Below are 63744 nucleotides of genomic sequence, written 5' to 3' on the forward strand. Positions count from 1 at the left end.
CCAGTCTCTCTCTCCATCCATCCATCCCCGCTCTCTCTCTCTCTGCCATATCTCTCTCTCACCCCTCTCTCTCTCTTCCTCCCTCTCTCTTCCTTCCTTCCTTCCTCCCTCTCTCTCTCTGCATCTCTCTCCTACCCATCTCTCTCTCTCCCCCTCTCTCTCTCTCCCCTCCCTCCCTCTCTTTCTCTTCCTCACTCACTCTCTCTCTCTTTCCCAGTCTCTCTCTCACTCTGCATCTCTCTCTCTCCTCCCTCTCTCTCTCTCTCTCACACACACACACACACACACACACACACACACACACACACACACACACACACACACACACACACACACACACACACACACACACACACACACACACACACACACACACACACACACACACACACACACACACACACAAGCACGCACACACACACACACACACACACACACACACACACACACACACACACACACACACACACACACACACACACACACACACACACACACACACACACACACACACACACACACACACACACACACACACACACACACACACAAATACTCACTTCTCTCTCAGCACATTTCAAAAGAATGAATTACTATCTGCTGTCACTAGGCCCAGGCCAAGAATGTATTTTTGTGGGTCAAGTGTTTCAGAATGTCATCTTTGACAGGAACCATCTCATACAATAAATACAGGGACAGACCTGGACTGTTTTTCCATTTTATATGCATACTGAGGGGATCTGCTGCCATTGTTTGAATACAACCAGCCTTCAGGAAAAGAGTGGGAGAAAAAGAAGGAGAAGAGAGAGAGGGGGAAAGAGCGAGAGGTGTAGAGAAATCAATATTGAATTAAAACAACCAAACCACATGTAAAGCTATGTGTGGAGGGAGGGAGGGAGGGAGGGAGGGAGGGAGGGAGGGAGGGAGGGAGGGAGGGAGGGAGGGAGGGAGGGAGGGAGGGAGGGAGGGAGGGAGGGAGGGAGGGAGGGAGGGAGGGAGGGAGGGAGGGAGGGAGGGAGGGATTGGTGTTTCTGCAATGGTTCACTGTAAGTACGACTAAAAAACATACACAAAAACAACCCGTTTTTAAACACCAACCAGAGCGTGTAACACTGCAAAGTCCAATCAATACCCTTCCTAAATGAACCAATGAGTTAATGAAGCTAATGAAAAGCCTATCTAACACGGCCCTGCCATTCAATACATAGAGCAGAGGGGACCACAGCTACCACAGGGTCTGCCTTCTACTGTGTTTATTTTATCAAGGGACAAGGCTGGGGGTATGCATTGTGTTTGTGTGTTTGTTGGGACTGCGGTGTGATGGAGAGACCAAGAGACATGGGGGTTTCAATGGCATCGGCATTCTAACAGAGACAATCTATTTAAGGGGTGCTCAGGGGAGCTTCTAAACAAATGTTGAGTAATTCCAGCCAGCAGTAATTACCCTTGTCTCTGACAAGGAGAGTGTGGTAGCGTCTCCTTCACCCTCGGCCCTGACCAGAAGGCAGCGAGACACAGGCAGCGTTCAGGCTTTCCATATCTGGATGCCGCGCTTGTGTACGTGTGGCTGCGGTCCAGCAGTCAATACTACAGTGTGCACCCTCCTCCCTCTCTATTTCCCGTTCTCTCTCTCCCTATCTCTCTATCTCTCGCTCGTTCGCGCTCCCTCTCTATTGCACCCTTGCATCTGAAAGAAGGGGGGCTCTGAACATTCCTGGCCCTGCTACAGATTTGATTTGCTACGTTGGCCAAGGAGAAAATGTGTGATATAAATTTATGAGTATGGGGCAATGTGACTTGTTAAATGTTATGCCTGAGCTTTATTGGAATAAACAGAAACAGCTTGGGTTTTGAACAGCATTGATTTAAGAGTGAATTCGATCACGGTCCCATCGGTCGTGAAATTCAGTCGGCGTGTGGACAGGCGTTGTTTCCAAGAGATGTACTGTCATGTTTAGGGTGGAACCCAAGAGAAAGTCAGAAGCACCCAGCAAACACTCAACAACACTCAACAACACAAGCGTCATGTCTTTGAGTGTAGCCATTTCAATATTAGAAACAACAGATACTGTATCATAAGCCAGTGAGGGGAACATTTATATGGGAAAAAGATGGACTATGGTATAGGCCTGCTGTACTGAGTTACGGTAATACTGTGTATCCCCATCGATTCACATTAGCATTCATTCTGCAATGCTCTTCTATCAGATAATGAAGTCAAAAACAAACTAACAAGTCATATCACACTGCTTTGTACCTTGCGAATTTGTATCATTCATTAGAGCAATTCATTTGTAAAGTGTATCAAACAAACAAATACATTTTCACCTCAACCTCGGAAAGCCGAGGAGTCCAGAGACGACTTTACTTTATCCCGGCTGATCGATTAGGATCTCGAAGCTGGTCTCCATGCAAATGCACCTCAATCAATCCCTCCGCTCGGTCAATCGATACAACAGCTTTGTTTGACATTGGCGGTGTGATTTTATAATTACACGACCAGAGAATAATTCTAGGAGAAATGGGAAACGGATCACAGGGGTTATCTGGATGGAAGGATGGAAGAAAGACAGTAGGGTTAAAAAACAAAAGAAACAGAGTGAAGGCTGGTCTGGTGTGAGTGGAGATGGCTCCAGAGAAGGGGGGAGCGGGATGTGACAGCCCAGCGTGGGCTGGGGACAGACGGGTACAGCTCTGGACGTCAACCCCCACCCCTCCATTCCCCCCTCTCCCCCGCCTCCTCTTCTCCCCCACTGATGGACAGATGCAGAACTGACAATGACCTCCCTCGCCTACCTCTCACTCTGTATGTTGACACTGGCCACTGGAGTCAGTGAGTGAGTGAGAGAGTGAGAGTGAGTGAGTGAGTGAGTGAGTGAGTGAGTGAGTGAGTGAGTGAGTGAGTGAGTGAGAGAGTGAGAGAGTGAGAGAGTGAGAGAGAGTGAGAGAGTGAGAGTGAGAGAGTGAGAGAGAGAGAGAGTGAGAGAGAGTGAGAGAGAGTGAGAGAGAGTGAGAGAGAGAGAGAGAGAGAGAGAGAGAGAGAGAGAGAGAGAGAGAGAGAGAGAGAGAGAGAGAGAGAGAGAGAGAGAGAGAGAGAGAGAGAAAATACAGCATGTATTTTTCAACCTGCTGTGAAGTCCAACTGGCCACAGTGCTAGACCAGTACCTGTTCACTTCCAATGAGAACATCCCTCAATCTTGACTCCACCCAAGACTTTTGGCATCCACTTCTCCCAAACAAGTCACTTTGAAATTCATTCTGATTAGAGTGGTGGTGAAAGTCACTGACAAAGACAGTGATGGGAGTGAGAGGGAGGTTGAGAGAGAGAGAAGAGTCACCCTACCTGAGGATTCCAAATCAAATGCCACAGCTTAAATGCCACAGCAGAGGCTCTTCTACTCTGTTCCCATTCTATCATTCTCTCTCTCTCTCTCTCTCTCTCTCTCTCTCTCTCTCTCTCTCTCTCTCTCTCTCTCTCTCTCTCTCTCTCTCCTCTCTCTCTCTCTCTATGCTCTCTCTATGCTCTTTGATTGGTGGAGATATGACATAGGAGTGGGGGAAAGATGAGAGAGTAGTGGGGGAGAGATGAGAGAGCTGCTTAACCCCGGATCACTGGTGGCTTGGTGTTACTGCGCAACACTGTAATTAATCGTCAGTGAGGGATGTAGGGAAGGGGAGGGAAAGGAAAGGGGGGGTGGATTTCGTGCCTCACGGTCCCCTGGAAAACTGTTTCCCAGGTGGCCACACCTGCGGTCGGAAAGCAATGTGCTACATCGAGTGGCCCCGTTTCCACGGTTGCAGCAGTCGCGGCCTGCTGGGAGCTCGGCTTGACTCGGGGCCCGGAGAAGACATGGACACATGCACATGGACTCAACACAGACACACACACACACAGAGACACACACACTTGACACATAGAGCCTTGTCCCTGTACACCTTTCATCTGGGTTGAGATTTGGAGAGGCTTCGCTCCGCGAAGGCTTCTTAATTCTCCCTTAATTCACGAGCGTTCCAGATTCCCTGAGCTGGGAATAACCTGAGAATGATAATGAAGAGGCCTCAGAGAGGGGGAGAGGTGAAAGATAGAAGACAGAGACAGAGAGAGGCGTAGGGTCCCCATGCCTTTGACTGTGCTCGGAATGGATTGAGGGCTTTTCTGGGAGTCTTTCAAGGGAAGACGTATCTTATTAGTGCTGATTGCTAGTCATGCCGTATCCTCCGCCAAGGGTTTACCTGGGTTCACCCTTTCACTGACATGTTGAGAATGAAGGGTTTAGCCATGGTTTGATTAAGTGATAGAAATGCTTACATAGTGATAGAATTTGTACCTATATATGTACAGTACGTTTGTGTGGTGCATAAGTGTTAGTTCTAGTAGGTAAGATAGAACATTATGTCCTACAGTGAATGTATAGGGAATCAATTCTACATCAATAGTCCCAGTCGCTTTTAGATAGAATAGGGGAAAACGTCTGTGGGGAAAATAACCTGTGGTTACCTAGGTTACCCCATTGGCTCACAACAAAAACGTTACATTTTTCAAACATAATTTGCTTGTTTTAGTCAATTACGAAACTACATTTAAGAAAGGTACAACATGTCTAAAAATAACTTTTCAACATTGCCTGCTCCCGGGCATTCTCCCTACTTAGAAAAATGTAATATTGTAGGGCTTCCCTCATTCTCCTTTTCATGACGGTGCTAGCAGTGTTAGCTAGCTATCGACCAGAACATTAAGCTATCCAAAACCAACACAAACAAACGGACTACACAGCTTCAAGTAGTGAGTGGAGTTACAGTACAAACAAACTATAGTAAACAAGTTAAATATCTTACTTGTGATTAAATGTTTTACACACACATTGCTATGTGTAGCCTACCGTAGGCCTGAAGCCAAAAGGGCTCTTCTCTCAAAGTCTATTTCCGTATGTGGGGGCATTGCGAACCGTAGGTCGGGATTTTTGACCTAGTTACATGTACAGTACATTGAACAACACAGCAGCTTTTTGGCATGTTTTGTTATTTTCTGTATAACAAAAAAAAATTGACTGCGATGTTGCCTCTACACTGTCAAAGAATGCTTGTTTTCCCCAATTTGTGGGCGTGGACGAGGGGAAATCCTTATTATTACGTGAATATCGACTCGGACTATATTAATAACGCTCAAAAGAATAGAAGAACAACATATCCTGTGAAATATCATAACATACAATCTTGTCAGGTGTTTCCATGTAATAATCCTTTAATCATACAGTATGTGAGGCAGCCTACCAGAATCCACCGGATGGCACGACGACTCATTGTTGGGAAAAAGCCAAAATGCAACTGAAATCTGTTTTTGTGGTTGTTTTCGATACTATAAACTAAAAATATTCCATGATTACTCAAGGAAAAATTGTTAATGTCCGTGTTTTTCTTTTATTTAGCTCTCATGCCCAATTTGAAAACGTTAGCTCAAACCTCCCTGACCTGAGAGAGTCGCAGCTGACTTGGCCCATTTAACATAAAATGCTACAAATAAATGAAATCATGCTGGTTTAGACACAGAATAACTAGATAGCTAGTTAATAATGCAGTAGTAGAAAGTTATCATTTGCAATCAACAATGTAGTTATGAATACAAGTGGGTCAGATTTAGATTTTGTCTACAAGTAGCCGTACGCTAGAGCTAACGAGTTATGTTCATAAAAGAGGTCCACTTGCTGTTTGATCAGTGGGTAGGCCTATTATCTGGCCAAAATGACATGAAAAGTGATCAAAATATATGAACAGTATTGCAGTCATTTCATTAGTTCAGAATTACTTTGATTTTAGAACGCAAAGCAATTGATATCCTATCCTACCTTGTTGGAAGCGAAAGACATCTTGCTGTCATTGGTTAGCTATGTAATTTTGAGCCGCATCCCATTTCTTGTAAGTCCGCCTAGCCCTGGCCACTCGCCTTCACTCCCCTCAAAGATGTACAAGCATTGGCTAAGTGTAGATGACTTGTCTACCAATACAGTTACACCAGTCCACTACTTTTAATCTTCGAGGGGCAGTGAATGAGTGCACAGGCGAGAAAGGGTGCATGCACACTTATGCTGTCTTCCCGTTTTCTAGTTAGTCATCAATCATTGTTGTTGCATGACAGCTGACTTCTCAGATAAATAGCCATGTTGCTTGTTGTATGATTTAGCTAGTTAGTCGTCATTACTTTGAGCAAAGCTATGCTCTGAATTACCGGTAATCGAGGATTGTTTTCGAGGAGCAAGCAAGGTATTTTAAGGCCAAGCACTAATAGCAAGGGTTGGAACCTAAATCATTTTCCAATCCTTTTGTTCTGTTTAAAGAATATATATATATATATATATATATATATATATATATATATATATATATATATATATATATATATATATATTCCACTGTTCCGACCAGCAAAATAAAGTTCTCAACTGGTTAGAACCCAACAAAAAGTATAGGTTTATATCGTTCCTTACTGTCCCTTTTCAACCTGTGAATTCAACATTTTTTTATATTTATTCATTAAATTACTACACCAATCAGCGTGGATAGAGCAGGCAAGCTAGTTGTTTACATGCGTGATGAACATACAAGTGTATCCTATGGCGCAAGATGCGGAGGAAGCTTGAAGCGCTAGGGATCTTGTTATGACATGCATTATATGAATTAGGTCCACAGAATTATACCTAAGAGAATTATACCTAGGAGGAGAAGCTTCTATAGAGGAACTTTTAATGTCCTTTGAGCTAGCTAGCCAACAATCTTGAGCTAGCTAGCTAACAAGCTTTTGTGTGCAGAGCTGCACCAGAATTAAAAACACGTCTCACGTTTTTGTAGTTAATAAATCAATTGAAAAAGTGGATCAATTTCTTATCTAGCTAATTAAAAATCTCTCTCCCTATCTTTTGAATCACGATTGTAATGTCAGTACAGTAACTTGAGTAAAAGTAAAGATACCTTAATAGAAAATGACTCATGTAAATGTCAACCAGTAAAATTCTACTTGAGAAAAAGTATAAAAGTATTTGGCTTAAAACTTCTTACGACTAGGGGTTCCGCTGAAAAGGCAGAGAGCGAAATTCAAAAATATTTTTTTGAAATATGTAACTTTCATACATTCACAACTGCAATACACCAAATTAAAGCTTAACTTCTTGTTAATCTAACCATCGTGTTCAATTCCAAAAAGGCTTTACAGGAAAAGCACACCATATGAATATGTTAGGTCAGAGCCTAGTCACAAAAACACATACAGACATTTTCCAGCCATAGAGAGGAGTCACAAAAAGCAGAAATAGAGATATAATTAATCACTAACCTTTGATGATCTTCATCAGATGGCACTCATAGGACTTCATGTTACACAATAGATGTATGTTTTGTTCAATAAAGTTCATATTTATATCCCAAAATTTTAGTTTACATTGGCGCTTTATGGTCAGTAATGTTGTGCCTCGAAAACACCCGGCGAATTGTCAGAGAGCCACATCAATTTACAGAAATACTCATAATAAACTTTGATAAAAGATACAAGTATTATGCACAGAATTTTAGATATACTCCTCCTTAATGCAACCGCTGTGTCAGATTTTTTAAAAAGCTTTACAGATAAAGCAAACCATGCAATAATCTGAGTACGGCGCTCAGACACAAAAACAAGACATGCAGATACCCGCCATGTTGTGGAGTCAGTAAAAGTCAGAAACAGCATTATAAATATTCACTTACCTTTGATGATCTTCATAAGAATGCACTTCCAGGAGTCCCAGTTCCACAATAAATGTTTGTTTTGTTCGATAAAGTCCATCATTTATGTCCAAATACCTCCTTTTGTTAGCGCGTTTAGTAAACAAATCCAAACTCACGAGGCGTGGGCAAGTTAAGGCGAAAGTTCAGACGAAAAGTTCAAAAAGTTAAATTACAGTTCATAGAAACATGTTGAACGATGTATAGAATCAATCTTTAGAATGTTTTTAACGTAAATCTTCAATAACGTTCCAACTGGAAAATTCCTTTGTCTTTAGAAATTCAATGGAACGCAGGTCACTCTCATGTGTGCACGCGTGATCAGCTCATGCCACTCTGCTAGACCTCTGGTTGAATCAGCTCTCATTCGCCCCCACTTCACAGTAGAAGCCTCAAACAACGTTCTAAAGACTGTTGACATCTAGTGGAAGCCTTAGGATGTGTATATGACCCAATAGACACTGTATATTCGATAGACAATGAGTTGAAAAACTACAAACCTCAGATTTCCCACTTCCTGGTTGGATTTTTCTCAGGTTTTCACCTGCCATATTAGTTCTGTTATACTCACAGACATCATTCAAACTGTTTTAGAAACTTCAGAGTGTTTTCTATCCAATACTACTACTAATATTTATATATTAGCTTCTGAGCCTGAGTAGCAGGAAGTTTACTCTGGGCACGCATTTCATGCGAACGTGAAAATGCTGCCCCCTATCCCAAACAGGTTAAAATATGCTTAAGTATCAAAAGTAAAAGTATAAATAATTTCAAATTCCTTATATTAAGCAAATCAGATGGCACAATTTTCACCACAGGCACACTCCAACATTCAGACATAATTTATAAATTAAGCATGTGTGTAGTGAGTCCGCCAGATCAGAGGCTGTAGGGATGACCAGGGATGTTCGGTTGATAAGTGTGTGAATTTGGCTGTTTTCCTTTCCTGCTAACCATTCAAAATGTCATGAGTACTTTTGGGTGTCAAGGAAAATGTGTGGAGTAAAAAGTACTATATTTTCTAAAGGAATGTAGTGAAGTTAAAGTAAAAAGTAAAGTACTGATTCCAAAGTAGTACTTTAAAGTATTTATACTTACACACTTTACACCACTGGGGATGGGCAGGTCGCCAAAACACAGACAGGCGATATGCAAAGATTTTCAGCTTGCAGGCAGACACTGGAATATGTTTCTGAGTGGCAGACTGAGGGCTTTGCATATGCGCTTAGTTGCGTCTTGTTGTGCCTGGAATGTAAAATAATGTTATTAACCTCTCTTGGGTCGGGGGCAGTATTTTGACATCCGGATGAAAAGCGTGCCTAAAGTAAACTGCCTGTTACTCAGGCCCAGAAGCTAGGATATGCATGTAATTTGTTTCGAAAATTGGTATAGAAAACACATTGGATAGAAAACACTCTACAGTTTCTAAAACTGTTAAAATTATGTCTGTGAGTATAACAGAACTGATATGGCAGGCGAAACCCCGAGGACAAACCACCCCCCCCAAAAAGAAATTCAGCCTACCACTACTTTCAATGGCTATCACTTTTATTTTAAGGCCAGGTCCTCCCAGATTGCAGTTCCTAGGGCTTCCACTAGATCTCAACAGTCTTTAGAAAGAGTTTCAGGCTGTTTTTTGGAAAAATTTGCCAGAAATGTTAGTTTTTCTAGGTGGCTCCTATTTTGGCTGTAGTGTTTCCAAGAGCATGGAAGAGAGCACGTTCTTTGGTATTTTTCTCCGGGAAAAGACAATAACGATTCTCCGTCTTAAATTGTATCATGTATTTACGTATTAGGGTACATAAGGTTTGATTCTAAACGTTGTTTGACTGGATTGGAAAAGGTTATTAGTAACGTTTGGGATTCATTTTGTATGCATTTTGATGGAGGGAAACTGGGTGGATTATTGACTGAAGCACACCAGCTAAACTGAGTTTTATGGATATAAAGAAGGACATTATCAAACAAAATGACCATTTGTGATGTAACTAGGACCTTTTGGAGTGCCAACAGAAGAAGATCATCAAAGGTCATCAAAGGTCATCAAATTTTTTAATATCGCTATTTCTGACTTTCGTGTCACACCTGCCTGGTTGAAATATGTTTTTCATGTGTTTGTATGTGGAGCGCTGTCCTCAGATAATCGCATGGTGTGCTTTCGCCGTAGAGCCTTTTTGAAATCTGACACAGCGGCTGGATTAACAAGAAGTTAAGCCTTATTTTGATTTATTACACTTGGGATTTTAAGAAAGTCAAATATTTATAATACTGTAGTTCAATTTTTCGCGCTCTGCAATTTCAACGGATGTTGGCCAGGTAGGACGCTACCGTCCCACCTGCCCATTAGAAGTTAACCGGTTCCCATGCTTTTAATATAATGGTTCTGTTCCGGAACAGTATGGACCACCAATGTTCTGTTTCTGTTCCTTAAAAAATAACATAATTTTCTGTTTTTCTGAAACTGTTCCCTGAACCGGTTCCAACCCCTTCTCTTAATAATGTCACAATCAACTTTTACCAGTTAACATACTAGGATTTCACTACTTCCATCTTCTTTGTATTGTTCAAGGTAGGCTATAGCCAGTGTTGTTGGAGTGGCAATCGAAGACAAGTTTGAAGACAAGCTGATATAGCTAACGTTAGCCTATATGTTCACAGACTATTTCACCAGCCATGGTATTCTTCATCCCTGTATCCCACAGAACAAGTTAGGTAGCTTTGTGTTAATTAATTGAGGGGAAGACAGAGATAAGAGAATAGTTTGAGACAGAGATAAGAGAGTAGGGAGACAGAGATAAGAGAGTAGTTTGAAAAGGAAGAGAGACCCTACTTTGTGTGTGTGTACAGTATGTGTGTGTATTTAATGTGGACCAAAATAAACAAGACTGATAAGGTACTGAAACATGTTTTTTTCCCCTCTGGGCAAGATGGTGAAGGGAGGCTCTGGTGGCCAGAGCTGGATCCAACGTGGTCGTCACCATGGAGCACTCAGCTAAGTTAAGAATGATGACCTAGTAGTTTGTGTTTGTGTGTCTTAGGGTTCTCTTTGTGTATGTTTGTCAGAGAGAGAGAGATAATAACCATGACTCTCAATATGAATGATTATTATCAATATGATTTCAATCCTTCTTGCCCACTGCCACCTGGCCTTCAACAATACCAGGTCTCAGTCAACACACGACACTACACAGTCACTTTATTGGCTTTTGCTCACTAGTACTGTACTATTTTACTTACTTCTCTACAGTTATATGTATTTATATTGTGGATGATTGTCTTGTAGTGTTGTGAGTATTGTATTTTTTAAAACTTTGCCAGTGTGACAAACTAATTTAATCTCATCTCTCAGCAAATGAGATTGTCCCTCCTGGCCATGGAGACGTTGGCAACTCGTTCTAGTACCCGTTCCTGCCAGCCCAATTTTTTTTTTTTTTTAAACCTTTATTTAACCAGGCAAGTCAGTTAAGAACACATTCTTATTTTCAATGACGGCCTGGGAACAGTGGGTTAACTGTTGTTGCCATCTTTCATACCATCCAGTGTTGTAAATAGTCAAATCAAACAGGTTTTTATTTTTAAGGATTTGTTGTTGACGATTCATAATCAGACTAAAATGTACATTATTTTGGCTCCATTTCAAATATGTATCTATTATTGTACAGTATAATAATGTGTTCTAGTAATAATTATTTCATGCAAACAATACCAGCAGTTGCTACTTTCAAAATAATAAATATAGTGACAAATTCTTTTGAAACAAGTTGAGTGTTGGTGTTTTTTTCTCATGCCTCAGTGGATTTAGAACAAATCTTTGAATGCTGTTGTCACGCCCTGACCGTAGATAGCTTTGTATGTTTCTATTTTCAGTTTGGTCAGGGTGTGATGTGGGTGGGTATTCTATGTTGTAGGTCTAGGTTTTCTTTTTCTATGTGTTTGGCCTGGTATGGTTCTCAATCAGAGGCAGCTGTCTATCGTTGTCTCTGATTGAGAGCCATACTTAGGTAGCCTGTTTTCCCATTTTGAGTTGTGGGTGATTATTTTCCATTTCAGTGTTTTCAACATACGGGACTGTTTCGGTTTTCCTTTATTCTGTTGTTCGTTTGTATTCAGTGTTCAGTTGTGGTATTCTGTAGCTCAGTTGGTAGAGCATGGCGCTTGTAACGCCAGGGTAGTGGGTTCGATCCCCGGGACCACCCATACGTAGAATGTATGCACACATGACTGTAAGTTGCTTTGGATAAAAGCGTCTGCTAAATGGCATATATTATTATATATATTAGGAAAGGCACCATGAACATGTACCACGCTGCACTTTGGTCCTCCTCTCCTTCTCCCGACGACACTCGTCACAGCTGTTTTGTCAGTTTTAACTTTTTGGCAGCAGTCAACTTTAAAATCTCATAACTCCGGTTCTGATACAGATATCTCAGTTAACAAGTCCAAATCTGACGATGACGGTTTTAACCTCGGGCCGCTACACATATTTTTGCCAATTAAATGTTCAACCAAATAATGTAAAGTACTATGCTACTGTAGCCTACACTGTATCCTCATAGAGCATGCAGCTCAGCCTAGAAGAGTCTACTGTACACCAGCCTCTCTTTGTCTGCATCTCTTGATCTGCCACTGGAGTCTCTTGACAGGCACCTAAAATATAAAACAGCATTTCATCCCGTGGAGAACAACTCACCAGAAGCCCTCAAAATAAAAGAGTGGAAGTGGCGCTGGACACTCCGTGACTTATTTATGTATGTAGAGACGAAGAGCCGGCGATATCGCTACAGGCAGCTAGCGAACATAATGGGGCCCCTCTCAATCTTCCCAGGAGCGGCGTTGGATTGGCTGCGTCGGTTTTCACAAACACTATCCGATCAAGCACCCGGAGACATCGGCAACTAGACAGATGATTAGTCACTGTAAACGGTAGGGGGGAAAAAAAACACAGCGAGAGAGCGGATATTGATGATTCAATACAGTTGGGTGACAGACGATTCTGTTACTGCGTAGACATAGTGTCAGTGGCCTTGTATCAATCATAATAGGCTTCTTACTGGGCATCAAGAAACATGTTTAATATCATTAAATCTAGATATGTATCCCCCCTCCTATTTCTCCCTCCTTCCTATTTCTCCCTCCTTCCCTCCATTTCACATCTGTCAGTTATCCATGTGTGTAAGAGAGAGAGAGAGAGGAGATGGGGGGTGGTGAGACGGGAAGAAGGTAGGAGGATGAGAGAGAGGAAAGGGAAAAATTCCAGGGGCAATCATTCTTGGCAGTGCTCTGGCAGCTTGTGCATTTTTGTAATTTCAGACTGTTTCACAGCGGCACCTGCAGCAAGGTGCAATAACGCATTTACAGACTGTCGCTGATGTCATCACATTTTGACAAAATTCTCAATCTGAAATGACCTTGGTCTGTTGACGCTCACCGGCCTCTGTCTGCCTCTCCTATGCTGTTCGCCACTGTCCTCGGAGGGCGCTGAGAAAGACTGCTGTGTGTGGTTGTCTTTGAACACAGACCACTATTGTATTTCTACTTTTGTCCTATTGAAACAGCACTACTCAGTCTGTTTCCATCTTCTATACTGGGTTTGTACATTTTGGGCTGGGTCTTGGTAAATGTAAATGGAAGGCTATCAAACTACAGAGACAGACAGGCAGTCAGGCAGGCAGACGTCGATTTGGAACTCTCCATCACACAGAGGATAAAACAGGGATTCACATCTCATTCCTCTTCTGCCTATCCCTCCATCCCTCCCTCACTCCCTACTGACCCCCCATTCCCAGCAACACGCAATTCCAGGTTCTGATCTGGAATCCTACTGGTTATAATGAAGTCATTCTGTCCACACCTGATTGGGAGACATTGCCATTCCCTCTCCCCCTTCCTCGTCCATTGCGGTCCTCCATCCACCCATCCCCACTACCCACTGGACTAACACGGGTGACCTCATGTGGAAAATGTAAGATAAGTGGGTCGTGGTGGTGTGGACTCTAAGTTTTCTTAACTAACATTAAAAAAACAGACCAGCTACTAATTGGATGTAACCATTGGTCGTCATACATGGTGTGATTTTGTAGCCGAGAGAGTAGTCACACTGTCTAACCTCTATGAACCAGTGGAGGCTCCTCGGAGGAGGAAGGGGAGGACCATCCTTCTCAGTGAAATTTAATTCAAATAAAAAATTGTGAAACATTATATACATATGAATACATGAAATACATACAGTGCCTTGCAAAAGTATTCATCCCCCCCCTTCGCGTTTTTTTCTATTTTGTTGCATTGCAACCGGTAATTTAAATAGATCTTTATTTGGATTTCATGTAATGGACATACACAAAATAGTGAAGTGAAAAAAAACGTATAAAAAATGGAAAAGTGGTGGGTGCATATGTGTTCACCCCTTTGCTATGAAGCCCCTAAATAAGATCTGGTGCTACCACTTACTTTCAGAAGTCACATAATTAGTTAAATAATTCCACTTGTGTGCAATCTAAGTGTCACATGATCTGTCACATGATCTCAGTATATATATATATATATATATATATATATATATATATATATATATATATATATATATATATATACCTGTTCTGAAAGGCCCCAGAGTATGCAACACCACTAAGCAAGGGGTACCACCAAACAAGTGGCACCCTGAAGACCCAGGGAGCCTCTCCAAACAGGTCAGGGTCAAAGTTGTGGAGAAGTACAGATCAGCGTTGGGTTATAAAAAAATATCAGAAACTTTGAACATCCCAAGCAGCACCATTAAATCCATTATTAAAAAATGTAAAGAATATGGCAACCCAACAAACCTGCCAAGACTCCAAAACTCACGGATCAGGCAAGGAGGGCATTATACAGAGAGGCAACAAAGAGAACAAAGATAACCTTGAAGGAGCTGCAAAGCTCCTACAGAGATTGGAGTATCTGTCCATAGGGCCACTTTAAGCCATACACTCCAAAGAGCTGGACTTGATGGAAGAGTGACCAGAAAAAAGCCATTGCTTAAAGAAAAAAATAAGCAAACATGTTTGGTGTTCTCCAAAAGGCATGTGGGAGACTCCCCTGAAATACGGAAGAAGGTACTCTGGTTAGATGAGACTAAAATGTAGCTTTTTGGCCATCGAGGAAAATGCTATGTCTGGTGCAAACCCAACACCTCCCATCACCCCGAGAACACCATCCCCACAGTGAAGCAAGGTGTTGGCAGCATCATGCTGCGGGAATGTTTTTTCTTCTTCAGCAGGGACTGGGAAACTGGTCATAATTGAAGGAATGATGGATGGTGCTAAATATAGGGATGTTCTTGAGGGAAACCTGTGTCAGTCTTCCAGAGATTTGAGACTGGGACGGAGGTTCACCTTCCAGCAGGACAATAACCCTAAACATACTGCTAAAACAACATTTGAGTGGTTTAAGGGGAAACATTTAAATGTCTTGGAATGGTCTAGTCAAAGCCCAGACCTCAATCCAATTGAGAATCTGTGGTATGACTTAAAGATTACACCTGCAGAACCCATTCAACGTGAAGGAGCTGGAGCATTATAGAGACATACCCCAAGAGACTTGCAGCTGTAATTGCTGCAAAAGGTGGCTCTACAAGGTATTGACTTTGGGGTGGGAGGGGGGAATAGTTATGCACACTCAAGTTTTCAGTATTTTCGTCTAATTTATTGTTTGTTTCACAATATATATTTGTTTGCATTTTCAAAGTGATAGGCATGTTGTGTAAATCAAATGAAACAAACCCCCTCAAAATCTATTTTAATTCCAGGTTGTAAGGACACAAAATAAGGAAAATGCCAAAGGGGGTGAATACTTTCACAAGCCACTGTCCTAAATATATTCATATGTCACCAAATAATAGATTAAAATACACTGTTTTGCAATGGTCTACAGTAACATCAACAACACTGTCTAGGGTAGCTCCATGGTGTAGCTGGAGGACAGCTAGGGTCTGTCCTCCTCTGGCTACATTGACTTCAATACAAAACCTAGGGGGCTCGTAGGCCTCACACCCTTCCATAGACGTACATGTACATGGCAATTATGAACACTTCCGGAGGACGACCTCCAACCAATCAAAGCTTTTGCAGTATAAACTGAAATGTTGTCCATCCAATCAGAGAAGGAACCTGGTGTATTGTATTGGGATTGTGCCACAGAACATTATTGGGATTCTATGTATTGAGATGCTTGGTGACATTGTTGGATAGAGATTAAGAGTGAAGAGTGATAGTTTAGCATTTGGGGGATATTATTCAATTAAAATGTGTTTTTTTTCCAAATTACAGGAGATGGAGGAGGTATATTACAAATAGTTTTCTTGGTTTTAGAACTTTATTTCTGTCTCCTGATAGTGCAATTTATTTTAATCTGCTTTACTAACTTAAGTAGCTGAGCTAGCTTCCAGCACGTGTGTGCAGTTTTTAAAACCATGTGACTGGTCACATCATAGCCCATATAAAACCTTTTAACATCTAATTAATCACTGTCATACACTGTCATAGAGTTGTCCTGGTTATATAAGGAAAAACTCCAGGCCCCAGTGGGTAAAAATTGCCCCACCGCTCTGGGACCTATGGTGTCACCAGTCTGCTTGCAGTTGTCAGTTATCATTTGGTATGTGGATGATCAGGGCCTTGTTCAGGAACATTTCTTGGGCTACTTTGATGTGTCAAGTGGGCGAAATGTGTCGCCCGTTTATGACTTTATGGATTTTGAGACTTCATAGAGCAACTCACTGTCCAAACCTACGATGGCACAGCTGTAATGGAATGTATCTGCTATTTCTATTTCCAGCTAATCCCCCCCCCCCCCGTTCCCTGGTTAAGAGGTGGTGTCCACTCCACTCCGCTAACATTGTCAACTTTCTCCTGACATTAACTGAAGCCCCTTCTCATGTGCCCGCTCTTCCACTGGCACATTGAATACTTCCCCTCCAAGCACTGCGAGTACCCATTTCAATTTTCTCACACTACTTACTGTATGTAGACTAAACACAATCACATTATTACACATCAATGATTTTACTCCTTGCATGGACTAACTCATTCTTAGCTCTTTTGTCTAACTGTGTTGTGTGTTGTGTTATTGTTTTTTTGTATTCCCAGTCAAATCCTGTCCTGCATTGGTCAAGCCTCTGAACACCTCATCTCATGCCTCATACCCTCATTCAATCACTGCTGTGATCCTTTTCTAACACTGTGTGAGTAGCCCTCTCATTCCCATTCCCCATAATATTTTACTAGAAATGTCTTTATTAAAGGCTTTATGTTAAAATAATTAGTCTTTGGCAAATTTTTTAACACTTTTTGTCGTGTCTGTGCATTCCGTGCCTATACCATGGGTCTCCCATCCTCCTCAATTATTCAAGTCACCAGCCTCCACTGCTATGAACAGAGGTCGTCATAGAAAGCGACACAAAACCGCCTCTGTTGACAGCCTAATCTCACGTAACATTGTAAATGTAAATCCGGGATTTACATACAAAATAATACGAAATGCTCTGAGACCAGGTTGATGTTGAAGGATAAGAAATGTCCTTTGCTTCGGCTTCAATTCCATGTGATAGGTTTTTTTGTCTTTCTCCCAACAATGATTTACTCCACTGTCTACAGAAAGGAACAAACGATGGAAAGACTATTGTTAAATGATCTGAACAAAAAGCAGTCAAGCAGTCAATCTGACACACACACACACACACACACACACACACACACACACACACACACACACACACACACACACACACACACACACACACACACACACACACACACACACACACACACACACACACACACACACACACACACACACACACACACACACACACACACACACACACACACACAAACACTAGAATATATCTTTGAGGAGAAAACCACACAAAAAATCCCTTCAGAACTTCAGTCTGTCTTTTGTCAGGCTATCTAGCACTGCTATCACACTTTGTGAACGCACACTGATGCCCCTCAGTAGGCCTCTGCTGCCTACCTGTCTGCCTGTCCATCTGTCAGCCTCTGCCTGTGTGTCTGAGTGCGCTAAAGCACAGTGGAATCTGACAACACAAAGCAGTAGGAGCTCTAAAAAAAACTATGAACGCTCTACTCTATAACCATTGTTTTAATAAAGCCCTACTCTATAACCATTTTTTAAATAAAGCTCTACTCTATAACCATTGTTTTAATAAAGCTCTACTCTATAGCCAATTGTTTTTAATAAAGCTCTACTCTATAGCCAATTGTTTTTAATAAAGCTCTAATCTATAACCAGTGTTTTAATAAAGCTCTACTCTCCTGTGACGACCGACTCAACTGAAGGGAGATGAAATGAAGACTTCAGCATCTGACTCCCCGTTATTGAGGGGGACTGGACGAAACGGATCTCCGCTTGTTTGAGTCATTAGCGGACGTTTGGGGCTCAGTAATAGACGGAGCGCCGCACTGATAAGGGACGTCAAACCCGCCATATTTTCTATTAGCTCTATCAACTCTAATCTAAAATGTATGGGCAGGGATACGGATAGGCTACATCTCCGATGACTTGTGATGATAGTCAATGAAGATACTGTACATCTATGAATAGCAATGCTAGAGTGAAGAGACAGAACATTTGATCTTGTCTCTATCGGATATGATAAGGCATCACGAATGAAACTGAATAACTGAATGGTGTATTGGATTAAATTATAAGGGTATCTTCAGTATAATAAATGGCGGTTATCTCTTGGACTGAACAGTCCATGTATTTATTGACAACCTGAAGTAAGTGTCAATTAGGCTTACTCCATAAGTTCCAGACGTACAATTTGCATGACAAAATGCAACGTGTTATCAATATCTCAATGTCAATCTCATGCATTTAAAATGTCTCTTTTTATCATAATCATGTATTATCATAAAAATAATACTTTATTAATCATTTATCATTTGCATAGGGAAAGGACTAATAAACCAGACTTACATATTAAGCATCAGCAAAAAATATCCAGTCCTTACAACCTTAAAGGGATTGTTCACTCAAATAACAAAAAAAGCTAATTGTCATTTTGTAATTTGGGTGAACTATCCCTTTAAAAACATTGTAAGATATATATATTTTTTGCGGTGTCTCTCTGAAACCTCCAAGCACGTTGTTTTGAAAGGGCACAAATGAATGTCATGTCTTCTGAGAGGCAGGCAGGGAGGCATGAAGGCTGACTAGCTGCCTGAGGATTGACAGTGTTCGGAAGAGACCAGCACTACGAAAACAGACATTGTTGAGAAAACAATGTCTGTGCACTGTTCAAGATTATACTTAAGAATTTGTCTCAAGTTTTGTTCTAAAAACCTACATCCCAAAGGATTTGCTTAAAGATATGACCTGTTTGAATACAGACACACAGATGATAGATTAAGTAGTAGAATGTATTTTCTTTGCAAAATTCTTATTCTAAAATACTGAAATTGATTCAACTAGGAACTTTGAACCATTAAGTAAGGACCACTTTTAACCACACTTTGCTAAATTAAACACTTTGCTAATAAAACAAATGATAATTTTTAAAACAATAGTACCTTGTGTTCTTTGCTATAAGTCCCTCTCAACATTAATATATTGTTTTTGTGCGTCTGAGGGAAAACAAGTAAGAGGTCACGAATTAGAACAATGCATGTTGATACCAATTATGGTAAAAAGCAATGAACAAGATGTGCTAATGATGAAAAAAGAAGGTGTTTGTGTGCGCTATCAAGAGCCAGTGTGGAATATTTAATATCAGATTTATTTCCATGATGTGTGTTGTGATGAGACTTCAAATGATTCCCTTCCACACAGTGTCTGCATCAACACAACAAAGCATTGTGGGTATTTATCTCTCTCTTAGCGCGGTGAAACAATCAAGGCTTGGATTATAGTGACTCTTCAAGACGGCACCGATAATGAGATCGTCCCCCACTTCACCGTCAAGGAGTGGCGGGAATAAAACAGACAAAATGCTTAATAAATGGATACGGTGGTTTATTTTATCCCCCCCCCCCCCCCCTCAAAAAAGGAAAAAGCCACAATTTTCAATTTATGAAGCTGGAAATTGTGTGCTGGGTCCCTCCAGACTCGCATTAACTATGACTGGAGGGGCCAATCATACTTAGATCCGTGCTGTGGTCTACATTTCCTATGCAGGACATGCCCACTACTCTCCTCCTCTCCTCTCCTCTTCTCTCCATCCCCCTCTCACACCCTCCACCACCCATGCTGAGGGTTGTTGGTGCAGGGCCACTATTAGTGCTGGAGAGATAAAACTGTAAGTGTTGCGCCCAATTAGCGCATCACTGACCAAGCTGTGGGTTCTCTTCACCCCTTAATGCTGGCTGAGAGAGGGGGGGGGGGGTGAGCAGGGAGGGAGAGATAGGGGAGAGAAAGGGAGAAGCGATGGGCAGTGAGAGAGACAAAAAAGAGAGAGAGGGAGAGAAAGGATAGAGTGGGAAAAAAAGAGCGAGGGAGTGAAATGGGGCTTAAGCATTCATTTTGAGTGGAGAGACAGGTCCCATTGACATTTAACAGCGTTTGTGCAACTTGGTGCGGAGGTTATGATGCAAATGAGGAGGAATTAAAAGTGGATAGAGGTTTGTCATTGATGGATTGCAGTCTGGCAGTGCTCACCACTTCCTAGTGTCCATCAGAGGCGATTACTGTGTAATTAAACCTTATTTCTGGACTCTCCGGCGCATAATTACTTGGGGGGTGGGGGGAGGGGGGGGGGAATATGGAACCATCATCTGAAAGCTCTGGCGGCGGAATGCGTTTAGCGTCAAGGTCTGTCCGTGGTCTCAGTCCAATGTCAGATCCAGCCGGCTGACAGTGCAGAAGAACAGTCACTTTTAATAAGAGGTGAAAACATATTAAACGACACAGTATGCTGATTATAGAGGATTTAGGCTTTCAAGTGTTCCAGTCCTTTGTGTTATTTGCATAATGTATTCTTTCCATCCACCTCTTCTAGAGCTTTGGGCAATTTCCTCTCACAATTTGAATCGATTGCACATTGAAGGCTACTTAAAGGGAATTATCACTTTGCATATTTTAATTGTTGTGCGGGGAGAGGACTGTTAGGTGTATCCTGTTGAGTCTGGCTCTGGCCAGGTGATTCTAGGTGTGCAGTGATGTCCAGAGAAACCCTCCAAGTTCACACATACACAAACGCACGCAGGCACCCACACACACCAATATTTGCAATGCAAATGAAGAGCACAGGAGTAAGTGCCTCTTTGATATCAACAAAATGCCAACACATTGATTTAACAGCACTCCACTAATGATCTACCGGTACTCATGAGATTACCATAACAATACATACATATATAACTGTTTCAATGAAACATGAATTAACTAACATTATGTACTGTATCTTTAAACCCATCCAAGGTTTGTATTGTAATGTGAAGACCTTGGACCTGCAACATATTGTTGCTATGTAGACTCTCGGGGCCAAATTGTAATAGAATGTACATACAAGCAGTAAGGATGGGACTGGTTGTAGCTTTTCAAATCAAGTTAATATTTCATGTTTTGTTTTAAAAACAAGGTAAGAAAAAAGAACAGTGGCTGAACCTCAAATCTCACAGACCTCATAAAGCAAAGTGCAATGGACAAAGACCAAGCAGAAACTCCAATGCTCAGCAACCGGAAATCTCAAGTCTGCTTTGCACAGCTAATTACACTGTAGCTAGCTTCCTACGCTTACCATCAACCATATAATGATGCTTTCAAAAATGGTAGGGATAAAAACACCTCATTTACATTCATAGTAGTCACTTTATGTGAATTCTTTGTGTGAGGTAAGGTTTTAGTGTTTTTACTTGACACTTTTCCCCCCAAAATAAATGAATTGTTACATTTTAATGAGAGAAATGTATGACTAAACTTTTGGTGCACTGCAACATACCAGAGATATATTTTATTTGCACACGTTGTAGGTTGAGGTGGCACAAGGTTTGTTCAAAAATGTGCATTATCTACTGTATACTGCATACACAGTGCATCAATATGTGAAGATAATCCATATTATCTGTGTTTGATATCAAATAATTTGCACTACATGAAATGTAAATTGTGTAAAAACAACACATTTAAAAATTAAAGTACATTTAAACAATTAAATTAACCCCCCAACCCCCCCAAAACAAACATATTACAAAGATCTTGCAGAGCACTGTTTTTTTCCCAAAAGTACGGCCTTGATTTAAATCTAAACTACACCCTTACAAGAAAGGGTTCCAAAAGGGTTCTTTGCGGAGGGATAGGGTTCTACCAATAACTATTTTGATCTGAAGGACCCCTTCTGGAAGACAACGTTTCTTTGTAAGGCAAAGAGTTGTACCCAGAATTTTAACATCCTAAGAACAGTTTTTGGAAGAAAGGTTCTTTGATGATTCTTCGGAAGGCAAGGAGGATTCTTCGGAAGGCAAGGAGGATTTTTCGGAAGGCAAGGAGGATTCTTCGGAAGGCAAGAGGGATTCTTCGGAAGGCAAGGAGGATTTTTCGGAAGGCAAGGAGGATTCTTCGGAAGGCAAGGAGGATTCTTCGGAAGGCAAGGAGGATTCTTCGGAAGGAAAGAAGGATTCTTCGGAAGGCAAGGAGGATTCTTCGGAAGGCAAGAGGGATTCTTCGGAAGGCAAGGAGGATTCCTCGGAAGGCAAGGAGGATTCTTCGGAAGGCAAGGAGGATTCTTCGGAAGGCAAGGAGGATTCTTCGGGAAGGCAAGAGGGATTCTTCGGAAGGCAAGAAGGAATCTTCGGAAGGCAAGAAGGAATCTTCGGAAGGCAAGAAAGGATTCTTCGGAAGGCAAGGAGGATTCTTCGGAAGGCAAAAAAGGATTCTTCGGAGGCAAGAAGGATTCTTCGGAAGGCAAGGAGGATTCTTCGGAGGCAAGAAGGATTCTTCGGAAGGCAAGAAGGATTTTTCGGATTCTTCGGAAGGCAAGAAAGATTCTTCGGAAGGCAAGAGGGATTCTTCGGAAGACAAGAGGGATTCTTCGGAAGGCAAGAGGGATTCTTCGGAAGGCCAGAAGGATTCTTCGGAAGGCAAGATGGATTCTTCGGAAGGCAAGAGGGATTCGTCGGAAGGCAAGGAGGATTCTACGGAAGGCAAGGAGGATTCTTCGGAAGGCAAGGAGGATTCTTCGGAAGGCAAGAAGGATTCTTCGGAAGGCAAGAAGGAATCTTCAGAAGGCAAGAAGGATTCTTCGGAAGGCAAGAGGGATTTAACATAGAACCATATATCATATTTCCCAGCATGCTCTATTGCAGGGTGATTTTTAGAATTGTTTTAAAATTTTGCATGTACATTGTTTGGTTGATACATTATATGCTACACAAAGATTAATAACATATATTTTTTTTTAACTAAACCAATCTGTTAGTAGTTGGACTTATTGCACCTGTTAAAGAGATGGTTATTCCATTGTAGATCATGGGGGTAGTCTCAGTATTCAATCTTCCCTACGCTGGCAGTCATTCTGAATGCAGGTTGCGGGTGATACAAATTCCACTTGTTGGATATCCTAACTCTGAGTGTACAGCGCATTAGGAACACATGCTCTTTCCATGGCATAGACTGACCAGGTAAAAGCTATGATCCCTTATTGATCTCAACAGTTGAAACCACTTCAAGGGGAGGGGAATTTTAAGCCTTGAGACAATTGAGACATGGAATGTGTATGTGTGCTATTCAGTGCGTTTGAACGGGATATGGTATTAGGTGCCGGCTCACCGGTTAGAATGTGTCAAGAACTGCAACGCTGCTGGGTTTATCACGCTCAACAGCTTCCTGTGTGTATCAAAAACGGTCCATCACCCAAAGGGCATCAAGCTAACAACTGTGGGAAGCACTGGAATCAACATGGGCCACGATGCCTTTGGAACGCTTCCTTAACCTTGTGGAGTCCATGCCCTGATGAATTAAGGCGCTTCTGAGGGCAAAAAGGGGGAGCGGGTACAACTCATTAGTAAGAAGGTGTTCCTAATTCATTTAAAGGCTGGCAGAACCATTCATAGAGGGAAGAACCTTCAGATAGGAAGAACCTTTAGATTATAAAATGGTTATTGGTAGGATCCTTCATAGAGGGTTCTAGGTAGGACCATATACAGGGGGTTCTTTAAAGAACCATACATATAGGGTTTTCGGTGAAGGGTTCTACCTAGCACCAAAAAGGGTTCCCCTATGGGGACAAACTGAAGAACCCTATATGGTTCAACATAGCACCTTATTTTCTCAGAGTGTAAACTCTGTACTGTTAGGTTGGCATTCAACAAAGTGAGAGGATGTCATGAAAACAAGCTTTATTTTTCAAGGAACACAAAAACTCAATTGAAGACCTTAGATCTTTAAAAAATACAAAAAGAAAATAGTATTTCAAGAAAACATCTTTAATGAATCAGTTGTTGTCTTTTGTACCTCAGACAGATTACATGAAAATACATTTAAGTCGACTGCAAGTATGGCAACATATTCACACATATAAACATGGATGTGGTGCATTTTGTATGTATTTATGTATATAAATATGTACAACAGAAACACGTTACACTCAGTTAAAGTTTTGTGCAAGTGTGTTTTACATATACTAATTATATATAAAATCCCACACAAACCAAATCATTTTCATGTGTGCCCACGTAATATACACAATCACACAACTACAGCTCACCAAAGATTAAAGCAACGCATTGGATTATGCATCAAGAGAAACCTCGGAGAGGACCTGCAAAGTGCAGCCGTTTCCTCCAGTCCACCAGAAATGTTCCCTTGCGGGTGTTGTGTGTCTATCTGTATGGCGCTCGGAGTCTTGAGTGAGTGTGCATCCAGTTTTGTCAGACACACGTTAGACTGTACCACCATCTCCTCTGCTCAGTGCCTCTGAGGTAGACTCAAGCTCAAGGACCTGTGATTCCCTGCTCCCCACCCATTTCCTTTTTCTTTTTCTTTTGTTCGATTTGTCAACAAATTGTAGGACATTCAGAAGACATAAATGAAATACTACATGTGTAATATGTAGCCATGAGGTAGAAATGTCTCAAAGAACACTATAATAAAATGATTGAATAGAAAGCGGGGAAAAAATAAACAAACACAGAAACCACCAATAACATTGTTTGCCAGTTCTGGTACAAAGAAAAAAAGAAGCAGAGAGAAAAGTACATAGCAACACAACAAAGACAAGAAGATTGGTTGGAAAGTACAATTCAAGTGATTTGGTTGTTTCGAAAGTACCGTATATGTGAAGGAATGGGCTTTTCGTGCTCTCAAGTACATCAGTAGGTTTCAGTTTAGAGAGGGCAGACTGAATTATGGGATAGACCGCGTTGTGGTCAGTTGACAGACTGCACTGCAGTTTCCATGTGCTGTTGACACTGTCACACACACACACGCACGCGCACACACGTACACACACACACACACACACACACACACACACACACCTCAGCGTGTCCTTTCCTCTCCTCAGTGAGAGTGAGTGGAGAAGTGAGATTCACACGCCTGGGCTGTGGGTCAAGGAGTAGGGAGCGAGACTCCATTTTCTATTTCCAGAACAAGCCTCCTAGTAATGAGCTTCTACACATACAGCACACTCAGGCTGTGAGCATCCGTCTGTTAGCACAGTATCAAGTTTGTGAAACATCTGAACATTCCGATGAATTGAAGGTATGCGAAAGTGCATTCAGGTCAATCTTAAGTAACTCCAGAGGTGAACTAAATCTGAGAAGTTGACGTGGATGTTTTGTGTTCTAAGGTTTGTTCGTGTGGAGCATATCAATAAAGCATTGTACATTTCACCCACCTGCCAATATCTTTTTATATGAGTGAAGTATAATTTGAGTCAAAGTTTTTCAAAAGCCATGTAAGCGGTTATATCACGGTCGTGTGACTTCCGTGGATCCACCCTTTAATCTACCCGAGTGAGAGAAATTGGAGAAGTGTTCAATCTTAAATAGCCGAGACGTCGTGGTAGACGAGTGCAATGTGCAGCCGCAGCAAGTTCCATCTAAATTCCATCGAGTGCTAAAATGGAAAAGGTACGCAAACTAGAATTGGAAATAATACCAATCATAGGAAGAGATAAACGTTACACTGGTCACAAGCTGACAAAACAAAAACAAAACGTAAAGGCAAGCAACATAGGACTGGCAATCTCAGTGCTCGGGGATTGCAGACCAGTGATTATGAACACCAAAACAAAAAATACACACAAAGGAATGCGAGAGTGCAGCTGTTGTACAATAATAACAATACACCTACGGTAGGTACATCAACACCGCAACACGCATAGCGACAGTCACGCACAGAGAACAAAAGAAGAGCTACAAAATACATTCAAATGCAACACAATGAGCTATGAATCACTGTTCTGTGGGTCTTTTGGAACGGACCACAGTAGACTGACTGAACGTTTCTTAAAGGTGCAATGCAGCTGTTTTTTTTTATCTCAATATCAAATCCTTTCTGGGAAACATTGAAGTACCTCACTGTGACTGCTTTCAATTAAAATGGCAAAAAAAAAATATATATATATAGCTTCTCAGCAAAGGGCAATTTCTAAAGCAATAATTTTGCTAGGACATTCTGGGAGTGGTCTGAGTGGTGTGCTGTCATAATTTCCCAGTATTATTCCAACCTTATAGTGTGGAAATATATATAAAACACAGGGAAATCACGTTTTTGACTGTACTGGGCCTTTAAGAGCCAGGATGAGTGTCCAATTAGTGGTATATCCACCCTGACCATGTGCTTGGGGTAATGTGTGTACATACAATACAATGAGGATGCGATTGGCCAAATACCTTAAACAATACGTAGCTCCTACCCGCAAGCCCTTGTTGAGTCTCCTTGCAGATATGACACAACTGGATGGGTGTTAGCAACATGACCGAAAATCTCCAGAGCAGAGTTCAATCATTATAGCCATAGTGTTGTGGACAGTCTTATCACGTCAGATCTGTACCTGGATAAGCCAATGAGGACCTCTGGTAAGGAACTGAAAACAGGTTTGGAATTGAGCCCCTGGTGCTGAACCTCTGACCTCGGTGATGAATAAAGCTGGCAGCCTTTTCTCATTCAAACCGACTCGACTGGCTGACATATAGCAGTAATTAGCATTTGGCCATTTTGGATCTGAGGCTGTCCCCCGACTGTTCTGCTGCCTCCTAGATGAGTTGAAACCAACTGAGGTAGAACAGAAAGTATGTGATCTTAAAGTTGCATTTTATTTTGGGAAATAAGGAATCACACACTGTGTCGCGGCACCGTTCGCTTTTTTAAAACATTTGGTGGCGTTTCTGCTTCATCGTCAATTACAGTAATTCTATGGCTTCCTGTGATAGCACACAATAGCAACTGAAGTTCATCGTTCCATCTAAAGAGTTGTTCGGTGTTGACCACCTTCCCCTAACATTCACATAAGCCACTATACGTGGTCATCAGCGCCCCCTTAAAACATCAGGGGAACAACTCTCTTGATTCAATCAATACACAACTCGGGATCAGAAAAACACACTCAGGCATCGCATTTTCTAAAAACCTTCAAATGGAAACTGAACTCATCGCCAAATTCTTCATTTAAGCACCTTCGGAAAAGAAAAAGAGAAATCTCCATATTGACTTATTTGTCCCGTCGTTCCAGAAAAAAATCTGGTTACATTCATTTTCATCTCCTTGACCGTCTCCCCTAAAAGGTTCGAGGTAAACCTAACACTGTTTCTCTAGATATGATATAAATGACAAAAATCTTGGTCTTAATACTCTCAGAGGATCGTAGTGCTTTTGTATGGTGATGAAGCTGAGGTACTGTACAATTCACAAACACTTTCCTGAGTTTTCTTTGCAGACAGAGGATCAGAGATGAAGTGTATGGATCGGGGGTCCAAATTCCTGTCACCCCCTGAGGAATACTGTTGATACTTGGTGAAATGGCAGGAGAAAATGGCAACTCTAATTTTAATTTTGCTGTTGAAGTTTAAAGCTCATAATATCAGCACATGCCATTAATGTAGATTGTGAGGCAAACAAAATCATTATACATAAAAAAGAAATTATAATTAAGAAAGCACCACTACAGGCACTTGGTTAGCCAACTACATTTTTAGGGGACAACAACAAATGTATATATACACACGGTCCTCCTCTGTCTCTTCTCAAGTTGACCCCTTCTTAATGTGTATAACTATGCCTGACTTTAGCAGCGTCAAGCATCCTAATGAAATCTCTGCTCGTTACCTGCAAAACCATCAGGTATCACTCCAACCAAGTCTCTTTATGTTTCTCCACCTCTGGTGTCAGGTCTCACGTGTGGGGGGTTTACGTCACCCCTTTTGTGTGCCTTCCTCTCTGGTTAGCACCACAGCCAGGTCAAAGAATTCCCAACGCCTCTTTCTTGAGGACTTTCCCCCCGAGGTTCACTGACCGCATCCAAACATTTTGTTCCACTCGGTGTACGTGTCGATCTCTTTCTGCGATATACTGGGCTGGAATTTGCAAAAAACACTGTCAAAGTCCTGGTAGGTGAGGGGTCGCATCTGGCCCGTGGGCATGATGCTCACCGAGAGGTCCAGGCCTTGGGAGGAGGTGTGCAGCATGCCCACCAGGGCCTCCTGGCACAGCCTTGCCACGTCCAGGCCGGAGAAGCCCTCGGTGCGCTGGACCAGCAGCACCAGCTCCTCCTCACTGAGGCAGTACTTGCGCTGGGACTGGGACAGCAGCTGGCTCAGCATGTGGTGGCGGGACGAACCGTCCGGCAGCGGCACCAGGACCCGCCGTCCAAAGTACCGTCGCAGCCCCTCGTCCATGTCCTGGGGCTTGCTGGTGGAGCAGACCACCAGGACGTGGTTGTTGGAGTCATCGGCCGGCCCCAGGAGCAGCGCATCAAGCTGGGCCAGGAGCTCGGCCTTGAGGCGGTGAACGGGGCTCTCGTTGTTGAGCTGGGCCGACAGCAGCATGTCCACGTCGCTGATGAACAGCACTGAGGGCTGGCGGCAGCGCGCCACCAGGAAGGAGGCCCGCAGGATCTTGTCACCCTCTGCCAGCCACTTGGTGGCCAAGGTGGAGCCTCTGAGCTGCAGGAAGGGTGCCCCCAGCTGGCTTGCCATGCAGCGGCCCAGCAGCGTCCGGCCCGTTCCTCTGGGGCCGAACAGTAGAACGCATCTCGGGGCCGAACCTAGGCCACTGAACATGTCTGGACGTAGCATGGGCCAGAGAACCTCCTCCTTCAGAGTGGCCTTGGCCAGCTCCAGGCCTGCAATGTCACTCCAGTCCACCGGGGGTCCCTGCTGCAGGATCTCAGAGGTCACCATGTCCAGAAGGTGGGGGTCGCTGCTCTTCAGCTGCTCCTCAGCGGGCCGGGAGGATGAGGTCGCCCCCGTCAGGGAGAGGTGGGAGAGGTGCAGGCGGTGCTCGTCCCCTTGGTCGCTCAGGGAGGGAGAGGTGAAGCTGCCCAGGGAGTCTGTTGAGCGCGAGCCACCCCGAGTGGAGGCATAGGACGGAGGGGTGAGGGCTCCACCCGCAGTCTGCTCAGAGACCATGGGCTGCTTTTGGGTATTAAACGGCAAAGATGACTTGCCAGCGTTTCTGTCAAAACCATTCCCTCCGCCGCCCGCATTTGAGATGCTGCTGTCCGGTACCCTGTACATGGGGCTCTCTGCGGTGCTGCGCGCCTGGCTGTAGACAAAATTTCCATAAGTGGAGTCCATCTCCCCTTGCCCTGTCATGTAGAAGGCTTTTCTCTTCAGAGAGTTGGACGAGCTGCCATTCAGAGGCGTGGGCGCGATGGGGCCAAGGTTGTGCGACTGGTAGGGGTACCCGGGGAGCGTGGAGGAGGGGGGCAGGGGGGTGGGAGCGGCGATCCCTGACGGTAGGTAGGAGGATGGAGGAGGGGCTCCCCCAGGGCTGTAGCCTGGCCCCACAGAGCTCTGGGAGGGGTACCCGGCATGTGGGTAATTGTAGCACGAAAGGTTGGAGGATCCCCCATTGTAGGCCGGGACCAGGGAGGGATGTGGGGGCGGAGGAGGGGGCTGCAAGACGCCGGAGCTGTGCAGCGGGGAGGTGGTGACCTGGGAGCTGTAGCCCAGGTAGGAGCCACTGTAGCTGTGGCCGTATTCCTGAGAGGAGCCTGCAGAGGAGTGGAGGGCCGTTGCGGTGTGACTACCACAGCTGCTGCTAGAATAACCAGGCTCTGTCAGGCCGCTGGAGGCCAGGCCCGGGGATGGCGAGCTGCACATACCAGCCACCTCCGCCGCCACCCCTCCTTTCCTCATGGACATCCCCTCGGGGACGCAGTATACCCCCTCCTGCCAGGCCTCGCCCTCCCCCTTTCTGCCGTTCATCCCGGCCTCGGCGTAGGAGTTCAGCAGGGCCCTCTCACTGGGCATCTCCAGGATGCCAGAGTACTTCTCAGCGTACTTCTTGAGCAGGTTGGAGGCAGTGAGTGCAGAGATGTCGTCGTTGGCCCAGGCGTACTGGTAGGTGCTGCCGCCGCGCTGCAGGTGGCCCCGGTAAGCCTCGGCCTTGTGGGCCGGCGAGCGCGTAGTGGAGGTGATGTCAAAGTGCTGCTCCGCCCACTGCGCGTGCTCTGGGGTCCACTGCATCTTTAGGCCTGCAACGGCAAGAGCATAGAGACAGACAGGACAATTAGGTTGGTCTTATTTATAAGACAAAGGTACAGCCACTCAAAATACAGCATCTCTTCACTTAGGCTCTCTGTCAATTGGTCTTCGCTATGCTGTCAACAGATTGATTATAATAGCTGTGATGTGATGACAGTTTATTGGGAGTGATCAAACACTGTCATGCTTATGATAGTACGCAATGTAGTTTGCTTAATCATGGAGATTCACTGCTGCCATTTCTTCAATATAAAATCGAGAATACAACTCATGAATATGTATATGAATCTGAGCTCGGAGGTTATACAGTGGGTCATTTATGAGGTTATACAGTGGGTCATTTATGAGGTTATACAGTGGGTCATTTATGAGGTTATACAGTGGGTCATTTATGAGGTTATACAGTGGGTCATTTATGAGGTTATGGGTCATTTATGAGGTTATACAGTGGGTCATTTATGAGGTTATACAGTGGGTCATTTATGAGGTTATACAGTGGGTCATTTATGAGGTTATACAGTGGGTCATTTATGAGGTTATACAGTGGGTCATTTATGAGGTTATACAGTGGGTCATTTATGAGGTTATACAGTGGGTCATTTATGACATGATTCACACATCATGATCAATAATTAACATCCACGATGACTAATGTACTACTGAGCAAAATGTGTTCTAGTTTAATGAAATTTTACATTACGTGCTACTGTATATTGAATAATAATTACTGTGAATAATAATTTTATATTTGACGTCCATCAGTTTCATTTAGTGAATGGCTTAAAGATGCAATATCTCACTTTTTGGGCGACCCGACCAAATTCACATAGAAATGTGTTTTATAGATCTGCCATTCTCATTGAAAGCAAGTCTAAGAAGCGGTAGATCTGTTCTATGTGCGCTATTTTCATGCTTTCTGTTCTTAAGCTTAGTTTTTGTGTCTTTTACTTTCGGTTTTGTACACCAGCTTCAAATTGCTAAAAATAAAATATTTTGGTTATGGAAAAGATATTACACAGTGGTTTAGATCGTACAATGATTCTTCTCTATACTATACTTGCTTGTTTGGTCACATAAACTGAAATGAACCCTAACCCTAACTATTATAATCTTTGCAGACAGGAAACAGCAAAGCGATTTCAGCAAGGTGCATCTTTAAATAAATGTAAAATATTATTTTCATGAAAATGACTAACTAACGAAAATTCTTCACATTTAAGTCGTCCTTTTCGCCTCTCGCATTTCTTTTGTTTCTTGGAACACGGATGGTAAATATGACACGAGTAATGACAGATCACATGAAGGACACCGCCTCTCTGCCTTGGGACCGGGCTGGTCGCTACCAGGTTAGGACAAAATAATGCACCCTGCACAGAACAATATGACACAGACATGGCAGGTCACTCCATAATCCCTCTCTCATCTCAGGCGGCCGGAGATGGTTTCAGAACGCACCTCGCCTAGTGCAGCAAGCAATCTCCCCCCGCCGGCAGTGTTCTGCTGCTTTCATCAATACACACACACACACACACACCAGAGCCACAGCTGGCTATGAATTACAACACCCTGTGTATGAGGCCTCTGCTATACACCGCACAGTGCCGGACTGCACCTCCACCCCGTCACCTCTCTCTCTATCTCTCTCTCGCTCTCGCTCTGCCTTTCCATCCCCATTCGTCTTCTACCTTTCTCTCTTGCTCCTTTTCCCTGTCCACCCTCTCTCATTACCCCCTCCCATCTTTGTCCTCATCCCTTTTTCTCTCTCCCCCCTGCCTCTGGCTCGTTCGCTCCGTCTCACACACATTTCAGTCACCTAGATCCCTTTGTTGCCTCTGAGGCTCAAGAGCCACTATTTTATATAATCCCCAAAGACTATCTGCAAATACTAACACAAGCACGCACACAGGCACACATACACACGCACACGCACACGCACACACACACACACACACACACACACACACACACACACACACACACACACACACACACACACACACACACACACACACACACACACACACACACACACACACACACACACACACACACACACACACACACACAGTCATCTCACTATCAAAGCATGGTGCTATCAAAGGCCAGACCCACATCGTCGTAGGAGCCTCCTCTCAGATCGGACTCCGTTTGATTTGATTTAACACACAGCGGATTACGAGGATCATTTATGACCATCCTCTGTCCTTTCTTCAGTCTCAGTAGCATGTCTTATGAATCCACTGTCGGAGGCCCTTTAAGCACTGCATGTCTTACAATTACCATACCACCGACGTTCCTCTTGGTTTTCTTTATAAGTGGAACTGGCGTGAACACACACACACACACACACACACACACACTCACTAACACACATATTCACAAACACACTTCTCCAGTAGGTTCGGCGTGTCAGCGTAGCATGGTGTTTGTTTGGTAATAGAGCCGGGGGAATTCCCCAGACTCCTCTCTGATTCTCTCTCCCAGACGTCTCGCCAGACACCAGCAGCTAATTAGCAGGATGACGATGTGCTAATTGTGTTCATTTACAAGGTTTAAGCCGAGGGGAGTCTTGCCGGGGCTGGCACGCATGTCACGCTCCTTTATGTAATGACTATATGAACCTCGACGGAGAGAAAGGACTTGGAAATACTTCAACCTGGATCAAATTGTTCAATAAACAGCACTCAGCTAAAATAATGGAACAGTGTGGTGTGTTTCATTGACATGACGTTTCATTGACAGTGGTTTCTGAAAAATAACTGCTGCATGATGGGAATAATTGTTGCGATTGATCATTCTTCACACAGCATCTGTATTCTTTTCTTGTTTTGTGAAGCAATTACATTTCTGCACAGTAAAACGTGTTTGAATATACAACTAGAATGTTTACTCAACGTATATTTTGGACTTACGAGGTTAGACCCAGAAGTAAACTAACTGCCTAAATTTCAAAAAGTTTAAGTTTAGGTAAGGATGGGAGTTTACAACAGAAGGTTAGTCATTTGCCAATGGAGCTCATTTGAGAACTCTAAAACATAATGCATCCGGATTTAAATACATTTACATTTTAAAAAGCATCAGCAGCAAATATTATTCTCAACTCTGGGATTTTCCTGTTCGTAATAATATTTGTCATGGTCAGCTAATGGAGAACGTTATATCTTGTACCCAGCAAGACATTACACCCGATAGCTAAGTGGGTGGTTATTGCAATATTTCTCACATCCTTTACACTAATTGTGAGGTTCATAAACCTCCCTATTGCCCCATTATATGATAGCTGCAATATTTGTCCAAAGTTCTAAAATAATTCGATGGCATTTCAATTTTGGGGCTAAATGTAATTTATTGGAAGAATTACCATTTCAATTGTAGATAGCAGAGTATTAAGTAGTTCAGAGGTTATGGTAGTAACAGTTTGGGAGAGAAAATACCCTTCTAAGAGCACAGTCTCTATACTCTCTTAAAAATATAGTATCTCACTTCAATATTTCAACATAACAGTATATCTTCTTGAATCTTTCTCACAATACCCTGGTCTACCCTAACAACATCTCTCTCTCTCTATCTCTCTCTCTCTCTTCACAGCAGCATGCTAGGTAGTCTCTCTCCTCACAGTGTTATTATTAACTAGAGATGCCTCCCTCCCTCCTCCCTGCCTGTGTTGGAGAATTCATAGTCTGACTCCTAGTACTGTGTACTGGGCCTCGCTCTGGGGACCACGGTTCAGCTGCCAGCATGTCAATGGAGAGAAACACACAGGAGGGAAGGAGGGAAAGAGAGGGGGGATGAGAGAGGGACAAAGGGAGAGAGAGAGAAGCTATAGGGGAAATAGAGGGTGAAAGAGAGGGTATGCAGTGCCAGTCTGGCAACTTGGCAAGAAAACAACAGAGAAAACACACACACGCACACACACAACCTTCTACGCGGCAAAAAAACACATCTTCCAAATCTTCCAAATTCCAGCCCACTTAAAACAACCACCTAACCTCCCTTTTATCACTGTAATATTGACATAGAAAACCTCAATCACGCCTATCTTATTTAAATCCATTTCGAAAACATGGAATCTTTATAATTCCATCCTCAATAAAGCCAACACTTCTAAGAGACGTGTCAGGCTCCATCAGTGCCTTCATCTCTCCAATCAGGGGGTTAATGTAAAGCCACAGCACGCGTCTCAATGGTGTCCTATTCCCTACATGGTGCACTACTTTTGACCATAGCCCTATAGGCCCTGGTCCAGAGGTGCAATATATAGGGAATAGGGTCCTATTTGAGACACATCCACAGTGATTACCTCCACTATGCAAATGAGGGCCAAATGATAACTTGTACTATTTAAATCAGGTAACACTGATTACTCTCCCGTTATTCAGATGAGGGCATATGAGTTTGAACTCAAGCCTTTGAACCTCATGCACTTCCATAAACACATGGAATAAGGCCCTGAGACTGGCACTTGAATCGTACATTGTAGTCCATGTGATGGTTATAACATGGACTACACACATCTCTAATCTTATAAAAACTTTTATGCCTCTCGAATTGAACATTTTTGAAATATCAACATCTAACGCAAGATTGAATTTGGATCACCATGAATGACCATGTAGCAAAATTGTCAAGAGCAACTAGACTTTGATCACAAACTATGTGTTTGTGTGTGTGTGTGTGTGCGCTCTCTGAGAGAGAGTGAGATTGTGTGAGTCTGGCCGAGCGTTAACGCACTCAGCTGCAACAACATCCAACAACATTTGGATGCGTCCTAAGAGCATCAAGTCTGTCATATCGAAGGTCTAATCAAACTCATTTCTGCTTCTGGACATTGGCATCAACGCGGCTGCATATTAGAAAGGCGTGTGTGTGTGTGTGTGTGTGTGTGTGTGTGTGTGTGTGTGTGTGTGTGTGTGTGTGTGTGTGTGTGTGTGTGTGTGTGTGTGTGTGTGTGCGTGCGTGCGTGCGTGCGTGCGTGCGTGCGTGCGTGCGTGCGTGCGTGCGTGTGTGTGGGGGGTAAGTAAACAGCTCTTTAGAAAACACTAATGAGCTCTTTGAAGTCCGTCTGCTGTGTGATTCTACACAGTGGGTTTGGGTCATAATTAAGATCCATGCGTTTACAGAGACAGACATGTGAACAAACACACATCACAGATCCTTCTCTTCCATATGCACACGCCAAAACAAGGTGTGCCGCCATCTATTCAGAACATGTTCGGCGGCGAGTTTTTGAAATGAAATGTGGCGAAAGACTGAATTTGTGGCAGCAACTGATTGACAAGTGATCTAACTTCATCAAATGAGAATAAGAGACCAATTCAATTTCACGAGGAGATGGTCCAAGCAATTACTGATATCCTCGTCCGATAAGAGTGTGTAACGTGCGCGCGCGCGCGTGTGTGTGTGTGTGCGCGCATGCCGGGGTATGTGTGTCACCCTGTTAATGAGGCTGCCACATTGACACTGTTACTAAGCCAGTGGCGATGGCGTATTGGCACACGCTACCTGCCGTGTAAAATAATGTGATTAAGCCCTCTAAAATGCAATTAATTAAGTAATTAGTCGTAAATGAGTGTCAGACACTGCAATCAAAATTGCTTCAGTGTTTTGGTTAATTGATTGAACCTCTGCACTTACAAATACTGATTTGTCAGGTCCCTTAAGCTAAGAAGTTACAGTTTGACTCTTAGCGTATGACCCAACTATAACATTGCATCAATGTTGTCATCTGGATTCCTAAACGCTTGTGTACTTCTAATGAAGGTAACTATTGTGTGGTGGCCCACTAATACTCATAGTGCTGTTCAGAAATGTGGGTAGCTGTACACAATAGATTGTCAGACAAAAAAAACTCCACTTAGAATCAAGCTGCCTGTTATAAAGCTTGAAACGGAAGAGAAAGCGAGGACTTGGGAGTCTGGGGTTCAACCTCAAAGACGATAGAAACAAATGAAGTTATATTTGAAGTATTTGTTTCTCTTCTGTTGGTATGTAAATGCGGATTTAAATAGGTACTTTGTGTCTGAGAAGATGGAGCTGGAACACCTCGCGTGAATATTTCAATTCCAATGTCTGAGGATCAGATCATTTCATCCCCCCCAAAAAATATGATCTGTCACTCCACAGATCCCTTCCAAAACAGAAATATGTATCAAACAAAATTAAAATAAAATAGCTTGAACCCAAAGCCTGACAAATTAGTTCCGAATCCCCACAGACCAAGCAAAGACCAAGCATCCCCTCATTTCTTCTGAAACTGTAAAGATAAACAAACACCAAGCATTGCAGTCTTTGAAGCATGCATTTTGAAGCCCAACCGCTGTTCAGTGGCTTTACCATGACAACAACTCCACTGAGGGAAAACAACAACAAAAACAGAGCAAGTTGAAAGCGCAGACAGCAAGCAGTGACTTTCCACTTTCAATACAGACAGGTGACAATACAGACACATGACAATACAGACACATGACAATACAGACACAAAAGAGTAGCTGTCATCAATGAAATTTAAAAAAAACATATAAACCAACTGGAATTCAGGAAATTCAGAGTGACAGGTAATATTAGGAAATCCGACAGATATCCTTTGAAATATTCCTAGTAATATGGGGATCCCTCATCCCTACTAATAATACTTGGACCACGTGTTCTGCCTCATGTATGGATTTGCTCGACAAACTATAACCTGCCAGCTTTCAGGGATAGTTAAAGTTATAGTTCACTCTCCAGTAAAAGTTTGACAGATGTTTCAGACCTTAAAAGTGATCTAATGTTACGAAATGTCCATGTCCCATGACAATACAGACACATGACAATACAGACACATGGCGATACAGACACATGACAATACAGACACATGACAATACAGACACATGGCAATACAGACACATGACAATACAGACACATGACAATACAGACACATGGCAATACAGACACATGACAATACAGACACATGACAATACAGACACATGGCAATACAGACACATGGCAATACAGACACATGACAATACAGACACATGACAATACAGACACATGACAATACAGACACATGACAATACAGACACATGACAATACAGACACATGACAATACAGACGCATGACAATACAGACACATGACGATACAGACACATGGCAATACAGACACATGGCAATACAGACACATGGCAATACAGACACATGGCAATACAGACACATGGCAATACAGACACATGGCAATACAGACACATGGCAATACAGACACATGACAATACAGACACATGACAATACAGACACATGACAATACAGACACATGACAATACAGACACATGGCAATACAGACACAATGCAATACAGACACTTTTTATTACCCCATTGAGCACAAACACATCTACCTAGGCAAATATAGTGACACTTTCCCCTGAGCTGTATAATAAATTGACACGGGATAAATAGCCTTTTACTAGACCTACTATCAGAGCTCTGGGTTAAACGGAGAGCGCAGTTAAACAAATGCTCCGGATCAAGGAAATTGTGCATGGCTTCACGTGTCAGTCAGGGGGGAAATTGAGAGATATTCAGAGTGAGCTCTAAGCCGCCGCCACGGCGACACGGGGACGCTAACGCCCTAGCGCCTCACCATTCATCTTTAATGCAGTCGGGCCCGTCCTTCAGACAGTCCATTTCCTGTGACTGGCGCACCGTGCCTAATCACCCGGTTATACCCACGATGGTATTCTCAAAGACACAGCACACACATACATAAACACACACCGGGCCTGTAGCACACTGAGACAAGACACCAGATCATTTTAACCCAGCGTTAACACCGACAACGCCTTTCACTGCTGTTAGCCAACATAATCTTACTCCTCCCTCATCTCCAACACACACCACACACGGACACACACTAACTGCAATCCTGCAGATTCATCTTACCAAGCATGGACATGTCCTAATATGTCCCCAGTATGTGCTGACATTCTCAGGACGGTAGAAAACAGTAAGCCACTGCTGAGGGACCTCATCTACATATATTCTAAACCTGTTAGAGGTGATGGGATCCTTCTGGTGGCGTAGTCCAGGACTTTGTTCCAAATGGCACCCTATTCCCTATACAGTGCACTACTTTCCACCAGTGCCATATGGGCCCTGGTCAAACATAGTGCACTTTTTGGATAATAAGGTACCATTTGGGAGGGGCCCAAGATCTCCTTTCTTTGGGGGGCCTGTGGGGTTAACACAGGGCTAGGTGGTATTGATACACTCCAGACGCCTGGATCTATACCGGCGGTGCCACCGCGACTTTGTTTACCTGTTGGTTAAGTAATTCAAATAGATTTCAGACTGAAGGCCCTAATCCTTTTAGAAACCACATTGATTGGACAACTGGCAGAGGAGAGTCATTGTGTCATTTAGTTCAACTATTTTTTTAAACACAGGTGGAGTGTGTGTGTGTGTGTGTGTGTGTGTGTGTGTGTGTGTGTGTGTGTGCGTGCGTGCGTGCGTGCGTGCGTGCGTGCGTGCGTGCGTGCGCGCACATCCGTGCCTACATGTCTATGTGCACTGTGTGTGCCTCGTGAAATCGAAACTTGGAAAAGTCCTCGACGAGGAGGACGTCATTAAGGGACTGTGGACTATGAGGGGGTGTAGTTGAAAGACAGAGAGAGAGGCCCACCTACAGATAATGGAGGGGAAGCCTCTCACCTCGTCTAAAGCTGTCTGTCTGCGTAAATAAAATGAGATAATTATTGAGTGAACAAGCGGCGAGGCGCACTCTTTTTTTTACCGTTGCGGTCAGTAAATCAACGCGAACAGGTTGCTTTCAGACATTAAGTGCCTGCTAAGCACAGAAGATGCATCATATTTCAAGAGCGCTGCATTTGTGTGGGTGAGGAGGCAGGGAAATGGAGTGTGATAACCATCCATTACCTTATACGGTGTTGGACGATGAGCATTTTCAAGTGACTCATTTCTGGAAGTACCATCTATTGGGTGCTTGGGGAGAGAATACTTTGATAGGTCATCCAAAAAGAACTATTCACGGGGTCGTTACCGCGGCAGCACAAAGAGACACACGAAGAGAAAGGCTCTTTCCCCGCTCATTATTCTAATGTAAGTAGTCAGAGAATAATCCACACGACGACGCGTACAAACACAACGAAATCACAGAACAGGCCATTAGATTCACGGCCCGTAGGTACTAAATAAGGCAGAATATCAACATATGCATACATCTCATGGTCAAATCAAATCAAATGTATTTGTCGCAATTTACAACAGGTATAAAAGGTGTAGCGAAATACTTATGTCCTAGCTCCCTCAACAATACAGTACATTAACCAAGGATCAATAATAATAATACAGTACATTAACCAGCGATCAATAATAACAATGCAGTACATTAACCAGTGATCAATAATAACAATGCAGTACATTACCCAGTGATCAATAATAACAATGCAGTACATTAACCAGTGATCAATAATAACAATGCAGTACATTACCCAGTGATCAATAATAACAATGCAGTACATTAACCAGTGATCAATAATAACAATGTGATCAATAATAACAATGCAGTACATTACCCAGTGATCAATAATAACAATGCAGTACATTAACCAGTGACAATCAGAAGAGTCCAAAATAGCAGAAGTAATTGAAGAGTTAGTTGCATAATGGAATGGATTTACACTGTATTTACTAATATAAAGTGGGTAGTGAGATCAATATAATTTAATAGAACAGCAGCGTTGACTGTGTGTGCGTGTGTGTGTGCTTCTGTGTGTGCTTCTGTGTGTATGTTTGGATATGTGGGTAGTCAGTGCAATGTTCCATATATAGTCTCTCCGGTGCAGGTCTGTCCAGGGAGACAGCTAGGTTGAGTTTTTCAGCAGTCTGCTGGCCTGGTGGTAGAGAGCCTCTTGGAGCCTGTTGGTTCGGGAACCGATATTCCGATACCGCTTGCCAGATGGTAACAGAGTGAAAAGTCTTTGGCTCGGGTGACTGGAGTCCTTGATGATCTTTTGGGCCAGGCACCGCCTGGTGTAGATGTCCTGGAAGGCAGGAAGGTCGCCCCCAGGGATGTAGTAGGTCCTATGTAGGGCCTTCTGGTTTTCGGCAAATCAGTTGCCGTACCAGGGTGTGGATTGTGCAGCTGTAGAACTTCATTAGGATCTGAGGGCCCATGCCAAATTTCTTCAGGTGCCTATGGTGGTAGTGTAATTGGACCATGTCAGGTTCTCTGAGGAACTTGAAGCTTTTGACCCTCTCCATTGCAGCCCTGTCAATGACAATAGGGGAGTTCTCCTCCCCCTGTTTCCTGTAGTCCACGATCAGCTCCTTGGTTTGGCTGACGCTGAGGGAGAGGCTGTTTCTCTGTCACCACAGTGCCAGGGCTCTAAGCTTCTCCCTGTAGGTTGTCACTTCGACGATGAGGCCCACCACCGTCGTGTCGTCGGCAAACTTAATGATGGTGTTGGAGACATGCGTAGTCAAGCAGTTGTGGGTGTACAGGGAGTACAGGAGAGGGCTGAGGATGCACCCGTGGGGGGCCTCCGTGTTGAGGGTCAGCATGGCAGAGGAGTTGTTGCCTACCCTCACCACATGGGGTCTGCCTGTCAGGAAGTCCCGGATCCAGTTGCAGATGGTCCTCATAGCCAGGGCCTTGAACTTAAGTGTCAAGCTTGAAGGGGATTATGGTGTTGAATGCTGAGCTGTAGTCAATGAACAGCATTCTCACATTGGTGTTCCTCTTGTCCAGGTGGGACAGGGTAGTGTGTAGCACAATGGCGATTGCATCTTCTGTGGATCTGAGTGGGTCCAGGGTGTCAGGTAAGGTGGAGCTGATATGGTCCTTGACCAGCCTCTTGAAGCACTTCATGATGACAGAAGTGAGTGCTACAGGGTTTTAGCTGTTGATGTTATTCTTCAACAACACAGACCCCAAAGCAAATCAGGAGGAGAAAAACACATTTATTCACAGAGAACAAATCATTGTTGTTATGCTTGAAAGTGGATGTTCGATGTTCGTTCAGTCCTCTAAAGCAGCGGGGGGCCTTGTAGAAGGATCAGTGTTGATTGCCTCGAAACGAGCATACAGTAGAAGTTGTTTAGATTGTCTGGGAGAAAGGCATCGGTGTTCGCAGTGCTGCTAGTTATTCCCTTGTAGTCCGTAATGGTTTGTAGTCCTTGCCACATGCGTCTAGCGTCAGAGCAGGCGAAATGTAATCCCCGTACTCTCTTTTTTCGTCTTTGGATTTATTTCTGGAGGTCGTAGCTGGTCTTATTGTATTCATCCATATTCCCAGAAATCCAAGTTGAATGCGTAGGTCCACGCTCTCAGTTTTGCACGGATGTTGCTATTGAACTACAGCTTCTATTTTGGATATGTGTGAATAGTCATTGATGGGATAACATCCTCTATGCATTTCCTGATGAACCCCGTGACTGAGTCTGTATACTTATTGATGTTATTGTCAGAGGCAAACCAGAACATTTCCCAGTCTTGTAGCATATATTCTGATTGGTCAGACCAGCATTTAACAAATCTTAACATGGCTTTTTCCATGGCTGCTTTAATTTTTGCTTGTAGACTTGCAGGAGCAGGATAAAGGTGTGATCTGATTTTCCGAAGGGGGTTAAAGGAGGGCTTTGTATCCATCACGGAATGGAGAATAACAATAGTCCAACTTATTTTGCCCCGCAAGAGATGTGTTGGTGGAATTTTGGGAAAACTTTCCTTCAATTTATTAAGTCCCCGGCTACAACGAATGTGGCCTCAAGATATGCTGTTTGCTGTTTCCAATTTGTTCATATTCCTGTGTAATTCCTTGAGTGCCAGTGTGGTGTCGACTTGGGGGTGCACAGCCATGATACAAACAGCAGTGATCTCTCATTAGATAATCCATCAACATCATAAACACTAAAGCAATTGAAAAATATTTTTTGTCGAAATCAAATGTCAATTAAAGCCAATTTGGTACATTGAACGGACATTTAACTTTTAACCTTCGGACAACAGTGGAACCTGAGTTTCCTCTTGAATGGTTATTTAACACCAGCCACTGATATCCTCCTGAATGTTAGAAAACGCAAGCAGATTCCCAACAATGTTTCACTTTCTCTGTTGTCACTGGCTTTCTGTGTGTGTGTGTGTGTGTGTGTGTGTGTGTGTGTGTGTGTGTGTGTGTGTGTGTGTGTGTGTGTGTGTGTGTGTGTGTGTGTGTGTGTGTGTGTGTGTGTGTGTGTGTGTGTGTGTGTGTGTGTGTGTGTGTGTGTGTGTGTGTGTGTGTCTGTGTGTGTGTGCTGCGGCAGACACAGACACGGTGACGTTAAGCTTTTGACAGACGAGCCAGGCATGGCTGTCAAAGTGACACTGCTTGTGAATGAATGTGTGTGTGTGTGTGTGCGTGCGTGCATCAAATGCATGCCCTTCTTGATAGTTGTTTGTGTCAGAATAAATTCTCCACTGCCATAGCCAACAGTGCAAACCCCTCCAACACAGACAGGAGTCACCAGTTAAGAGTTCTGCTGCTGCTAATTATCTGACGATAGCCACCCTGACAATCCTCCAAAAGAGGAAAAGCCCGGGCGACCGCGTGTTGGTGAGATGGGGGTCAGAGAGGCCCGCTCCAAACAGGAGTTCAGCTCAGATTAAAAACTGCTGCCAGCAAAGCACAGCTTGTCTCTACTACTGAACGGCACCGTTCTGAAATAACCCCAACATCCATATTGAACTGTAAATGCATGGGATCGTCAAAGGTGTCAAGTCTTTCACGCTTCACATCAGGCACTGCCAGCTCAGGCGGGTTTTTCATCCAACAAACATCTACATGAAGGGATACAGACACACCACATAAAAGGATATTATTGACCGTTTGCAATTCTTTCATTCACATCTGAAATTATACTGAATAAGAAATGATTTTACTTTAATATTGCTCATAATATTTTACAATTTTGTCAAATGTGACGAAGCCATTGGTTAATTCCAGACTCCTTTGTAGTCTAAAATACCTCTACTTTGAATTCAATGTGGATTTCATTCTGGTGGAATTCACACAGGTTGTCTAAACACTCAAACAGTGGATCAATATGGCCATCGATCTGTGGCATTGAGACTGAGCCAGACGTGTCGGGGGGGCAAGAGATTCTCACTAGCGTTCCCCAGTCTACCGCTGAGGAGCCGCAACACACACACACACACACACACACACACACACACACACACACACACACACACACACACACACACACACACACACACACACACACACACACACACACACACACACACACACACACACACACACACACACACACAACATAAATAACACCAACCAAACTACAGCACACAAATTTCAGTCTCTTTACTCCCGAGACATTTGTGTCTTTGGAAGTTGGAATGAGCTGTTAGTTTGACTCTATGAGGACATCCATTTCAGTTCTCTGAGTGAATATCAAGCCAGCTAGGCAGTCAGTGTAACATCATCACAGGTTCTCAGACTGAACTGACGCCGTCGATTCCTTTGAATAATTCATTGGGACTGAGTGATAAGATGGCTTCTGATGCAGCTCTGAGACCGAGGGGTAGATTTGGAAAAGTCCAAACTTTAAAAGAACCAGCCCGTGACTGACGGATCCATATTTCAGACAACTCACTCGTGATATCACACCACAGGAAGAGGAAAGACACAGATACTTGCTTCATTTTAAAACTATTTTCTTAGTGTCAATGTGTCATTAGTCATTATTTCATCTCCTCTCCTCTATTTTCCCTTTTGTTGAACACTGACTAATGACATCAAATGAGTTGGAAGGAAATCTAAAAAAAATCATTATTGTAAGTTTGGAAAAAGTATCATTACAATTGACAAAAAAATAATATCAATCATCGCTTATTTCCATTTCACAGAGAGACCAGGCTAGTCAATTCCTCAAACAATTTCCAGACAGGTATTTGGAAGCATCGAACAAAACAGTAAAACTGCGACGATTACAAAATGCCTACCTCCTCCTTAATATGGCATCTGGGAGGTTGGAACGTGATGGGGGGTAGCAATAAGCCAGACGGTGTCTCAGAGGAATAAGAGAGAGCAGATTTAATGTAATCATAAGGGAAGCTCATCTTTCAGGGAACAGTAATAATGAGCAATCAATAAGGGCCCTAACAGAGTTAGAGAGAGTGCCTGACAGCAGCTGTAGGCCTGTTAACAGGCAGCGTCTGCTCTCCCATTACTGGGGGTTGGGTGCACCGTGACACACACACACACACACACACACACACACACACACACACACACACACACACACACACACACACACACACACACACACACACACACACACACACACACACACACACACACACACACACACACACACACACACACACACACGAGCACACATAAACACACACACACCTCTGGTGACACCCACCAGCGGTGTGTCAGTCTCTATCGATCTCTGGCTTTAATCACATTCACTGTTAATGTACCCAATAGATGTTAGAGTGGTCTAAGCTGTACTACAGATAAACCAGTATAAAGCAGATATTAGAAACACACTTTTCTTGTGAGCACCATCAAACAGTTGACCAGTATCTCACTTTAAAAAACAAGGACATTGATTTGAATGAGAACGTCTGAAATGGCTTCGCAAGGGTCAAAGTGAAAGAGTGTAATGAACCTTAACGGTGCTGAGGAGATGACGTCATTAGCTTTGGTGAAAATAACTGACCCCAAATCAGTTGCTATGGGCAACGTCTACCCCCTTCCTCTGGACAACACAGTACTGCAATAAGTCAGTCATCTTCTACCTTACTGTGATCACACTTTCAGACAATCAGTGAGAGAGAGGGAGAGGGGGAGGCTAACAGAAAGAGAGAGCATGAGAGAGGAAAGAAAAATGAAGGAAAGGAAATGCGACACACCACACTGACACGCTCACTTGACTGACCCTCGAAGACAAGGTACACATTAACTCAATTACAACATGCTAGCCCAGCTAGCCTAGCTCTAATCATTAGCCCAATTACAACAGGTTAGCCCAGCTAGCCTAGCTCTACACATTAGACCAATTACAACATGATAGCCTAGCTCTACACATGAATCCAATTATAACATGCTAGCCCAGCTAGCCTAGCTCTACACGTTAGGCCCAATTGCGACATGATAGCCATGCTAGCCTAACTCACACCCAATTACAAATCAAATCAAATGTTATTGGTTGCTAGACATATTTTACAGATGGTATCGCAGGCGCGGCAAAATGCTCATGCTCCGACAGTGCAATATACGTAACAATACGAAACAATACACAAAAATCCCCCAAATATAAAGAAAGAAATTAAGAAAAAGAAAGAGCAATGTCAGAGTCGGGAGTATGAATATATACAGTGTATATGTATTTCATGTTGTGTATAGACAGTATGGACAGTATATGAACAGCAAAGGTGTGTACGGCAGTAGTTTTATAGGATGAGCCTTGACTAGAATACAGTATATAGATATGAAGTGGGTAAAACATTACGTAAACATTATTCAAGTGACCAGTGTTCAATGACCATGTGCATAGGGCTTAGGACTCACATGCCAAATTTCTGAGGGTTGATGAAAGGAGAGATTTTTTACGATTGCAGACTTATGGCGCTACGTTTTCGATTTGACAGTGCATATATTTCTTAGTTAGTTAGTTAGTTAGCTATACAAACAAATTAAAACTGCACATCTCTGAGAACAAGTCATTTTGACCAGTTTACAGCTAATCAAGGGCGAGGAGGTGTTAGACAAACATATGCACGAGCTCAGCCACCCACACAGATGCGCGTGCAAATATTGACTGGGAACATTTCCACGCTGTGAAAATGTTTACAACATGACTTCACAATCAGAACGATTGGGAACTATTTCACGCTGGGAAGATTTGTACATGACAACCTGTAGTGAATTACAACATCCTCGCCCAGCTAGCTCAGACAGGTACCTGTAGGGAATTACATTTAACATTTTGCTATGGGCCTTATTATAGGGGCGGGGGCAATTTTGAACTGTGTATTAAGTTAGCTATCCAAACATAGTCCTAAATTGACTTCAGCCAAGTAAAATGAGGCTATGAGGCCGTGTCCAAATGGGAATCTGTTAAGATTACTTTTGTTTTCTATCCCACAGCAACACACATCACTGAGCCAGTGTGTGTGTGTGTGTGTGTGTGTGTGTGTGTGTGTGTGTGTGTGTGTGTGTGTGTGTGTGTGTGTGTGTGTGTGTGTGTGTGTGTGTGTGTGTGTGTGTGTGTGTGTGTGTGTGTGTGTGTGTGTGTGCATTAAGCCTGGGTAAACTACGGCCCTCTCTCCCTGGGGAGCACTTACTCACTCCAAGAAAGCAGAGCTGGAGGATGGAGCTAAACAAGGGTTCATTGGCCAAAATATCTCCTCTCTCTCCACACACACACACACACACACACACACACACACACACACACACACACACACACACACACACACACACACACACACACACACACACACACACACACACACACACACACACACACACACACACACACACACACACACACACACACACACACACACACACACTTTCCAGTAAGCAATATCCCCTGAAGCACTCATCCACTGAGAATAGCCAAACAGTGGTGGAGCGAAGAAAAGACAGAGAGAATGAATGGAAACAGAGATAAGCGAGTCCAGTAGCTGGACTAAGTCCAGGGGAGCAGGGGAACAAACCACAGCCTGCCTCTACGACCACTTCTTACTGTGTCCGTAACATGTCAACCTAATGGCATGGACATGCAGCCAATTGATTTGTAAACCAATGGGCCTGTCCCTCTTGCACATTCAGATTACTTAGTTCACTGGTTCAGCACGAAATGAATAGTCTTCTCCAACACTCACTCTGACCACAGAGATGGTACTGGGGGGGGTACATGAGGGTAAAAGGGGAGGGAATATGCATATCTTTATGTTTACAGATTGCTCGTGTACATTAATCAGACATAGACAAATGCAAGTGCACACAAGTATGTAGATAGCCCATTCAACATCAAATGAGCCTCATTTTTCTTTTAATCAAAATAATGATTTGACTGCTCACCATATGGCAATCTATATGATATTTAATGGAAGCTAGGGATATTTGACAGTCTGAAAGATATGTTGTGTTCCTCAATGTGAAAATGGTGGAAAACAACGACCCCAGGACTGAAGTAATGATCATCTCAGGTTATTTACAAGTGATGGAGTGTGGTTGATGACTGATGTGGCCGCACACAGACACTAAGCTCTAAATCTAATATCTATTAAATACAACCGCAAAAGATGCCTGACCAGCAGCACAGTACACAGGACTTCAACTAGAGTTGCGAGAGGTGAGAATAATGTCATATTATCCACAGTCCGAGCACATTTCACTCATGTCTGTGTTCAAGTGAATCGCCATGAAAATCACTTTATCTACGAAGGCACTGTAGTCCATATTGGACAATGCTGCTATTATGGTCTGTCGAGGTCTGTCTCCCCCACACTACGCAAGTCCTCTCTTTTTTTCACTAACATCTCCACACTGACTCCTCTGTCTCACTGTTAAGTGAGGAAACATTCATTTGAAATGCTTGAAGATATGAGAGAGACTAAGATTGATTTGCCTTAGGTGACCTATAAGCTTACTCTCCAATGATTTCACCAGTGAACCCCAAATTACAAAATTAAGCATTAGATGTAGTCTTCATCGAGTTATTCAGGTGTGGCCTAAAAATCAAGAGGTCGCAAAACAGATATTGGGTACTGTCATTGCACGCGTGTGCGCATGCACGCGCACACAATGGAACACCTACTTAAAGATAGCACTTAACTACTATAATCTAATACACATACATTTTCCATCGTGTTAGGATGATTTCACACCCCTGTAATCGTCCGGGGGAGGGCTGGGAGAAATACGGCATTGTGAGCGTTGTGCCTGGGAGACCACAATGGGCAAACAGATTACAGAAACAAGCCGTTTAGCAGGTAGACGTCTCAGAGTTGAACTCTATCTCAGCTCGGCAATAGCAAGTCAACGGAGAGTCTTGATTGTGCTGACAGAACACCACATAACCATATTGATAATGACTCTATTGAAATCAGACGACCTTATTGTAAATGTGTGATATCAGGAAATCGACACGTTTAAGGTACAGAAGCTAACTGTTTGTCTTGTCTAGACCCTGATCTTACCAAACTTATGTCTGAACCAACTCGGCATGTAATGTGCTACTAATGAACGAGAAGGACCATTGGCAGGCAGGCGGGCAGCTCTAATTCTCCTTCACAGGCGATCATGTTGCAGCGGAGAGCCAGATCAATACCATTTGCTCGATACACGGGAGGACTGGAATCCATAAAAACGCTTTTATTGAGTAATTAAACACCCATTACAGTCCCGGGCAGGCAAACAATACATTTGATAATCCTCTAAGACGTAGATCCACAGTGGTGATTAATACCCGGTGAATGCATGGCCAGGGTGACATAAAGGCCCTAGACTAGATGACATTATGCTAAGGCCTATAGCCTAGCGTGCTAATACCGTACTGTAAACAGGACTGGACTGCCTTCCAAGGGAGCAGGGATTCTAGTGCCTACAGAACAAATTCAAAGGTGCGGTACTGTACCCAGCTAGCACAGAACATTCCCGTAACATTCCCTAATGGTTCTCCTTTGGTTTTCCTACAACGTTCTTGGAACCAAAATGTGTTAGCTGGGTAGTACCTTCTCAAGGTTGTTCAGAATGTTCTGCTATTCGAATTACAGTGGAGAATGCTGGGAAAAGTGTTCTGTAGCAAATAACTGGGTTACATTGTCAAATTCATGGAAAGAGAGGGATAACTGACATTGGTACAGGACAAATTTGGGTCAGTTGAAATGTTGCTGTATCACTAGCTTCAGTAAAACCCATTTTGGAGCAGCAAACAGTAAGTGAACCTTTGCTTACTTAACAATACATTACAAATTTAACATGGTGATTTTAAGATAAACCATAAAATGATCATCTGTAGCCATCTCTAAAATGACAAATATGTTTGACCCTATGATAAATCTACAGTTACCAGTTAGTGATGGGGGGAAAAAAATCGATAGTTACTGTAGATATCGGTATACTATTTTTGACGATATTTCGTGTCGTATCGTTTTGACAATATTGCAATATTATTTTTACGCTAATAGGCTGTACCTTAACTAAAACTAAATTTTTCCAATATAGCTTGTTCTCCATATTCTTTCCATCCTCCAATCGCAATACATATTGTATCGACACCTAAGTGATGGTGATAATATTGTACCGTGAGGTCCCTGCCAATTACCAGTCCTATCTACTACCATACTCACACTCCTTTCTCATAATATTGCAAAAATTATTTTATTCCGTTCATACGGCCCACCGCAGTTCTTTTTAAAACTTCTTTAAGGACCCATGCCTTTTACACTTTCACAACTCGCCAAAATACCCACAATGTCGCCCTTGTTGGAGAGCGTTTAGCCTTGTTGCGCCAACAATATGGCGTCTCGGTTAGTCCTCTTAAATATGAATGGTCCATTCAGTCTGCTCAATGGACTCTTCTGGCAAAACCCCCCCCTTTTCTATCCTGACAACAATATTCAGCGCAGCGCTCTTGGCAGTTTCCCGGCCAAAGTAACAAAAGAGGAACTCGAATACGTCGCTGGCGGTTTCAAAAGCATTAAGCCCTCAGTGAAATGCCTAGTTCCTGGCGAAAGCAAAGTGATTTGACAACAATGGACAAATCATACAGTGGTTTATGAGCTTTGCAGAACACAACGGCAGTCTTTTTTCCCAAAGCACACATTAGTAATCATGTCATTGAGACCCCCCAGGGTTCTCATTGGCCCGGAGGAGTGTGGAGAACAGGATGAATGTGTCGACCGGGTGGAGGGTGGAAGTTGGCCAAGTCTCTCAATTCAACACTCTGTCTAAATGTGATGAGGTTCTTTTGCCATACACACTCTAAGAACAGAAACACATACAAGAAGAACACACACTGATTTTATGCATGTTTTCCATCTAATAAGACAAAAACAAGCGAGTGGTGAGTTAAAAGTAGAAGAGGACATATTCCCTACGTGTCAAACAAAACCTTTTTAAAATAATGGAAGCATTTGAATCGGTTGTCTTAAAAAAAAAGATTCTGCCTCTTTGACGCAAAACAACTCCCACGACTAATGCACACCCACTGAAAAGTCAATACCACACGTGTATTTGCCTATATGGATAATGTATGAAACCAGGTTGAGGAGCTCGGAGCTGCATCTCATTACCCAGCGCATACAGTACCTTCCTACATTAGCCAAACCATTAGCCATCCATGCAGCCAAACCCTGCACCCGACACAAAACACACAAAAGCTGATAAGAGACTCTAACACACAAATAGGCACGCACACCCACAAAGATACAAGCATGCTTTCATACGCATTGCCACACACAGACACACGCCCTTCTCCACAGGTCCCCCGCAGATCAACCTGATTATGCACACGCTTCTGCTGGACGCGGCACTTTACAAAACACTTTTCTCCTCCGTCCTCGCTGTCTGATTCTCACCCTTCCCTCCCGGAGACAGGCCACAGGCTGCCGTGCTGGCCGTGCCGCACACACACAACACACCCAGCCCGGCCACTCAAGGTCCTTTGTGCCACCCCCTGGCAACCTGCCAAGCTGTCAGACACACACACACATACACACATACACAGCTCTGCGGAGAGAGGGGCTGGGTGAATGAAAATGCCAGACAGGGACTTACTTGACCGTGGCTGACAAGAGAGAGAGAGAGAGAGAGAGATTGCGCGATTCTCCAATGATCGTCTGCCTAATCAAGCTGTACACCAGCCGAGACACACAGAGTAAGACATAAGATCAGATCACAGGCAGAAGAGAGATGAGAGATGACTCAATTCCCTCTCTCTCTCTCTCTCTCTCTCTCTCTCTCTCTCTCTCTCTCTCTCTCTCGCTCTCTCGCTCTCTCTGCCGCTGTCTTTTTCTCTCCCCCCAGCAGCCCTGAAAAAAGCAGTCATCGTTTAATAACTGGTTCCCTCATCAGGCAAATGAACGCGAGGCCGCTTCGCATATCAATGCACCGTTTAACTCAGATGTCCCATATCAATAACTTAATTAGAATTGCAGAAGGTCTCATTTGAAAATACAATGTACAGGATAAGCCGTGGTCTATTGTGGATCTAACGAGGCCGAATATCCGGCAGCGGGACGTTAGCTTTAATAGGTCTTTAGCATATTTAACTTTTCCCATCATCTCGGTAGAATGTGTTAATATCTAAGAGAGAATCTTAGCCATGGGTAGTATGGAGAGATTGAGCAGGAGAGAAGCCACGCGGGGTGAGAAATGACTGATTCAAATTCCAAATGGGCAGTGACAAAAAGAGAGGAGGAAAAAAAATCCATAGCTTCAATTTGATTAAACCTGCGAAAATGGTGCAGGACATCAGAAAACAGGGGAAACGGCAAACACTTTGAGCACTTGCCAAAAGCACAGGGAAGATATTCTTTTCATTCCTGCGTTCACAACGAGGTGAATTTAGCTGAACTCTGGATGAAGAAACAGTGCGATGTTCCCGAGATGTGTGCTGTCTGCCTCGGCGTTCACAGATGAGTGAGTATAGTTGCATGATGGGTAAAGTGTTTTAAACGGTAGATGGTCACTAGTGGACTGTTGTCTGACACTGCTTCCCCTTTTAGGCCACACACTGATTCCTTTACTTGTCTACTAATTTACGACCACAAATCTGAACACGCACCTGAGCTCTCACACTTGTCTTTCTGCACCAATTACAACGTCAGAAAAAAACCTCCCTGAAACCCACTTGTAATGGATCCATGACTCTGCGAACATGTTGAATGTATTTTATGTTAAAAAAATATATATATATATAATAGATTTGACAATAATGGGACGCACTCAATATAGCATACTCAAAATACTAAATGAATACAAAGTGCTGACTATCGTCACCATAATGAAAACATCCACACGTACAAAAAAAGACATCCCTCCCCTTATTACTGGGTATATGGTGATACCGAAAATACTGTCCCTTCGGAAAGTATTCACGCCTCTTGACTTTCCGTTGTGTAACAGCCTGAATTCAAAAAGTATTACATTTCTTTCTTTTCATTTATACACAATACCCCATAATGACAAAGTGAAAACATGTTTTTAGACATTTTTTGCAAATGTATTGAAAATTAAATATAAGAAATGTCTGATTTACATAAGTATTCACACCCCTGGGTCAATACTTTGTAGAAGCACCTGCAAAGATTACAGTCGTGAATCTTTACAGTGTACGTCTAAGAGCGTTGCACACCTGGATTGTGCAGCATTTGCCCATTATTCTTTTAAAAATGATTCAAGCTCTGTCAAATTGGTTATTGGTCATTGCTAGCCAACCATTTTTAGGTCTCGCTATTGATTGTCAAGTAGATTTAAGTCAGAACTCTAACTGGGGCACTCAAGAATATCCACTGTTGTCTTGGTAAGCAACTCCAGTGTAGATTTGGCCTTGAGTTTAAGGTTGTTGTCCTTCTGAAAGGTGAATTCATCTCTCAATGTCTGGTGGAAACCAGACTGAACCACGTTTTCCTATAGGATTTTGCCTGTGCTTAGTTCCATTCCATTTATTTTTTATCCTGAAAAACTCCCCAGTCCTTAACGATTACAAGCATACGCGTAACATCATGCAGCCACCACTATGCTTGAAAATATGGAGAGTGTACTCAGTAATGTGTTGTATTAATACAAAAAAATGAATTGCTTTGCCACATTTTTTGCAGCATTACTTTAGAGCCTTATTGCAAACAGGATGCATGTTTTGGAATATTTTTATTTTGCACACGCTTCCTTCTTTTCACTCTGTCAATTAGGTTGTTGAGTAAATACAATGTTGTTGATCCATCCTTTATTCTCCTACAACAGTCATTCAACTATATAACTACTTTAAAATCACCATTGGCCTCATGGTAAAATTCCTGAGCAGTTTCCTTCCTCTCCGGCAACTGAGTTTGGAAGGACAGCTGTATCTTTGTAGTGAGTGGGTATATTGATAAGAGGTCAACCGATTAATCGGAATGGCCGATTAATTAGGGCCGATTTCAGGTTTTCATAACAATCAGTAATCAGCATTTTTGGATGACGATTATGGCCGATTATTTTGCAATCCACGAGGAGACTGCGTGGCAGGCTGACCACCTGTTACACGAGTGCAGGCAGCAAGGAGCCAAGGTAAGTTGCTAGCTAGCATTAAAGTTATTTTATAAAAACAATCAATCTTAACATAATCCCTAGTTAACTACACATGGTTGATGATATTACTAGTTTAACTAGCTTGTCCTGCCTTGCATATAATCAATGCGGTGCCTGAAATTGTGTCACTTCTCTTGCGCTCAGTGTAAGCAGAGTCAGGATATATGCAGCAGTTTGGGTCGCCTGGCTCGTTGCAAACTGTGTGAAGACCATTTCTTCCTAACAAAGACCACAATTAATTAGTCAGGATTTTACATAATTATGACATAAAATTGAAGGTTGTGCAATGTAACAGCAATATTTAGACTTAGAGTTGCCACCCATTCAATAAAATACGGAACGGTTTTGTATTTCACTGAAAAGATAAACGTTTTGTTTTTGAAATGATAGTTTCCGGATTTGACCATATTAATGACCTAAGGCTCGTATTTCTGTGTTTGTTATATCATAATTAAATCCATGATTTGACATTTGATAGAGCAGTCTGACTGAGCGGTGGTAGGCAGCAGCAGGCTCGTAAGCATTCATTCAAAACACACTTTCCTCAGTTTGCCAGCAGCTTTCCCCAATGCTTGAAGCACAGCGCTGTTTATGACTTCAAGCCTATCAGCTCCTGAGATTAGGCTGGCAATACTATAGTGCCTATTAGAATATCCAATAGTCAAAGGTCTATGAAATATAAATTGTATAGAGAGAACTAGTCCTATAATTCCTACAATAACTATAACCTAAAACGGGGAATATTGGAGACTCATGTTCATATGTTCTCATGTTCTGAGCAAGGAACTTAAACGGTAGCTTTTTTACATGGCACTTTTACTTTCTTCTCCAACACTGTGTTTTTGCATTATTTAAACCAAATTTAACATGTTTTGTTATTTATTTGAGACTAAATTAATTTTATTTATGTATTATATTAAGTTAAAAAATAAAAGTGTTCATTGTTCATTCAGTATTGTTGTAATTGTCATTATTACAAATATATCGTTTTTGGTCCTCCAGTAACCGGTATCGGCGTTGAAAAATCATAATCAGTCAACCTCTAATATTGACACACCATCCAAAGTGTGTATCAAATGTCTGCTTGTTTTATTATGTGACTTCTTAAGCACATGTTTACCCCTGGACTTATTTAGGCTTGCCACAGCAAAGGGGTTGAATACGTATTGACTCAAGGCATTTCTGCTTTTCATTTTGTACTAATTTGTTAAAATCTCAGAAAACATCATTCCCCTTTGACATTATGGGGAGAAAAAGTAAAGGGGTATGAATTCTTTCTGAAGGCAATGCATACCTGCTCTTAGCCCAGATACAGTAAAAGTTTTACTGTGCTAAACCAGATACTGTACATCAGGAGACCTCTTTCTCTCCTAAAACCCCCACAAGACACAGGGCTGTCAGCACTCAGAATGATAACAGCATGATGACAGTCTGAGGGAGGGGAAGAACAAACAGATCACTGTTCAAATGGCTCGAGGAAGGATTAAGGCGTTTGTCTCTGGGACTATCATACTTCCCAAAAGAATGCCTTTGCCCATACACTGTCAGTCAGAGCAACACCAAACACACACACACATCTAAACAGACAGCCAGAGCTGACAGACGGATCCAAAAGAAATGAAGGAGGAGGAAGAGGAGGAGGGAGTGGAGGAGGAGAGCGAGGAGGGACAGGCTGGATGTCACGGATTTACGGATTGGCGGCCGTTCGTCTTTGCAGCAGCAGAACGAACGTTCCTTCGCCTCACAGACAGTGTAGCAACGGACAGCTGCCTCCCGTTTCCAGCGCTGTGTGCCTCTCTAACTTAGATCACTGAGAGGGTTGTCAGCACACACAGAGAGACACGCACAAAGGCAACATAGCCAGCTGCCACAAGTCCAGGGACTAGTTTTTGGGGACAGACAGAGAGAGAGAGAGAGAGAGAGAGAGAGAGAGAGAGAGAGAGAGAGAGAGAGAGAGAGAGAGAGAGAGAGAGAGAGAGAGAGAGAGAGAGAGAGAGAGAGAGGAGAAAGAGAGAGTTAGAGAGAGGGAGAGAGAGAGAGAGAGAGAGAGAGAGAGAGAGAGAGAGAGAGAGAGAGAGAGAGAGAGAGAGAGAGAGAGAGAGAGATAGAGACTCAGAGAGGGATTTGCATGAGCCAGGCTCCCTTGGGGTCATTCCTCGCTCACTGAGACGGGGAGAGCACAAAAGACAACACTTAACATATTTGCTAAAAGATGACAACCCTGCCTAGATCTCATTTGAAGCCGGCCTTTGTTAGGAGCGGCAGACGAGAGAAGTCTACTGATATTTGAGAGCGAGAGAGAGAGCGTCTGACAAGTGTCTCTTTCTTTAACATTACAAGGAATCCATCTACATACATCTTCCACAGCAGTAATTCCCCAGGGTTCAGTATATGCAAGGGAGTCATTTTGGAAGAGAGGGGGCTTCTTTAATGGTAAACATTACAGACGTTTTGAAATTGTCAGGCTAATTCCTGTCTTTAGTCCCACAGGGAATTGTCCAGCTAGCCTTAACGCCAAACCACTCTCTGTATCCACTCTGAGTCAGAGGGAAAATCACTAGCTAGATAAACAAAGTAATCGCGAGGAGACTGTTGTATATTAGTGTCTCTGTTGGCAAAGACCGTTTTCTTTAACCCTCTCTAATATCTCTCTACTATCCCCTTCATTATCTCTTTGAGCAACTATTAGGACGCTTCTGACAAAGACATAAAATGAGACAAAAAATACGTACACAATGAGGGGAATCATTTGTGCTGTCAGTTCAGTTTCTAATGTAGTAGGGATGTGTAGTGGATAAGTGAACTTTCGTGTTTAGATCTTTAGTACAACATTATAATATTATGTGAGAGTGAACGCACACACACACACACACACACACACACACACACACACACACACACACACACACACACACACACACACACACACACACACACACACACACACACACACACACACACACACACACACACACACACACACACACACACACACACACACACACACTCCACCCCCCCATCCCACATATACACACACACACGCACACACACACACACAGACACAACTCTCATTACATCAGCAACAGCCAGTATAAATGACACAGGGTATAAGTCACTCTCTGTGCCTGTAGCCTCCACAACTTCCCTCACTCTATCAATTTATCAGGAGAACCACCGGGTAGAAACACACCGTTAGAGGACTGCTCACTGCATACCAACTATCCATCACTACACTAAACAGCGTAGAATGTCAACTTCCTTATTTAGGAAATAACCAAATGAAATCCAGTAAATATCAGTACAGATAGTTGGGCTGATTTTTTTTTTTTAAAGGAACAAATAGTGTTTAATGTTCACACAGGCTTTTGCCTTGACTTATGTGACAAGAGACCACCTCTCTGTAGGGGCCCACACTGAGATACTTGGATTTGCCAACAGGCTCCATGATGTGCGTAATAGAATCGAAAACAGAATACAGATGTGCTGCATATATATCGAGCAAAATACATTTGAGAACGAATCAAGCAACTGCATTACAGCAAGGGACATTTTTACAATGCAGCCGAATATCTTGATCTGTAACAGTCTTCATCTTTATTCCAGAGAAGTTCTTGGCTGTATTAGCCTACACTATAACAAGGTGCATTATGTGGGCTAATCTAATGAAAACAAATCTATTCTATCATTCAGCAAATATACAGTGGATTTACATGAACCAACCAACATATGTGACTAACTACACCCCGAACTGTGATGCGTTTCTAAGAGAGAGCGAGAGAGAAAGAGGGAGAGAGAGAGAAAGAGAGAGAGAGAGAGAGCAAGAGAGAGAGACAGAGAGAGAGACAGAGAGAGAGAGAGAGAGAGAGAGAGAGAGAGAGAGAGAGACAGAGAGAGAGAGAGCGAGAGAGAGAGCAAGAGAGAGAGAGAGACAGAGAGAGAGAGCGAGAGAGAGAGAGCAAGAGAGAGAGACAGAGAGAGAGAGAGAGAGAGAGAGAGAGAGAGAGAGAGAGAGAGAGAGAGAGAGAGAGAGAGCGAGAGAGAGAGAGACAGAGAGAGAGACAGAGAGAGAGACAGAGAGAGAGACAGAGAGAGAGAGAGAGAGAGAGAGAGAGACAGAGACAGAGAGAGAGAGAGAGAGAGAGAGAGAGAGAGAGAGAGAGAGAGAGAGAGAGAGAGAGAGAGAGAGAGAGAGAGAGAGAGAGAGAGAGAGACAGAGAGAGAGAGAGAGAGAGAGAGACAGAGAGAGAGAGAGAGAGAGAGAGAGACAGAGAGAGAGAGAGAGAGAGAGAGAGAGAGAGAGAGAGAGAGAGAGAGAGAGAGAGAGAGAGACAGAGAGAGAGAGAGAGAGAGAGAGAGAGAGAGAGAGAGAGAGAGAGAGAGAGAGAGAGAGAGAGTATAAAACAACAAGTGAAAAGAAAACATAGTGGCAAATGAACATGACAAATGAACAACATGTTGACGTTGAAGACAGTAGGCTAAGTCCTATTTGTTATTTCTAGGTATCTTAACTTGAACATACAGGGAAATACAAATGAGAGTTGATGCATAACATTCTATCTGGCCTACTTTGCGATGAATGTTATACTACATTACCTAAACAACAAACATTATTTTTTTGTGACTCACTTTAAAGTTCATTCATGTCCCTTTTGAATTGCACACCTCACATAACAGTTTGTACGATGCACACGGATCAATGTCACAAAGCCAGTCCAGAAATGGGATAGGCCTAAATCTTCTATGTTCATATATTCAGGATGAAGTCGAATTATTGTCATGCTCATTCAGGATATTTTGGTTTTGATGCAAAATATCTCAATATTATTTGATCAATTTTAAATATGTGTCTAATAGCCTAACTAGGCTATATATTTCAGTGTTCCAGGGAGATAAAGGCCGACTGGTGACAAAGATGGCCTCTTAATGTGCTATTAATAGCTGCTTAATTACTGCCTTTTCCCATTTCTGATGAGGTTAATAATTAATTACTATCTATAATTCTTATTTGTAGGGTAGGCTTCTGGTATAAGATAAACCTTATATTAAAACAAATTACTGATCAATGATTGATATATTTGGATTACATTACAGTTTGTTTGCCACACCTGAGACTAACAAAAGCTAACCTTGCAGTCTATTCTTCTAATAATAGGATAATAATCGAGTAGTATATCCGTCATAACAGCGTTTGAAGATTAGTATTACACGTTTACCGGTATATTAGTCATAATTTAAGCAGACTAATATATTCTGAATATAGCCTACATAACAAGCGGACCTGGGAGACATTCCTGTTAGCCTACTATTGCCCAAGCTCTGCGCTTGAAAGGGGTTCTGGGTGCAGCAATTTCCGAAAACATATCGGCATCATAATGATGTGCATTCAAAGCCAGCACAGACAAGCGCCAAAGGTCCGTTTGGATTCACAGCGACCATCTGATGCGGAGGAATATTCCATTATGTATACTATAGTAATCATTTGTTTTCCCGAGAGTGGCGACAATTCGGCCAAGATAGAGTGTGATACTTGTATTTTATTGTTTTTTTATTGTTTTAATTTGGACACAAACCTCAGGATGATAGCATGGACAAATCAACATGCAGGCCTTCATTGCTCAACTCTCACAAAACAATGTGCACGCGTGCAACATATCTCATCTGTCATTATTTTAAAGAAACTGACACAAAACGCATGCTTGGAAACGAGCACGGTCAAAACAAACACAATTTTAAAAATAACAACAGTTCATCAAATGAAAGATTGGAAAAAAAAGAACCTACCATAGACGCTGCTGCTACTGATCATTTCCCGCTGCGAATAACGGGGAAGAAGAGGGGAGAGCATTGGAATTGGAATTTGGACGAGGAGGAATTCCAAATGTTGTTTTGCATAAGAAGCGCTACTCTCCACTCTCACATTTCAGTTTAACGTGAGTCGTTCTAGTCAGGGCTACTAAATACTCATCTAACCTACACGCATACTATTACAAGGAAAGTGGACCCTGGCAGCAAAACGCAGTTGGATAGCGCTGTAGAGGCGGGAGCATATCATATGATGATGGTGCAGCCACTTGGTTCACACCAGATAATTTGCGCATTGATTGCTGTTATTATGTTATCGAGAAAGTTACCTGTGGTGATATCGCTCTCGCCTAATACAAATACACACGCTCTAGCATAGGCTACTCTCGTGCTTTAACAATAGATGGCGTTTCACAAGGACTGTGACATTGCATCCGCTGATGCGACTGATATGATGCATCGGGATACTTGTTGTAATCACCGTATGCATGGCTAAAAGTTGTCTACTTTAAAACAATTCAAATATCGGCCCAGCACCCCCACACACAAGCACTGTCATTCGAACCGAGCAATAGCAATTGGATAGCCTACATAAGAACACAACATACCCATGCGGTTTTAAGTGACACTAATCCAAAACGCAAATGCGCTACTTTACGATCCCAAAACGAACAAACTCGTTGATAAATGCATTGCACAAGCAATACAAATTGTTTTTAACAGTGCCTGCTTAAATCCCGTATGATTCATTTGCGTCTCGGAGGGTGGTGGTGTCTTTACGGATAAAGCGCTTGGGTTCCTTGCTAAGGCAAGACTCGCCTAATAACGGCTACTTTAATTGCGGACATCTCGAATCCAGTTCTGGAAAGGCTTACCTGTATGTGCGACAGGTCGACCTCTGGGGTTAGAGCAACATCGATCCACGGCGGAGCTTGCTGATGAATGACTGTGCGGTGGGTTTAAGCGAGGCTGCGTGGGATTTAAAACCATTCCAAGTTAGCGCAGGCAACACTGACCACAGCCACTGCCATGTTGGAATTTCAAACCCTAAAACAGCTGCTTCGGAGACTGACCAGTATGCCTCCCAGTGCGCATGCGTCTAGCTGTAAAGACCAGAAATTCAAAGTCCCGCGTAAAAGGGGTAATTATGCAAGGTTATTATCTTGTTATGCCAACAGACATCGAGGCAACATTGTATTGGGAAATAAGCAGAAGCTCGTGATTGTGTTCAAGTAAACGCTACCTACAGTAGACTATTGTAGGCTATGAGATTGGATCTGTCAAAACAGATACTTTTAATCTATGGATTATTTGTAATTGCGCGCTGATCTTTAAAAAAACGAGCAATTGTAAATAAGAAATCAATAACCATTGTCCCATATTTAGAGAACAATCTGGGAATGTAGCCTATTGTGCGATTGCTGTGTGACACGCGCGCGCACACACGGACACACGCACTCATTCCACTAGTCCTAGTGCTGTGTCTCCCAATGATAAATATAGCACCAACGTGGAATTATCTATCTGAGTCCTAATTAGAGCTGAGCTGTCCCAGTTAACACACTATCAGAGCATCAGTAGGGAGATCACATTTAAACAAGACATCAAAGATGGAACAACTGTCAGATGAAGTTCAGTGTGTCAAATAACGGCTCAATCGAAATATCCCAATCGTCATGGCTGATATCTTTTATTTATTTACACAATCAAAGTCCTGGTAATGAGAGCCAGGAATTTGATTTGTATACAGTCGAAATAGAGGGAATAAGTTCATTTAAAAAATAGTGAGATATCTGAGATGGTCTACACTTACCCGCGCGCGCGCACGCACACACGCACATGCACAACGCACGCAAACATACACAGGCGCGCATGTGTGAGTGTGCACACACACCTAGACACACAAAGAGGTTCAACTGGGAATTATTTTTTAAAGTGCTATAAAACTGTCCCCGAAAGGGATGGCTATTTCGAAGACCATTTTGAACAGAGAATCACTTCAATTCTCACTGTATGCTCCCATCTGTTCCACTCTGTTCCCTTTCAATTTAACCCCTGATCACACATGGCCTGGCTGGCTGACTGACAGGCTAGGGCTGGCTCTATACTGTAGGGTTTCACTGGCCTTTTACAGGGACCTCTGGTTTGGACATCATCAGTTCAGCATGGAGCTATTCCAAATCCCAGTGCTCCAGTTCCCATCACACCTCCCAAAACAGGTTCCAATGTAGGTCTACCACCTTGTGGTTCCCAGGTATACCTCCAGACAGACAGACAGACAGACAGACAGACAGACAGACAGACAGACAGACAGACAGACAGACAGACAGACAGACAGACAGACAGACAGACAGACAGACAGACAGACAGACAGACAGACAGACAGACAGACAGACAGACAGACAGACAGACAGACAGACAGACAGACAGACAGACAGACAGACAGACAGACAGACAGACAGACAGACAGACAGACAGACAGACAGACAGACAGACAGACAGACAGACAGACCAGCAGACCAGCAGACCAGCAGACCAGCAGATATTGACACTGAGTGTACAAAACATTAGGAAAACCTGCTCTTTCCATGACATAGACTGACCAGGTGAATCCAGTTGAAAGCTATGATCCCTTATTAATGTCACCTGTTAAATCCACTTGAATCAGTGTAGCTGAAGGGGAGGAGACAGGTAAAAAATGATCTTTAAGCCTTGAGACAATTGAGACATGGACTGTGTATGTGTGCCATTCAGAGGTTGAATGGGCAAGTCAAAATATTTAAGTGCCTTTGAACAGGGTATGGTAGTAGGTGCCAGGCAGACAGGTTTGAGTGTGTCAAGAACTGCAACACTGGTGGATTGTTCAAGCTCAACAGTTTCACGTGTGTTTCAAGAATGGTCCATCACCCAAAGGACATCCAACCAACTTGAAGCATTGGAGTCAACATAGACCAGCATCCCTGTGGAATGCTTTCGACATCTTGTAGAGTCCATGCCCGGACAAATTGAGTCTGTTCTGAGGGCAGAAGGGGAGGTACAACTCAATATTAGGAAGATGTTCCCAACGTTTTGTGCGCTCACCGTATTTGCATGTTTTGTTCACATGTTGAGTAAATCTCACCTTGATTTTGTTGCAAAAAAAAGTATTTGACAGATAAAGAGAATTTCCCCCTCCCCATCATGTTGAAATCTGGACTCTAAACTGGACTGCGGCTGATAGGGGGCCACAGCTGAATGTGAGTCACACTGCTAGGAGTGGTACTGCTGTTGTGATAGAAAGTGACGCAACAGAGACAGAGGGTTGAATCAGTAGGAGGGTTTGGGGGCTGAGAATGGAGGGGGTTTTGGCTCGCCCTTGTGTGTGCCAGCCACTGTGATGGTGTACCTACGTGGCTGTGAGGTCCACACAGCTGCCGACTGGCTTGGAGGTCATTCGGAGATACAGCCACGCTGTGATTCTTGATGGTACCATGGGTGTGTAAACACACACTCACACCCACACAAATGCACACATATACAAACACACGTGCGTGCACACGAATATGTGCACACAAACACATGCATGCACATGCAGAGCACACACACACAAACACACACACACACACACACACACACACACACACACACACACACACACACACACACACACACACACACACACACACACACACACACACACACACACACACACACACACACACACACACACACACACACACACACACACACACACACACATGCAAACACGCACGCAAGGATACACACACCTTGTGTCCGGCCTTTTGTCCTTGTGTCAGCAGACAGGACGCCTGGAATTATTTGACCTCTTTGACGTCTCCTTTTCTTCCCCTATAATATCCACACTTCACATACACTCCGAATGTCTTCAGAATCATGTTGGTTCCTCTCTATTTCTGTCATATTTTTGTCCCTTTCTGTTGGATCTACCACGTTGTCATTTTGTTGTTGTTGCAGGAAATGGTGGAGTACCTGGATTGTTTCAGACTTGATGTAGATGGTACTGTGTAGGCTCCACACATCAATTACCCTCCTGTGGTAAAGGCAGAATATTTGCATCTCATTTGCAAATTGCAGTAAAGACAGCAATTCAGGTGATACTGAATATTCAACGGTAGCATGCAATATTTGACACTAATCTGTAAAATACCACCTAGTGTACGAATCCCTCAAAGTCATCTGTTATTCGGATTTACTTTTCAAATGAACCACAAGTCCAATTTGAAAG

The 63744-nt window shown here is 43.1% G+C and overlaps 1 protein-coding gene across 3 annotated transcripts; it reads right to left on the reverse strand.

Annotated features, from left to right (window-relative positions):
• Positions 1 to 24193: 24193 nt before the first annotated feature.
• On the reverse strand, positions 24194 to 60516 carry LOC124011315 (fidgetin-like). 3 transcript variants are annotated; one of them, XM_046324559.1, is made up of 3 exons: positions 60374 to 60505; positions 59478 to 59508; positions 24194 to 30383 (listed from the first exon to the last, which is right to left on the reverse strand). In XM_046324559.1, exons 2-3 carry the CDS (start codon positions 59500 to 59502, stop codon positions 28192 to 28194), a joined length of 2217 nt encoding a protein of 738 aa, XP_046180515.1. In that variant the 5' UTR covers positions 59503 to 59508; positions 60374 to 60505; the 3' UTR covers positions 24194 to 28191. The 3 variants fall into 3 exon arrangements, with proteins under 3 accessions (XP_046180515.1, XP_046180513.1, XP_046180514.1); XM_046324557.1 differs by lacking the exon at positions 59478 to 59508 and having other exon boundaries at positions 60374 to 60516; XM_046324558.1 differs by lacking the exon at positions 60374 to 60505 and having other exon boundaries at positions 59478 to 59566.
• Between the last annotated feature and the right edge of the window lie 3228 nt (positions 60517 to 63744).

The sequence above is a fragment of the Oncorhynchus gorbuscha genome, linkage group LG23 (assembly GCF_021184085.1).
Source record: "Oncorhynchus gorbuscha isolate QuinsamMale2020 ecotype Even-year linkage group LG23, OgorEven_v1.0, whole genome shotgun sequence".
NCBI lineage: Eukaryota > Metazoa > Chordata > Actinopteri > Salmoniformes > Salmonidae > Oncorhynchus > Oncorhynchus gorbuscha.

Coding starts and splice junctions, on each gene's coding strand:
- LOC124011315 (XM_046324557.1), bottom strand. CDS start 60,488: ATGGTTTTAAATCCCACGCAGCCTCGCTTAAACCCACCGCACAGTCAT. Junction 30,384..60,373: donor TCGACCTGTCGCACATACAG/GTAAGCCTTTCC, acceptor TTGCCGTTGCAG/GCCTAAAGATGCAGTGGACC.